The sequence below is a fragment of the Paroedura picta genome, chromosome 3 (assembly GCF_049243985.1).
Source record: "Paroedura picta isolate Pp20150507F chromosome 3, Ppicta_v3.0, whole genome shotgun sequence".
NCBI classification, from domain to species: Eukaryota; Metazoa; Chordata; class Lepidosauria; order Squamata; family Gekkonidae; genus Paroedura; species Paroedura picta.
Genome location: NC_135371.1, coordinates 35,295,125 through 35,367,213, shown reverse-complemented (window position 1 = coordinate 35,367,213; position 72,089 = coordinate 35,295,125). Strand labels below are relative to the sequence as shown.

The 72,089-nt window shown below is 42.4% G+C and overlaps 1 protein-coding gene across 2 annotated transcripts; it reads left to right on the top strand.

The window, feature by feature from the left end:
- The first annotated feature begins 33,651 nt into the window (after nucleotides 1-33,651).
- LOC143831804 (protein SSUH2 homolog) lies at nucleotides 33,652-69,134 on the top strand. Of its 2 annotated transcripts, none has more exons than XM_077325261.1 (12): nucleotides 33,652-33,857; nucleotides 37,109-37,167; nucleotides 38,669-38,741; nucleotides 39,361-39,490; nucleotides 41,613-41,673; nucleotides 44,871-44,989; nucleotides 52,155-52,217; nucleotides 54,594-54,679; nucleotides 55,098-55,190; nucleotides 55,980-56,085; nucleotides 58,790-58,897; nucleotides 60,159-69,134. In XM_077325261.1, exons 1-12 carry the CDS (start codon nucleotides 33,667-33,669, stop codon nucleotides 60,297-60,299), a joined length of 1,230 nt encoding a protein of 409 aa, XP_077181376.1. In that variant the 5' UTR covers nucleotides 33,652-33,666; the 3' UTR covers nucleotides 60,300-69,134. The 2 variants fall into 2 exon arrangements, with proteins under 2 accessions (XP_077181376.1, XP_077181377.1); XM_077325262.1 differs by lacking the exon at nucleotides 33,652-33,857 and adding an exon at nucleotides 34,506-34,667.
- Nucleotides 69,135-72,089: the final 2,955 nt, after the last annotated feature.

Sequence of the window (72,089 nt, the reverse complement as noted above, 5' to 3'; positions counted from 1 at the left end):
CGAGAGATGTATGACTTAGCACCTATCTGCTAAATTGTTTAAAAACAATTTAGGTTGTTTAAAAATGGAAGTACACTGGGTGGATCCTATGATCCAGAAGCGGAAGAAACTGAGTTTTCAGTCTTCCTGGATTTCCCCTCCTTGACCAACCATTTCTGATCCCAAGAAAGTTTATTTCTGAGAACTTGCAGTGGGAAAGGAGGAAGGGGATATATTGCCTTCTTCTCTTTTTTCTGCCAGGAACATCAGGGGCCCTTGTGTGGATCTCACTCAGATCCAAGACATGTTCAGAAAAATTTAATGAAATACCACAGGTATAGAAAATTACATACTTAAAATACTTTTCAGAATACTGTATCTTGGCTCATAACCTCCCTTGTATTTGTACTGGATAATTCTGCTCACAGAAGGAGGAGTCACTTTTTGCTGATTCCTCTCCCTGCAAAAGCTCTACTTCTGCCCCGTGCTGTTTCTTGAAGGTCACTGATTCATTTCAGGTCCACTGATGACTGCATTGGGAAATGCAAAGTTTGCCATTTTGGTATTGAACCCCAGTTTACACTCTGCAGGATCCCAATCTAAAAGGTGGCATTGAATATCACACTCTCAATGGATCCCTCTAAGGATATATAGTGAGGACTGTAGGCCTGTAGTGATTGTCACTTTGCAAACTTTCCTGTTATTAAAGAGTTAGTATTACAAAGTCATGGGAAAGGGAAGGAAAAGTATACATGATGTACAAGAAAAAAATTAGGACAGGCACACCCTATAATACACTTTTATGAAGGTGTGCATACTCAGATAAAGTACAGTGAGCAGCTAAAAAGGAGAGAAGAATGATGGGTCCCCATTGGAAAAAAGGTGAGGCTCTTTGGGTTTCACAGGCCCTGCAAGACGGAGCTCTTCTATCAGGTTTTTGGTTGAGGCTGGGCCAAATACCAGGTGATAAGAGTGGGTCCTTCCCCGTCCTTGTACAATCTGGACCTCCCCCCATTTATATCTGGTCGGCATGGCTGGGAATAGATGAACTGAGAAATAAGAGTTTCGTGAGGGATTGTTGTGATCACCTTCTATGCTGTTCTTGTTTGTTTTATGTTGTATTTTAATGGGGGTTTTGTGCTTTTATTATGTTGTGAATCACCACAAGCCAGCTTGCCTGGGAGTAGCAGGATATAAACAAACAAACAGCAATTTTTCTCATTGATATAGCTCAAACATACTTCAGGGCAAGCTAACAATTAGTTACTTTTTAATTTTCATAAAACCATTTGGACTGTCTTCTAGTATATGTGGAGGGAAAACGCCAAATAATAAATTTATTTAGAAAGAGTGAGTTGAGAGTGTAGTTTCTGAATATCTCTTCCTAAATCTACCAGTTTCTCAATATTCATCCATATTAAGGACTATGCTGCTTAAATACAGGTTTTATTAAGAACTGGAAAACTGAGTAGAGTAAAGAGGAGAATCTAAAGTCCTTTTGGCCACACAAAGCCATGAGATCTGTTGATGGAAGAAAAGAGTTTCCTTTGGCATTGCTGATTTCTTTCTCTGTCTCCTGTCTTATGGAAGTGATGACTCACTCTTGAGGGCCAGACAAACAACACACAAAGTATGCCTAAAATAATTTAGTGTTATATTTAAAGAAATATGTGTGAAGTATCCTTGATCCAAGATGGGCTCTTTTTTCTAGCCACAATTTTTCTTCTCCAGTTAAAATAAACAAACACCTTCATTGTGTACAAGGCAATCCTAAACAAAGTTAGGATTGACAAGGGTCCACTTCTTATACTGAATGAGAAAAATGAACCACAGGTGCCCACTAGTGGAAAGGAATGGAAGACCTGCATGTTGATTCCTTCCACCCTCTTATAATCTCCTCCAATTGCTTTGTTGAAGCAAATCCAGTGTAGACTTAGTTCTCAATTATTATTAACAAGAAAATAGAGCCACATCAGTCACAGAAGATTAAAAATCTGGGGCAATGTTGATGGTGCAAAATCAGGTTAAATTATATTTTGTTAGTTAAATTTCCAAAAATTCCCTATGTGTTTCGCCAACAAGCTTTGTCAGAGGTATCTGTAATATATAACAGCAACACTGAGTTTACAGAAGTCTGAACAAGTACATTTTCTGATACTGAGATTGAATAAGTCATTTTTAAAGAGCCAGATAAGGACCCAGGTGTAAACATAACACAGATTATGAAAATAAATTGTCAATCAAATGGTCAATTTTGGGGGAATTACATTCTATCTGGAAAAAAAAATATGTCATGCTACTTGTAGACATTTATTTGACGCTATTAATTCTTAAAGAATATATTAAGATCTATGTATCCTTTTAAAATCTTCCTAAAGATACTTTTTCTGTTGACAAGGTGCTGTCACCGTGAAATATAGCCACAATAACAGAAACAGTGAAGCAAATAGATGTAACCCAGGGATAAACATCAAAGCTTCTGTACATATAGGCCTACTGCACCAAATGATCTAGTGGGGAACTATAAAGCTCAATCCAGTGAGTAACAAACAGGGTTAAGGCTGGATTCGTGGACAAACACAATCCTTATGTCATTAGTTAAAAAGAGGAATCACTCACTCCCAACTAATTACAGATCCATTTGCCTTCTTTCTATTGTTGGGAAGCTATTTGCCAGACTTCTAACAAACAAACTCACCTTATGGATGTCTGAGGAAAGGATCTTAGGTCCTGAACAGACAGGATTTTGTCAAGGGGAATCCACTCTCGATCAGCATCCTAAATAGGGTTGTGTACGGCAGTGTCCAAAGCAGCCGTTCCAGGCTGACGCAGCTAGTGCTGCACTGCGGGGTGGGGGAAGGGAGGCATGGGTGCCTGCGCACACATGCAGGTGTGGAGCTCTATGCCTGCGTGTGTGTGCTGACTGACACACCAGCACCCGTGCCTCCCCTCCCCCCCTGTGGCATGGCGCTGGCTGCGTTGGCCTGGAACAGCCACTTTGGACGCCACCATGTACAACCCTAGTCCTCAATGTGGTTCAATCCATATCCCACTGCTTTCATACGCAGATGATACTATAGTGTTGTCCCACCCATGAATTGGCTTAAAATGCTTACTGCTCCTATTCTTGGACTTTTGCTAGAATCTATGTTTCTTTTAAAATCTTCCTATGATTCTTTTTTTTTTTCCATTTGACAAGATGCTGCCACCCTAACCACAATAAGAGAAACAGTGAAGCAAATACGGTTATACGACAAAGGTTCTGTACATTGAGCATAATGTACCAAATAATCTAGTGGGGAATTATAAAGCTCAGGCCACAGGTTCTGTACATCTACATATTTGCTCATAATCTTGTTTAATTCCACCCAAACCAAAGCATTTTTCTCATCTTAAATACATTTTGGTTAAAAGTTGAGTTTTGTTTTCCACACCTCTGAACATCTGCTTTTCTTCACATTGTCTCCAGTGAAGTTTAGAGGAGTACGGTTTCAACCATACCATGAACAAAGCTGAGGAAGCAGATTTATATTTAAAACATGGGTTGAGTACTGATATTGTTATCTACTTGCTGTCTTACATAGCTCTGTTTCAAATCATACACTTGACTTTGTCTCCTGTACCAAGACAGAGTTTGGAAATGGGTGAGATTTCCCAGTCTATTTCCTTGTCATGGATCAATCATGATATGGTGAGGTTTAAATTGTCATGGAGTTGAAACTCATGTCCCTGGCCCTAAATGCTGCTAGATGGAGCCCTTCAGGACCTTGATGAGTTTCTAATATGGCTGGCACTCAGAGTTTTGGTTTATCTCTGGAGATGTCCTTTGCAGTTGATATGATTCCTTGTAGGCATCCATCAGCTCTATAGTTTACCAAGGAGCCCTCTACTTTACCAAATCTATGAAATGTGTTACATGAATTGGTTATGTCAGGAGATATGTGCCAAGTTTGGGGAATGGCCTGCGAGAGGTCAAGTAACTTTAAAAGATCAAAATGCCTATGTATACCAGGTAATTGCATCCTATGAAGGCAGACAATAGATGTATAAAGATAAAATAAGCAGTCTTTATTTAGACATAGGCAAACATATAACAAGCACACTATCAGTATAGCAGACAGGAAATAAAAGGACTGAAAGGAAAAGAATCTGGGATAGAGGGTCAATGGAAGAATAATTACCAGTTCCTCAAGAGGCAGAGACAGAGATGGCAAAGAGTCCAGCAGCATGTCAGGCTCTCTGGATGGATCCAAGGTTCCAGAGTTGGCAAAGTGGCTTGCTAGAACAGGGACTTTTATACCCTGTTGGAGGGTGGCATGTGCTAGAAACTGCACGTACACTGGGTGGGCTGTCTCTAGGTTGAGTCACTGAATGAAATGGGTGCTAATGGCTCAGGAGGTGGGTGCGAGTGGAGCTTGACAATTCTGAGGAAAGGAAACCATTGTAGTACAATGGGACAGTTCCAGGGGTCTCAAGAAACTAGCTAGCTAGGTGGAGGAGAAATTCCCTCCTTGCAGAGTGGCTTAGGTTGAGTAAAAGGTATGAAGACAAAGAGGTTGGGCAACAGCCCAACGGACTCTGCTGTCCACTGGATTAGCAATACCATGGAGTGTGAGGGGAATGAATGCAGAGCATGAAGGTTGCAACTGTCAGGTAAGACGGGTGGCTTTGGTCAAGCTGAAAATAGTCTGGCCAGGCCTGAGTCTGACTAGAGCAGGGGTAGTCAAACTGCGGCCCTCCAGATGCCCATGGACTACAATTCCCAGGAGCCCCCTGCCAGCGAATGCTGGCAGGGGGCTCCTGGGAATTGTAGTCCATGGACATCTGGAGGGCCGCAGTTTGACTACCCCTGGACTAAAGTCTGGCTTTGGCCTAAGCTTAGACTGGTAGAGGAGGCCACGGGTCATTGAGCACTGTGTGCCAGTCCTGCAATGAGAGGTTCCATCATACATAACAAATGGGCCAAATAGAACATCATTAAGGATACCTGCTAGAGTACAATTTTGCACCTACTGAGTGATGACGGTGGTGATGACGTAGGCTCATTTCTCTGCCAGGACTGTCTCTGCACATAGCCAACAATTGTGCTTTTAAATTCATGATCCCTGAATGGTTAGTACTTGAATATCTGCTCTGCGTGTTCCCCAATTACCCAACACATTGGGGGGTAGCTACAGAAGACATCCCCCCCCTTGGGGAGACTTAATAATACAGCTTGTTCCTCACAGATATTCAGATGATATTGATTCTATAGCCAGCTACAGACATTTTTATCTAAGCTTTTTGTTGATTGCTCTTTTCAATGTGTTTTTATTTAAAGATTATTGTATGATGGTCCTTTATTGGTCTATTTTGCTGTAATTGTCTGCGTTAGCTTTTTCGACAGGGATGCTGTTGGCATTCTGGGTGTATGAAAAAAATATACAGAATAAGCAAGAAAAGGAAGCTGTATTGCAGATGATCTGTTGAAAACAGCCATTGAAGGCAGAATTAGTTTTGTTTTCTTTTGTGTAGCAAATGCATTTAAGTGGGAGCTTCAAAGTGACAGAGCTAGGATGAAATGTAATCATAAGGCAGACCTGCGCAGACAATGCCTCGATAATACATTGTTCCAGTGGTACTGATACATTTGGAGATTGCACTTGAAAGGAAGGGCAGAGATATGAAAAGCTGGAAGTATTATTTTCAGAGGGAGGCTGTCTTTGAAACCCAATGGTAAAGTAAGGATGGGTGAAACAGAGGGAGCAATGTTTTCAGAGAACTGATCTCTTCTTGCACATCTGCCCAGTGAGTGTAAGGCTTCAGTAAGGAGTAGCAGGATTCATAACAAGATTTGAATGCTCATTCATAGATAGATATCCAAGATTAAAACGCATAAAGCAGTCACTAAATAACATTTGTTGTGGAAACTTATTCATACTTCAGAATTCTCGGAGAACATACATGGGTTCTTGCAAGTAGGAAAACAACTACACTGAAATTCAGGAAGGGCAAGGTCCTTCCCCCCCCCCTTCTTAAATTTTGCTCGTGCAGGATATCCCAGCCACCATTCTCCCTGTCTGCTACTGTTTCTGTTATTTCAAACTTCTTTTCACCATGCAAAGTTCTTTACAGCCCCCATTGTTATGACCAAATCAACTCTGTGTTATAAGTTTGGCAATGATATAATGTGCCAGTGCCAGTCGATAATTCTGTGTTCGTGCTGGTTTTCATTTGGAGCTCCAGGTGAAACCAAACTGTGATATCCCACCAGTGCTCAGTCCCAGCCTCCATTTGCATTTATTCGCTATGCATTCAGCTAATCTGAGCTGAAAAATACCTGGAAAATACCTTATCAGTATTTTTGAAGTATGAATTCAGCTGGATATATCTGTTGCTATTTTTCAGCTATCTGAAATGGCCAAGCCTGTAAAATCCCCAAAATATTCAGCAACTTTCAAGACCACTAGATAATTCCAGTTGAGGTAATTTTATAAGGCTCTCAGTCCCTTTAAATGCCTTCTCCAAACTGAGAATTCACTCTGAAGGCATTTAAAAGGAGTAAAGGGACTATGAGCTTTTAAAATGTTTTTGGAGTTCACTTGTGTTGCCACAACTTGCAAAAAGCATTTAAATTTTGAAGGGATTGCATTCCCTTTAAAGTTTAAATGTCTTCCCCCACCTATTGGAAAGAATGAAGGATGGGAGCAATTTCTTTGGGAGCCCATAGAATTGAACCCCATGGTAAAATCTTTTTCAAACCTGTGTTTTTAAAGGAGAGGCACTAGCAGTTGAGCTGAAAATGCTGTGCCTGTACCTAAAAACCAGACCCCCCCATTGAGTTTCTATTATATCCTATAGGATCATTGACTCCACCTCAAGCATCATTCAGTGATTTTTTTCTTGTGCCTTACCTTAGTCATCTCTTTCTAAACTGAGAAGTCTCAGACTCTTCAGCCATTCCTCTTAGGGAAGATGCTCCAACCCCATAACTATCTTGGTTGCTTACCCCATAACTGTTATAGTCCTGCAATGTCCTTACCACATTTTCCCCTGAATGTATACATTAGCTTTATATATCCTTATCCATGATTCCTCTATATATTTGTGGAACAGCCTGGGGGGTGGGACATGTCCGGCTGTCCAAGTTGGAATAGAGCCAATCAGGGAGCAGCCAGCAAAGCTGGCCCTGCCCTTGCAGCTCCCGCCCTCCTTCCCTGGACTCTAGCCTCTTTGCTCTCAGAGGCACCTCAGTGCCTGGAGCCAACAGCAGGTAAGGTGAGAGGGCCCTGGGCAAAGGGTTGTGATGGAGGGCTTGCTAACAAGGGCCTCTTGGTCTGCTAGGCTGGGCCTGCTAATGAGGGCCTCTTGGCCTGCTAAGCAGGGCCTCCTGGCCTGCTGACTGCCTGCTAAGGAGCTCTGTCCTGCGCCTGCTAATGAGTTGGCCAGCCCCCGCTTGCCCCACTTGATCTTGCTGTGTGCTGCATCCCAAAGCCACCTTGAGCTGCCTGGTCAGGGGCCAGGGGAGGGGGCCCTTTCAAGGCCCATTCTTAGGAACGGGCTAGGAAGCTAGTTTTGTCATATTTTTATTCCTGTTACTGAAGCCCTAATAATTATATATCAGATCTGAACTATTTTTGGTGTCCTTCTGGGAAACAGACCAAAGTTTTCCCCAATGACATTGCAAGTGTTCTCTCTCTCAAGGTAAAAGAAAACCAGTTTCAAAGGCCCTCCTGGGAATTTGCTCTGGCAATGCTCTTTTCACAGGCTGCAGTCATCAAGGCAATCACGCAGCCTAGAAATGGCCCTGGACTTCAAAGCTGCTCTGTTGGTTTTATTGCCTCTTTATGGAGAACACTGTGGTGCCAATGGCTGGAGTGCTGATTTGCAGGCACATTATAGCCCAGATAATTAAAGTAACTTCGATTTAAACTGGCATAAGCAGAAGGATTCCATTTTGGTTCTGGACTGAATTTCCAGTCTTCTAGTCATTAGGGGCATTGTAATTCAGCCAAAGGGTCCTCATTCCAGCCCAAGTATAAGCCCCTGTCTCTTCCTCATTCTCTTTGCAAGGGACATAGTCCCTTTTGTTGAAATCCCATTCATGCATACGGTAACAAGGCTAAACTAGAAATCTAGACTTCTACCTGCATCTGTTTCCTTTGACACAAGGTTTATTTATGCGGTTCATGTGCCTAGTGGCTATAAGCAGAACCCCCCAACATCTCTGTTGTCACTCTGAGAACACCACAGGTTTGTAGATTAATAGGGAAGAGTATCTGCCAAAATACTGAGGAAAGAGAAGAAGCAGGGTTGCCAGGTCCACTGCCTGGGCAGAGGTCCATCACTTTCTCAATGCACCTTGCCCCAAAAACTCCTCCCAAACTTACCCCCACATGGAAGAATGGCACATTTTAATGTGACATGGTGATGTCACCCAGAAGTGATGTCAGCATGCTGGGATTTTGACCAAAACCAATGTGGCACCACCGCCATCTCTGATGTGCCAATGTGACTTCTGGTTGACAGCAGCACATTGCAAAGCTCTCAGAAAGCCCCCACCCACCTACCCACCGCTGGCAGCACTGATGGAGATGGCAACTGTAAGAAGAGGGTTTCAAGTGGTTGACAGGCTGAGCTGTTATGCTCTGCATTTTTTTCCTTTCTCTTTCCTTTGCCCTCAGCCAATTGTCATCATCCTTTGCATCTGTATTCTTCCTTACCTGCACACTTTCATCTCCCTGTTCTCCCTAGTCTATTGCAAAGAACACATATTCTCCAACACTGTAACTATAATAAATGAGAAAATATAAGGTTCAAAAATGTGATAGTCTGGTTTCCTTTGACTTTTAATACCTGCTGATAAGTGTAGATCTCAATTTGATCAGAGAAGTGGTGCTACAACATCTATTGTTTTTCTTTCTCTCCTATCATGTTTTTTTGACTTCATTTTTACACTGCAAAGTGAATATTTTTGGGTTGTTGTTTAGGGCATCCATTCCCAAACCTACACCAAGGACAAAACTGTAAATGTGCAAGTTGCAGCTCAGGGGACTGGAGAAAAATACTTTCAACTGACTTGAAGAATATCTGAGGTGGCAGAGCCATGGCACAGCTCCTGTGGTGGTTTGTTTATCTTACTAAATTGTCTGTAATGCTGTGGGGGGTTCCAGAACAGGAAGATTTTAACTACCATATTTCTATTTCCTATTTTTTTGTTCTGACCCTATATCATACAGTCAGTTAAGTAAAGCAGAATATCAAATTAGAGGGAATAGCACCATCAAGCCAGTGTGATGCAGGGGTTAAGAGCAGCAGACTCTAATTTGGAGAATTGGGCTTGATTCCATACTCCACCACATGCAGCCATAGTTAAGAGATGTTCTAGTTACAGTTCTCCTAGAGCTGTTTTCACAAAGCAGTTCTGTACCTACCTCACAGAGTGTCTATTGTGGGGAGAGGAAGGGAAAGGTGTCTACAAATCATTTTGGGATTCCTTCAGGTAGTGAAAATGGGGTATAGAAAACAGTTCTTCAAAATGTTTGCATGGTGTAATTTAGCTTGTAATCTTCAGCTTGTACATCAATATCCAAAACTTTCCATAATATATCTAAAGACCTCTTAAAATTACATGTATCTGTAGTCTGTGGCCACAAATAGATCCTGCAGTAGAAGCTTCAATTCATCAGCTCAGTCATCTCCACTCCATGAAAGCTTATGAGTCAATTTGTTAGTCTTTAAGGTGCTACAAGAAGGTGGGTGGATCAATCCTCTGCTGCACCTGTGCCATGGTGGCTGACCATGACATAGCCATGGTGCCAGTGCTCCTTTCTATATCGTAGAGGTTACGCTTTTGTCATTAAAAATAACCAGGATTTTCCCCCGGGTGCTTCTGACGTTGTGTCCATAGCAACCGTAACACTATGTTGTAGGAGGGTGCTGGCACCAAGATGACAGGGCAGCCAGAACCAATCAAGAGCCATGTGGAGGGGGTATGTCTTTCTCTTGCCAGAAAAAGCAGCCTACCTGTGACTGGGAAGTAGTCTCGCTTGTAATGGCCTTTGGCTACATACAATAAATGTTATCGTATCGTATTCTCGCTTCCCAAGGCATCCTCTGTTGGGTCTGCTTAGGTGGATATTGCCAATGCCCTAGGTGGGTATTCCAAGGGCGTGGAGCCTGACTCCTCTGATTCCTTCAAGGAGGAAGAGGAGGTAGCTGGCTGTCCCATGACAACTGGCTGTCCCATGTCGGGTCACCATTTGCAGAATGAACAAGCATGAGGAAGCACCCACAACTAGCTCCAGTGGCTTCTGGATGGCCGAGTAGTGCCACAGGAGTTGTCAAAGGGTTTTCCTGGTGCACATTGATGCTGTGACTGCTCTCCCCCCCCCCCCCGAATCCTCCCCTGCCATCCCAAACGCTCTCTTCTCTTTTGGATTCTTTTACAAACCTACCAGCAATGGAAGAGATTACCTTGGAAGCTGCTTCAGGGGACATCATTCCTGCAAGAAAATTAGTTTTGGGATAATGACCTGATTTAAGGAAGGCACTGCCCACTGCAGTGGCAGCCGTGCTATTGCACAGCTAGCAGCTATGCCCCCTTCACTCATGGTTGTCCCAAGGTGCCCCCCCCCATGGCAAACCTCTTTGGGCCTCGGGCTGTTATGGGGAATTCCTGAGGCCCATCCTGGGTACCAGGGTCCAGAGCAGGAGGCACTGTTGATGGGGCAGCTTGCCACCACTGCCAGGGACCATGGGTGATAGCCAGGGTGATAGCAGGTCAGATGCCTTGCTTAACAGGCAATGCACAGCTGGCCCTTTGGTCCCTCATGAAGGGGTTTGATGTAGAAACTGGGAGAGGTCAGCCACTAAGAATACAAGGCAGGGAGCTGACAGAGAGATCCCTGCCTTAGGCTGTGGGGCGGCTGGTTGGAAGAATTTGTAGGGCAGGTGGCAAGTGACTGAGTGCTGAGGAAGGGGTCAGGCCAGCACAGAGGAGAGTAGTGATTGGTCATGCCCTTAGTTGGCATCATAAGTCACTTGGGATCTTGTGGGCATGGCCAAAACAGTGTGTTTGTGTGTATATTTTTGATGTACAGTGGGTGTCTATGGGGTACACTGCAACTCTGTGGTTGTGCTTGTATCAAGGGGTGTTACTGAAAGTGCTTAGGGAACTTCCTAAATATGGATATGCCCCTTGAAATGCCCACATGGACACTGGCACAGGGGACTGCACCTGAGTTGCATCAGGGCAACAGAGCAGCATAGCAGTACCAGGGTCCTGCATTGGCATAACTGCCCCTTACACTGGCGTGCCTCCGCGTTACACTGGCATAAGGGTCAGTCACTTTTCTGAGCTGATCTCCCCCCTCCCTCAATTGTGCTATTAGTTTATTATTATTTACTTAGAACATTTCCACATTACTTCTCCGGTGAACTGGCTCAAGACAGCTTATAAAACAAAACAAAATACCAACATAAAATACCATAAAGGTTTTTAAACAATGATTAAACCCCTAGTTATAAGACAGTAGTCTACCACAGCTATCTCTCTGGTATATACACAAATTCTGTGTCCTGACAAAGTATCCAGGCATATATTTAAACTGAATTCCTGGGTTTTTTTCCCTCTCAGCTATGACAACACAAGCACTGTTCTATTAATGTACAATCAAAGTAGCACTGAGCTCTCTTTGAAATATCTTTATTGATGTGCTTTTGGTCTCTGTTCACCTAGTTTATTTCTTTTTCATGAAGACCTTTTATTTTTCTCTTGCTGGCTTCTGTTTGCTCTCCTGAGATAGTTTTTCCTACTGTGGGAACTTGATAAAGATTCAGAAGACCTAGACCTTTCCCATAGTAGAAGTACATATATTAATAATAAAAAACACATACAGGCAGAACCTGTAGCTTGGTGTTCTTTTATTTTTATTTTATTTATACTTTTGATTTTTATGCCGCCACTCCCAGCGTCACCAACCCACAGTGGCTTACAACAGTTTAAAATATGCAATAAGATCAAATACATTGAAACATAACATAAAATGGACCCCCCCCCTCCTGCAGCACATACACAGTGCTGGAGGGGTTTTCAGGCTTAAAAAAAATCAGAACTAACATTTTAACAGTCTCTTTTCTTGCTGTCTACTGGCTTCCCTGAAGTCTTACCTTTCATTTTTTATAGGTAAATCTCTGGTCCTTTCTGTTGCTTCCCACTTAGCTCTCTGCAAAAAAATATTTATGCTCTTAAAAATAAAAGATGGGAAGTTGGAGGAACAAAAAGATAGTGACAAGAGGTTGTGTTAGAATGTTAGTTCACATTACCACAGTTATGTCTGACTTTTTAGAAGTCTAAAAAAAGCCTGGATGAACTGTCACAAATCAACTTGGAAAATCCAGCTGGTCTAGAAAGTTGCAGGACAGCTATTAATGGAAGCAAGATGGATCATAAATATTACTCCCATTCTGCAGACTCTCCACTGGCTGCCCATCTGGTACTCGGCCTCTATGGCTACCACATAGAAAGCCTTTCATGGTCTTGGCCCCTCCATGACAGCTTCACTCAGGTCAGCAGGGGCTTTTGCAGGTGCCCAACTGCAAATGATAAACAAAACAGTTGCCCATGGACATGTTTTCTCCATCATGGCTCCCACCTTGAGGAAAAACCAAGCCAAGGAGGTCAGGAGAGCTCCCACTTCCCTAGCTTTCCACAACTATGCAAGACTGAACTACTCAAGAAGGCTTTTTGTCACAGGTGACAGAATTGCACTGTATAAATTGTTTTTACGAACGTCCCTGGACAAATTATTAGGGTCTGTGGTCTGTACTGTTGAGTTTAGCTTAGTGTGAGTAGGATCCTATTTATGTAATACTGCTTAATGTGTCCTGTATGTTACAGTACTGCTGAATGTGTCATGTTAATACTCACACTATGTTTCAGTTCTTTCTAGTGGTTCCAGACTTTGAAAATCCTAATGCACTGAATGTGCTGTTTTTGTGATTGTACTGGTACACTATGCATAATCTGCCTGGACCCTCTGTAAGAAAGGTGAACTATAAATAATGGAAATAAACAAACTTTTAAAAAACCTACCATGGAGTGTTTCTCTGTGGTCCTTAGCAACGTTAATGGTCCTCAATTTGTTTGATCAACAGTATTCTGTTGTGTATACAGTTTGCAAACACTCCATGAAAAAAGGCATTCAGGTCATTCATTGTGAACTGAATGGATCCACTGATCAATTCACATCTGATCACAGCAGCTGAACAGCGTAAGCTCAACTGTTGAATGTGCTTGACAAAATCACATTCCAAGAAATAAGAAATTTGCAGTGGGTGCTAGATATCAACCTAACCTGCTTCATAGATTGCCTGTGATGACTGAATGGAACTGAAGAGAACAATATGGACAGCCTTGGATCTCTATAGAGCAGAAGGCCAAGGTATGAATGAAATAAGTAGAATAAATTGGGATTTAATAGGGATCCATCTCACATTTAATATTTCATTTTAATCAGATCTAATTCAACAATTCATTCTAATCAGATTTAATTATGCTACTATGAGCTCATGTCTTGGGGTGGGATATAATTTTGAGCAAATAAATAAAAGTCACTTTCTTTGAAGTTTATGTATACCAGAGAAAATAAACTTATGCAGAGTTCATAGTATAGCCATATGTGTGAGACAAAAGAATATTAAGTTATTTGAAGGCAAAGGCGAAGTCCATGAATAGCTCCAAAGGAAAAAAAATTATCACAAAACAGCAGAACAAATTTCTAAAGAATTATTAGGAACCCCGGAAAGCAATACTTTCAGTATTAGGATTCTTGATTTTTATCACAAGCTTGTTCCTGTAGAAGCAAGTTCAGACAAGGAAAAATATAATTGAAGGAAGTCCCAGGTTTGTTGGACTGTACTTATTTCAAAGCAGCCCTTAGAAATGTGGTACAGTTGTATTCAACCTATTGAAAACTCAAATAAAGATAATTTTGTCCCAATTGTTTCTCTCTTGGATTATATAAACTACTACCATGCTGGATTTGGGAATATCAGTTTTTTAAAAAACTTGGAACAAATAGTGATTTGCATCATTTATGAGTAGACAATAAGTTAAAAACTGGATGAGATTTTAAAACTTCAATCATATTCTTAGCACTCATAGAAAGCAAGTTAATCAGGGCCTATTCTGCACACAATAGATAATGCACTTTCAATGCACTCTAGAAGTAGATTTTCCTGTTCTGCACAGAAAAATCCACCTGCCAAAGCACATTGAAAGTGCATTATCCTATGTGTGCAAAATGGGCTCTGGTGACCTTATGAATTTGTTTGCAATGGGAAAATATACCTTTAACTGAGGTGTTATCTATTCTGTTGCTATGGTGCTAAAAGCACAGGCAGTTAGGGAAAAACTGAGCTTCTCTTTGACCTCCAAACCTACTTCCTTCATGTGTGGAGCATAAGTCCCTGATGGTGGGAAGTTGAGAACTGTTCTCACGTGTGGTCAGAAGAAATGTGGACACTTCAGCATAAGTGTGAATATTTTCCAATTTGAGCTCAAACCCTGTTCCTAAAACAGCCTGGATATATGGATGTTCTGAGGCACCTATTCTACTCTAGCATTATTTGATTTGCATACTGCAGATTCTGTTTTCTTCACACATTTAACCAACCTTGGATATTGCTGAGTACTAGAATCTTGATGGGCTTGATAGCCTATTTCTTTCATTGTTCTTTTAGGCTCAAGCAACGTTTCTATTTCTGTAAAAGATTCTATAATTTACAAATATCTAACTGTCTCTTTTTTGGAAAAGAACTGGTGCAGGAACATAGAAAAATAGATAAATAAAATTGCTTGTAACAACTGAGTAAAATCAAAGATTTAAATCAACCTGAAACTGAACCCCATTTATGAAATTTTGGCAATGCTAAACTTTGCTCTTTAGCTGAATTTTAATTTGCCTCCCCTCCAAAACCCTTTAAATTATTTGCCGATGCACTAGAGCAGTTAGTGTTTTTTCGCATCCTACTGAATTCAGAATGCTGTTCATGTGGAATTACATTTTATACAGAATTTTTGTGTGCATGCCAACATTCAGCAAATTCATTATGGATTCTCCTTTCCACATGTCTATTTGGTATTCTACTGTCTCATAGCCCAGTATAACTTACAATGCTTAAAAATACTGAAAAAACTAAATGACTGCTAGATGTCCATTTTTGAAATAGGCAAATCTCCCTTTTCTCCTTCCCCTTCTGCAAGAGATTGAAGACAGTGTATTTAGTTGTTCCCTCCTCGAAATTTCCTGACAACAACCCTTTCAAGGAGGTTATATTGAGTCAAGCTTAGTCAAATAATTTTAGTCAGCATATCTTTGGATACTTAAATCTGATGACTGGAGCTGTGAATGGGGAAGACAGATCTTTCTACAAACCTGAAAAATTTACAGAAAAAAATGTGAAATCTAATTGGGGACTTTAAAACCCCAAACCTTATAAAAAGAGCACCTGTAGCTTTAAGCAACAGATTCCCTCAGTGGCTGATGCTAGGCAATCACAAAATTCCAGGCTGAGTTCTGCCAGTAAAAGGCAGGAGAGTAGGCAGGGCCCTTTTAGGGCCTATTTGGCCTTTGAAAGGAGACTTCATAGGGGCCAGTCCGACTTAGTTTGGCAAGTTCAGGGGAAGTTTTTGGAGAATTTGTTCAGCCTTTGGAGCTATTCATCCCCCCTCCCCCCTTTGGAGTTATTCATGAAATTCATCCTTGCCTTCAAATAGCCTAACATTCTTTCATTTCACATATATGTGAAACAGACTCTCTTCTCAAAGATTCTAACACATTGTGAAAAAGTTAAAACTCTTACTTGTTGGAAACATGTTATCTAGAGTTTGTGAAATGAGTAAATTATATACTCTGGTGCCAAAATGTTCCCCACCCAGTATCCCGCTGAAATGTGTCCCTTCCTTTTGCAGGAAGGTGAGATTGTGTGGGAATTCAATCCCACCTTCCTACAAAAAAGAAGAAGAAGAAGAAGAAGAAGCACCCTGGTCCACCTCATGATGCTGTGAAGTGCCACAAAACTGTCCAGGGCATTTTTTACCTACCGCTGGTCTTTGTAAGGTGGGCTGTTGCGGGGCAGACCCTGTTGGTCCCTGTGGTGCCAAATGGGAAAGCCCCTTAGCACGGAGCTTCTGAGGGCCTGATCCGTGTGTGGCCTGGGAGGGTGGTGGCCTGGCGGCAATGTCATATAGACCAGGGGTAGTCAACCTGTGGTCCTCCAAATGCTGGCAGGGGCTCATGGGAATTGTAGTCCATGAACATCTGGAGGACCACAGGTTGACTACCCCTGATATAGACACAGGGATTGGCCCCGGCTCTATACTGCTGCCCCGGCCTTTTCTGCCTGTGCAGAATTGGCCTTTCAAATACAATTAAGGAGATGATCTTGTCTCTTCCCTTAAGTCGGGCTGAGTCAGCTTCCAAATACAATGATGTGACAGGGTGGGACAGCTAAAAACATTCATATATGAAGAAAAGAGATAAAGGTGCTGCTCAGCCAGACAGGAAGAAAAAATGGAAGGAAAATCCTATGTGTGAGGGAGGGCAAAATAACCAGAATTAGATATTGCAGGAAGCTGATACTATCATTTCTTTAGTTTAAAAACACAACATCAGGATGAATATATGGCATCTTCAAGGACAGCACTGCAAATCTGGGCAAGGATCCTGGTATTTTAAAGACAACATGTTAGTTTCTTTGAATTCCATCTGAATTCCTGACACTGTGAATTTTGGTGGCAGCACTTGTGGCATCATAAACAGAGTGACAAAAACCATGGAGACTGGGGAAACCTCTTACAGCATCAAAAACTGTGGCAACAGAAGTGATACCGTTGTGCAATCCACAATGTCAAGCCCTCAACCCCCTTTTTCTCCTACTGTGAGGGCAAGAGCAGGGAAGAGCTGGTAGGAGATAGGAGGTTACCTACCATGCTGGAAGATCTGGAAAGAATATATGGTTTTTAATACCCTTTTTCCCCTACTAAAGTCGCTTACAAACATTTTCCCCTTCCTCTCACCACAAAAGACACCCTGTGGGGTAGGTGGGGCTGAGAGAGCCCTAAGAGAACTGCTATGTGAGAAATGCTTTATTAGAACTGTGACTAGCCCAAGGTCACCCAACTGGGTACATGTGGAGGAGTATGAAATCAAGCCCAGTTCTCCAGGTTAGATTCCAGGACTCTTTAAGCACTGGACCACACCGCCTCTCATTAGGTAAGGCTAATGGGAAAAAGGAAACCAGCTTGAAAGGTTAATCTTATTCTTGTTCTCCATGGCAGGTAATTTTCTGCATGGTCTTTTTGCTGCATTGTGCCTGCTGGCCTGGAAACAAAAAGAGAAATAACTTACTCTAAGTTCCAAAACAAAGGTACCTGAACAGAGGGGGCTAAAAATCTTGGTTCTTGCAAATGTCTATCTCCTGAACAAGCAATTACTTCAGCTCATTGACTCAGTGGGATGGGTCTGACTAACAGACCGGTGCATATTTATTACTAAAGGCATTTATATCCAGAGCCCTGTGCAAGACAACATACAAATGAGAACACTTACAGTTCTATACAAGCATCATGAATTGCTCATTCTATCGACTATTGACACTTTACTTACGATTTGTTTTTGCTCAAGGCTTCTACAAGAATGGCCAGTTATGAGGAACAATTCTAATAATTTGTTCTCTGACAAAGAAGATTATCTGATTTGGGGGATTATATCTGGGCATTGGGGGTGTTTCTTGAATTCCTCCATTCTTTGTCTCTGGGCTAGATTTACTTGTCATTAACTGAGATGCCTCTTGTGGCGCAGAGCCTCTTGTGGCGCAGAGTGGTAAGGCAGCCGTCTGAAAGCTTTGCCCATGAGGCTGGGAGTTCAATCCCAGCAGCCGGCTCAAGGTTGACTCAGCCTTCCATCCTTCCGAGGTTGGTAAAATGAGTACCCAGCTTGCTGTGGGGTAAACGGTCATGACTGGGGAAGGCACTGGCAAACCACCCCGTATTGAGTCTGCCATGAAAACGCTGGAGGGCGTTACCCCAAGGGTCAGACATGACTCGGTGCTTGCACAGGGGATACCTTTACCTTTACCTTTTTAACTGAGATGCAATTACTAAATTCTTGCACACACAGACGTTCACACTTAGGGAATCTCGCACATGCTTTAGCCTCAGGATGGCTTTTTGTGCTAGGTTTAGTGTGCAGATTGAGTCCCTCAAGTCCCTCCTTACCTTGGACACATCATGTGATCAAACTCGTTAGAAAAATCATTAATGCTTGGCATGGTTAGCAGCAAAAGAAAACATGGTCGCCAAAGGATCCGCTGGCTTGACACGATCAAGCAGACACAGGGATGACCATGAACCAACTAAAAGAAGTGGCCATTGACAGAGACGCATGGCAGAAACTTTCCTATAGAATCACCGAGGGTCAGACACGACTGAACGGATGACATCATCATCAACTGAGATGCTAAGTAGCCAAACTGAAGGGAAACAAAAATTTTAAGGCAATTAAGGATGGGTTAACTTTCCGTGTAGCTGCAGTCTAGAAGGAAAAGAATGATAAATAATTGTTGTTGGAAGCTGGCTCGCATGCTACATCAAGATTATTTGTGTTTTGTTTTTCCTCAAGGGAACCATCCAGTGAATGAGCAATCTAATGTGTGAGACTGTTCACAGGCTGGAAGAACCCCAGAGCTCCTTAGTGCTATTAAATGAGTAACTGTCATCACAAAGTTGAGGCAGCCAAAATCCCAGAGTTAGCAGTTTACAAATTAGATTGCTTTAGATGAACAGAGAGTGAAAATGTGGCCCATGAACAGCTCTCAGTTAACAAGGCTTAATCATACATCAGATGGAAGGTTCCCCTCCCCCCCCCCCCATGAGGATGCCATTTTGAGACACTTATCAAGTTTTTATACAGTTAGTCTCTGGATTGCATGAATAAAGCACTCAGCGATAGTCAAATAATACCGGAATCAAAATTGTCACAATAAATAATACTCTGAACACCCTTCCTGCATCTCTCTATGTGAAAAGTTTCAAACAGTGCTGGTGTGGTGTAGTGATTAGGGTGACAGATTTATGTTGAGATCTGCATTCAGCCAGCATGGAGCTGTTTTGGCAACCTTGACCCAGTCATTCATTCTCAGTTTAAACTACCTTGTAGGGGTATTGTTAGGACAAGAAGAGAAGGTTTTTATACCCCACTTTTCTCTAACAAGAGATTTCAAAGATGCTTCTGATTGCATTCCCTTCTGCTCCCCACAACAGTTACCTTGTCAAGTAGGTGGGGCTCAGAATTCTGAGAGAACTGTGACTGGCCCAAAATCACCCAGCAGACTTGATGTGGATAAGTGGGGAATCAACCCTAGTTCTCTAGATTAGAGTCTGCCACTCTTAAGCACTAGACCACACTGCGGTAGTGGGAGGAATGGGAAGACAACATATGCGGCTTTGAGTTCCTTAGAGAAATGGAAGGATAAAAATGTATAGATAGGACAAACAGTTATGGTGATCAAGGATGAAAAGGCCAATGTATTACTTTGTGTAATCTCTAGCAATATTTGGGTTGCCTAAAAAGCATCTCCCAACACTATAACTAATAGTGGGGTTTACTCTGAAATAAATAGTGAGAAAAATTTGTATGCCCAGAATTTCATGAATATATATTTTATTTCACAGTGGTCATCTTGTCTTTTCAATTTCTTGAAAAAAAAACTTTTCAAACATCATGTGGAAATAAAACATAAAATGTCAAATATAAATTAATTTGGATTCTGGATTTAATTTTCTGAGGGCTATTATTATTTATTGTTTATATACTGCCCTTTCTGCATTTTGTCTTTTTTAATTAAAAATATATTCAAAAGAACAGTTGTGATAATTATCCAATTATAACAACCAAACAGATTGAATAATATCACAAAATCATATAGAATAAATAAGCTAATAAAAAGAGGAAAAAAAGGAAAAAGGAAAAGGAAAGAAAGAACAAGAAAAGAAAACAAAAAAAAATAAAAGAACAAAGAGAGGGGAAAAAGAAGAAAAATCCTGTGAAACTTCCAGCTCAATGTACAAGCAAGTTGAATGTACCCACTAAATAACTCTGTAATTGTTCATTTCCATAATTCCAAATATTCTCCATAAATCTTCCAACTTATATATGTAACCAACCTTTATCCACTTATAAAACCCAAAGTCATATTCTTGTCAGTGAACATTTGTTTTATAAATTTCACCCACGAATCCCAGTTCATTTTAAAGTTTGAAGTTCAATTTTGTCTACATAATGTGTTAATTTTGCAATTTTGGCTAAATCAATCATTTTCTACTGCCATTCTAATATTGTAGGTACTTCCTTTAGCTTCTACTTCCTTGCCCATACTATTCTTGCCACAGTTGACGTATACTTAACTTGCCTATCTAAATCAATATCTAAGATACCTAGTAAATACATTTCTAGTTTGAATCGACTGTTTTTTCCCTAAAAGTTTTTATTTCCTTGTGAATATTTCTTCAGTTTTTTCGCTTTATCGCGACCACCATTGATTATAAAGGTACCTATCTCTTTACTATACTTCCAACAGCAACTTTGCATTTCATATATATTTTCTTTCATATAATATCTAGCAGAAAATTAGAAACCATTTTTTTCCATATGTTGTCCATCATCCAACTGGATACTATGGCCAACATTTTTGGCCTTATCATAAAATCTTTTACAATTTCTTTCTCTGTATCTAGTTTTAAACATTCCTCATATATTCTGCCAATCAAATATTCTTGATTTCCCAAAAGTTGGGGGGAAAAGGCAGTTCAGATTCATAACCAATGTTTAATCCTTATCACATCTATCTTTAATCCGAGCATATAGCCACTTTTATTTTAAGATACCTTCCTTTTTAAAGGTTTCTAAAGATTTTAATCTTTATCGAACCCTACCTTTCTTCATTGTTTGAACTAGTAAATCTTTATATATATACCATCTCTCTTTTCTTTGTGTACAACTCCTAAATAGTGCTTCATGTGATGAAAACTATAATGACATCTTGGTAATTTTCTTTTGTATTTATTTCAAACTCTACTTAAAACAGTTCTTATAGAATCCTGGCCAAACTGCTTATTAATTTTCTCTTTACCATACCAGATATAAGCATGCCAGACAAAAGTTAATCCTTCTCCTAAACATACTAAACTTTGTTTTTTAAAGGTTACCCAGTCCTTTACCCAAAGCAAAGCCACAGTTTCAAAATATAACTTTAAGTTAGGCATTTTTAAATCATCTCAATTTTACTATCACAAATTTTCATTTTAATCCTAGCTTTATGCCCCTGTCAGATGAATTTAGATAATTCTCTTTGCCAATTATTCATTACATTATCAGACCTTATGATGGGTTTTGAAAAACAAATAACTTTCTTGATAAAATATTCATTTTAATAATTGAAATTCTTCTAAACAATGATAATTTAATTTTTTCCATCTTACCATATTTTTGAGATTCCCCCATACTTTATGTTAATTATTTTGAAAGAGTGCCATATTCATATAATCCCCAAATATTTTACTTGCTTTACAATTTGCAAACCATATTTTTCTTGTAATATTTTTTAATCTTCTGGTAAAATCATTTTTTTAATTTTTATTAATTTTAAAATATATCTTACCAAACTCTTCCAACTATTCATATAGATCTATACTTTCTTTTGGATTATCCAATATTATCAATAAATCATCAGCATGAGTATTTATTTTATATTCTCCTTGCCTTTTCACTTTTTCAGGCAGACTCTGGGCAGTTCACAATCATAAAATCAAACCATCCACAATAGGGTTACAATTAATGCATGACAGTTAATTGAAACAAGGTAATAAAACATCTAAAATCTTAATCAAAAATTTAAAAACTGGCTCCAGTCTTAGACTGGAGACTGAGTCTAAAAGAAAGGAAGAGGAAGGAGTGATGTGTAATCGATTGAACAACCAGAGGAAGTAGCCAGAGTACCCACTGCCAGCCAAAAGCCAGGCGGAATAGCTCTATTTTACAGGTCCTGCAGAAGTGAAGCATGTCTCACAGAGCCTGGATCTTGACTGGAAGCCTGTTCCACTAGGGGAGTCAGGGCAGAAAAGAACCTGGTCTTGGTTGACAATAGGTAAACCTTTGGATCAGGGACTACTAGTAAGTTCCCATTTTGGGAACACAGCTCCCAGGTGTATAATGAGAGAGACAATCTCACGAATATGACAGTCCCAAACCATTAAGGGTTTTAAGGTCAATACCCAATTCTTTAAAAAGGTAAGCCTTTTGTGGTGCAGAGTGGTAAGGCAGCAGACATGCAGTCTGAAAGCTTTGCCCATGAGGCTGAGAGTTCAACCCCAGCAGCCGGCTCAAGGTTGACTCAGCCTTCCATCCTTCCAAGGCTGGTAAAATGAGGACCCAGCTTGCTGGGGGGTAAGCGGTAATGACTGGGGAAGGCACTGGCAAACCACCCCGTATTGAGTCTGCCATGAAAATGCTAGAGGGCGTCACCCCAAGGGTCAGACAGGACTCGGTGCTTGCACAGGGGATACCTTTACCCAATTCTTGAATTAGATTCATTGTTCCACCAGCAACCAGTGCAACTGTCAGAGCACAAGCATTGTGGGGCATTATATGAGCTGAGACAGTAGAGCTTTTGAATGAAACATTAACGCTATCTGACAAAAAAGAGCTCCTGGCTCCATAATGAAATCTAAATCAAAACAATTATAAACACATTTTTAAACTACATACAATACTAGCTCCTAAAAAGCCCAAGATTGTTTACATACAGGATTAAATCTGTATTATTCTGACAACCAGTAGTGAGAAATTGTTTTATGACATCCTGTGAATGGAGAGTGTAGATAAAAATTAATCATGCTTGCAGAAAATTAACCATGTGAGTTGCCAGAGGAACCAGGCATCATAGGAGTAGCAATAATAATAACATACAGAGCATAATCATGAGCTAAGAGTGTTTAGGAAACCAATCCAGCATTATGTTAATGTATTTTGGAGTTACGTGGGTATATATAAAATATATGCTGGCAGGCAGCAGCGTGGTAGTGGATAAGCATCAGAAATGCAGGGGATGGAGTCCTAAGTGGCAAAACAATACAGGATATCTTGGTGCTAGTGGACGTGGCTGGAAAAATTTACTGCTGGCTGCTGGTGGTAGAAGTTATTCAGAGAGAGAGAGAGAGAGATTGCCTGGGAGTGGAGAGGGAAAGAGAGAAGCCTGACTGGGCAGTAGGCCTCAGATGGCTCAGTGGGGTTGAAACCAAGGCTTGCAAGCCCCATTTCCTCACAAACTCGCCTTTAGAAATTGGTTATAGTGGCAGGAAAACTGGATCACAGGGACTCACTTTGTCCTGACAGTGTTGAGGTGACTTTTCTACACACGGTTGTTCAAAGGGGAAATAGTTTCATGTCAAGATCCTTGTACTAATATTAGAATTTTATACTTTTCTCTACATATCTGTATTGTTACAAACTGTACAACCAGTACATGTTGGTCGAATATGAGTGTGTCTCATAACATATGCCGTTTTTGGCATCCTTGTTCAAGTCAGCAAGACATTCAAAGGGAACAGTGAGCCACAGGTGACTTATTGGTTTACACTGTGTGTTGCTGGTTTTCTAGCTGTTTATTCTATAAAAGCAAACAATGACAGACTATGTTTAGCTAGTTATAATGGGAATAATAATGAAGCGCAAACAGCCAGTTATAAAATGGTCTTCTATCACACACTGAGACGTCATCTAAAAAGGTAAAGGTATCCCCTGCGCAAGCACTGAGTCATGTCTGACCCTTGGGGTGACGCCCTCCAGCGTTTTCATGGCAGACTCAATACGGGGTGGTTTGCCAGTGCCTTCCCCAGTCATTACCGTTTACCCCCCAGCAAGCTGGGTACTCATTTTACCAACCTCGGAAGGATGGAAGGCTGAGTCAACCTTGAGCCGGCTGCTGGGATTGAACTCCCAGCCTCGTGGGCAGACAGCCTCAGACAGCACTTCACTGCCTTACCACCCTGCGCCACAAGAGGCTATCTAGCTGCTATTTAAATAGGACATATAATCAAAGATTTATATTTTCAGACATATACCCTCCATTGCCACTTGGTGGTGCTAAGTCATTGCATTCAAGGGAAGAATTTTGGCATCTATTGAGAAAGATCATCTTTCACTGCTATTTATTTCCCTTAGAGTTTTCCTTTGGTCAGGTGCTGAAGTCTTTTGCAGTTTTAACTATGTGCTTTTCTTAGTTGCAACCAATGGTTGCTTACAGAATTCAAGATTAAATTTTCCACAGTGTTCCTCAATAAAGCCTTTTACAGGCTGATTATGCCAGCGCATTACTCACATGCTCAATAATAATATACTGTATATTCTTGTAATATTGGTTGCCTTAATGCTCAGAATTACCAATGCTGCCAGTGCTGGTCATCAGAGGATGCCTTGTTTATTTACACTCCCCCTTTCTCTCTAGTGAGGACCCAAACTAGCTTCCATCATTCGCTGCTTCTCCATTTTACCCTCAAAACAACCCTATGAGGTAGTTTAGGTTTAGACTCTCCAGTCTGGACATAGCAATAAGAACAATAAAAGAGGGACATAAAAAACAAAACACTTAACCATTTATTGTCCTACATACATGTGAGTTATGTTATGTATTTGCTTCTGACATGAATTAATGACCTCCAAAATGTCCTATACTTAATATCCATGCTCAGGTTTTGCAAACTGAAGGCTGTGGCTTCCATTATTCCCAATACCGAAACCCAATAAAACTCGCAGTTTTATCCAATTGTAGTAGGTAGTTGTATTAATTTAACAAATTACTAGCTAGGTGCCCATGCAAATTACTTTTGTCAACTCTTAGGTTCCCCTATTCTATTTGTGCAGAACTGGGCCAACATTTTTAGGACACGAAGGCCTAGATCATAATATTTAAATACTGGCTTGAAATATACTCTAGAGCTAAACCAGGTTGTTTAAGTTTTCATTTAAAAATGACTTTTGCCTCTTGGTTGTCTGCTATTTAATTGACCATTGGGCCTTGATTTTCCCAAAACTGTTTTCCTCTCAACATTGTAAATGCTCTCCCACTAAATCAAGTTTACAAATTCAGCCGGGAAGGATGGCTCCTTACTTCCATAATTTAGATAACCCTTTCCATCGCAGAGATTTTATGTTGACCAGGATGAATGTTCTCCCCTCAAAGGTGTTAGTCAGGAGTTATCAGTGGGTTCCATTTCAGAAGAGGGTATGTGTCTGTTCTGTAAATTCAGCAGATACATTATGCTAGAATGCCCACTTCATGATATTTCCCATAAAGAACTCATTTATTAAAATCCAAAGGTCTTGTAAATAAGGAAAGATCATTCCAATATCTATTAAATGGTTATTCCTCTGAGATTACAGGCATGGTCACTATTTTTTTAGTTTAAGGACTTATAGCCAGAAGCAAGCTCTTTTAGTGTATTACTGTTTTATCTGTTTTGATGTTGTCGATTTATATTTTCTCTTGTTCTGACCTTCTGCCCATATATACTTTGTAATATTCTGGTATGTCAAGAAAGGTTAATGAATGAATGAGTGTTAATTCAAGTAAAGCTCAAGTTAAGTTGGTGTCATTTGCAGATGACACCAACTTCCAAACATCACAAGCCTAGTAGGGCCAGCTTGTTGTAGTGATTAGAGTGGCAGCATCTAATCTGGACAGCTGGATTTATTCTTCATTCCTCCATGCAGCCAGGTGGGTGACTGTGGGCTACTCACAGTCCTGTTAAAACTGTTCTGTACATTTCTGTCAGAGCTCTCTTGCCTACCTCATAGGAGTCTGTTGGAGAGAGGAGGGGTAGGCGTTTGTGATTTGCTTTGAGAATTTTTGTGGTAGCGAAAGCAAGGGTATCAGAGCCAGCTTTTCTTTTTGCCTCTTATAGAGTAAAATTGGCTTTGCACAACCAGAGACTCAGGTACTGGAACTGGAGACTAACTAGGAAGCGCCTCCCATGCCTGGATGGAGTGCAATTAACACGTCCCCCAGTTGCCAGGAATTTGGGAGTGACCTTTGATACCTCCCTTTCTACGGAGGCTCAGGTCACGAAAGTAGCCCGGATGGCATTTTCCCATCTTTGCCAAGCCAGGCTACTAGTGCCCTACCTGCCCTCGCAACACCTGGCCACAGTGATCCAACCAACGGTCACTTCCAGTCTAGACTACTGTAACTCACTCTGTGCAGGCCTGCCCTTGTCTTTGATCCCGAAGTTACAACTGGTACAGAATGCGGCTGCCAGGCTCCTCACTAGGACACCATGGAGGGCCCATATTTAGCCAGTGCTATGACATCTGCACTGGTTACCAGTCTGTTTCTGGGTCAAATTCAAAGTTTTGGTACTGACCTTTAGGGCTATATGTAGCCTGGGTCCTACCTACCTGCTTGGTTGCTTATGCTTCCCGCAGGGCTCTTCGCTCTGCAGGTATGAATCTACAGGTGGTCCTGGGCCCTCGCAACGTTCACCTGGCCTCAACCCGGGCCAGGGCCTTTTTGGCCCAGGCTCCAAGCTGGTGCTCCCGGAAGAGCTAAGGGCCCTTCCGGAGTTGTCAACTTTCTGCAGGGCCTGCAAGACAGAGCTTTTCCACCAGACATATGGTTGAGGCCAGGGTGGGGTCCCGATATTCGATCTAGGACTCCCTGTGTCTATCTGATTGATCTGATGACTCACTCCCACCAGCAGAACAGCAAGATGGTTGTCCCCTGGCTGCATGACGGGAATCAATAGCTAGTGGCTTTTTTTTTCACCTGCCACCTTGGTAATAATAGTAGTATTTTATACATTATTATAGAGCCTTTTGTGGCACAGAGTGGCAGCAGACATGCAGTCTGAAAGCTCTGTCCATGAAGCTGGGAGTTCAATCCCAGCAGCCGGCTCAAGGTTGACTCAGCCTTCCATCCTTCCGAGGTCAGTAAAATGAGTACCCAGCTTGCTGGGGGGTAAACGGTAATGACTGGGGAAGGCACTGGCAAACCACCCCGTATTGAGTCTGCCATGAAAACGCTAGAGGGCGTCACCCCAAGGGTCAGACATGACTCAGTGCTTGCACAGAGGATACCTTTACCTTTTATACATTATTATTATTAAGGGAAATTACGTGGTTTTATTGTATTTTTATTATCTTATTGATTGTAAACCACCCTGAGCCCAGTTGGGAAAGATGGCATATAAAATAAATAAATAAATAAATAAATAAATAAATAAATAAATAAATAAATAAATAAATAAATAAATAAATAAATAAATATGTAGGATTTCAATTGGGGGTGGTTTGTAATAAAGGTCTTGGGGGCTGCTGACTGCTGTTGATGGTGCACATATGTATCTGGGAGGTTACAACTCCCCCTTTTTTTCCTCTAGAGTTGTGAAAGAGCTGTCAAAATGCCCATATACTGTCTTTCCTTCTAGTTTTCTGCCTAGTGGCTACATTCTGTTTCAAAAGGGATTTGGAGAAGTGATGCCCAGCTGGACTATAATGTGCTCACAGGGATCCGGATCTGATTACTGTGTCTGTGGATCTAGTTTCTCTAACTTAATTTGTATTGACTCAGAACAGCCTTTCTCGACTGTTTTTACCATTGAGAAATCCCAGAAACCTTCTTCAGGCTTCAAAAAATCCCAGAATTGGCATGAATGTGCAGAATATGGTTGTGAAGCATATCTGTATACATGCCCCCTCCAGGTCCACCCATTCCAGAAACCATTTGAGACTGTCAAGAACCCCAGGGTTTCACAAAGCCCTGCTTGAGAAAGCCTGGCTCAGAGGCTCAAAAATCTGCGTGGCCAATAGAGGTCTTATAGCAGTGGTTCTCAACCTTTTCTTCTCTGCGACCCCAACTTAGGAGCTGAAGCCCAGTGGGGATCCAGCCGGAGGAGCTGCCAGCTAGCGCTGTGGAGGCGCTTCCGCTGGCCTAGGGGAGAGGGCTGCTGCTGCCACTGCCACTGCCACCACATTGCTCACTGTCCTGCTCCAGGCCGGGCTTGGGCATGTGTCTTGCTCCCTTGGCTCACCGCTTCTCTCCTTTCTCCCTTCTTTTAACTGCAGGGGGGGGTTCTATGGCAGCCTTGCTGCAGAGCACGCAAGGCTTGCCGGACGGAGTCAGGTGGGATGGGGTAACTTTGGAAACCCTCCCTTCCCCAGTGGGGAGGGAGTTGCTTTCTTGCCAGCTCTGAAAGAGCTAAGTGTTTTGGCGCATTCCTCGGCAGGCTGGGCAGCTGTAGAAGGAGCCAGTGTGCCCGAATGCGCACAACAATTAAAGTGGTGTGGAGGCAACTATTGCCATGGCTCCGCTGCCTCCACCCACCGCCACAACCATCCACCTCCATATGCTGCCACCTGTTGCTTGCCACCGCCCGCAGCCCGCCACCACACACCTCCACACGCTGCCGCCTGCCACCATGGCGGTGGACAACCTGGCAACCCCCAGGGAAGGGGCCAGGCGACCCCAAATGGTATTCTGACCCCAAGGTTGAGAACCACTGTCTTATAGTAAGGCAATGATCATGAATGAATGTTCATCCCTGGCACTAGTTGTTGCAGAATCTGTGGTGGCCATAGGTCACTGAATACAAGTTGGGAGGCAGAACCATTATAGATGGGAGGACACAGCATTTTGACCTCTTCCTTTCTCTATCCCAAACTCTCGCAGCAAGAAGCTATGAACTTCTCAGATGTATACGGCACCCGTGCTGCATTTTCTGACCTGATGGCTAACGTGTTATTTCAGCAATGTTATCTGAGTGGGCCTTGCACTGAGGCCCAAGTTTGTATTATGCAGCATGATGGCTGACATGCCATTTTGAGTACAGTATTTTGCAGGCACCCATCTTGGCACAGTGGGTGCCCCATCCCAGTTCAGGAGAAGGGATCTTGGAGCCTGCCCCCAGCACGGATCGTCACCTGCCAGGATGACCTTTGGGGCTTTGGGAGCAAGATCCCAGTGTGCAGGGTCACCTGCGGTGAATGTCGCTCATGTGGGGATGTGGCGCAGGTAACAACAGAGGATCTCATTAAGTTTTATTATGTGGCCATTCTACACCATTTCCCTGATATTCTGACATGCGAAGATTGTGGCAATCAGGCAATATCAAAGTTAGCATGTTCCCAATGATTTAACACATAGTCCTTTCAGCTGTCCGAGGGCTTAGTCACAGGGTACCAGCCCATCTATGGAGCTACAATCTAATCCACAAGTACGTTCAGCTATCCAGGAACTACTGCTATCACTAGGCATTTGGTTCAAGGAATCCCCACCACTGGATTCTGTCCTGTTCTGTCTTGTGCTGAGGTGTTTGTCTCTGTGAGGACCTAGCCAACCTGGGCATTCTCCAGGCATGCTGCAGTTCTTGAGCAGCCCCCTAGAAGTGTTCTCTCCATACAAAGCCCTCATCCCCCCCCCCTTTTTATTTTGCTTTAATTTAGTTTTTTTTTTTAAGTCAGAGGCATGCCTCCAAGATGGATATGCTGTGGCTGGGTGGAAAGGGGACAGATCAGTCAGCATGCCTTAGCTGGGGAAGGATTTTATTGTGGGGTTTTAGAACTTTGTTACCCACCATAAGCCTGTTACAGGAGTCGCGGGATATAAATCAAATTATGAAAAAATAAATAAATAAAAGAGGACCTTGGGGAAATATCCCTCCCCTTCCTTGAACGGTGCTTCTAGTACACTCTTGGAAAGGGTTCTGCATCCTGATGAATTAACAGCAGTTGGTGGTTAGCACTCTGCAGAGGAAATTTATCTGTCCTGAACTGTGGGCTAATTGCTTATTTTTTCAGACTCTCAAGGCTGCATTAGAACTGTCCTGTCTATTGGGCATGGTGTTTTTCTGGACCTTCTCCAGCCCCATGGCTGGTGTTCATCATGGGTCACAGCATGATCTTTGGGGCAAGCAAGTATGCAGCCGAGTCTGGATGGGACCCTTACAGGAGACGGAGAGATTACCTGTGGTTCCCATGGTTCAGTCACTGAGGCATGTGATGGGAAGTAGGCATGTAGATGCCTCTAAAATTTGGAAAATTTTAGGTTTGGAGGGACAGAATTGGGACCATTTAAAACCCATCAGAAACAGCTGTTTCAGATTCAGGGCCTGGCGAACAGGTTCAGACTTCTCTGAAACGGACCTCTCCCTCCTGTTACACAATTGCATGTATGCTGAAACAGCCACTATTTTGCCATCTTAAGGCAGACTCCATTCCTAGGAACTCATTTAGAAATTCAATGACATTTGCCTCGTTCTTTCCCCCACCAAAACCACTAATTTGCATGACTCTAGCAGCATTTCCAAACATACCTGTTTGCTAGACTTGGCAAGGAGTATCCTTTCTCCCAAATCAGGAAGGGAAAGAACTTCTAAAGAAATAGATATCTGTGATTGTCACAAACGTATGCCAAAGGCACCTCAGGTTAGCAAAAACCCTTGTTCAACACATCTAGGAAGTGCAGGGTCCTTTCCAGCAAATGAGCCTTGAAAGCCACAAGGAATGGTGGGCGAGGAGAATGTGGAGGAGGATCCAAATTTAAATGATTGTGTTTCAGGATCAAAAGAGTATCTTAACATGGCCCCTTACTGGTGGCTCTCATGCACTAGTAGCTAATAGTACAGTTAATTGCCAACCCAGTGTTGTGAATTTAAGTCATAGGAAAAATGAACTGCAAATTTGTTTCAGACACTGTTGGTGAAGTTTCCCTGGAAATTTCAGCCTTTACCCCCAGGGATGGGGGAGGGAATATTAAGGTTCACAACATACACAAAGCAAAACTGAAGTTGGGAATTCTCTCTCCAGATTACGGCTGAAGTCAGCGATTGTCCTGGGGGCACCCCACGATGGAGCAGCTGGCACAAGAACTGGGCTTTGGACCGTGAAATAGCACATGTCCTCTAAAGGGGGGAAGTCTCCTGATTGTGGGTGTACGTGACATGTGCTGGGTCCAAACCCTGTTTTGGGCTGCAGTGGGTGTTTCCTTATTCAAAGCTCCCTTACAATATAGGTCTGGAATGTGTGTGTGTCCAAAAACCTGCTCCTGACAGCAGATCCTAGACAGGGCACCACCATATTTCTACTTGCACGGGACAGTCTCTGGAGTGTGGGGATGTGCCATTTGGAGTGGTCCAGATTGTTTTGGGGTTCAGCCTGGCCCCAGTTGCTGGCGGTGTGATTGTCCCGGAGACACCCGAGTTTAGATTAGCTGTCTCATGAACTGGGCTTCGGATCAGGAAGCAGTGCATGTTCTTTCGAAGAGGGAAGTCCCCTGAATCTGGGTGTGCATAAACATATGGTGGTCCAAGCCCTGTTTTGTGGTGTAGCAGGCATTTCCTTATTCAAACCTCCCTTGTAATACAAGCCTCTTGAGTGGGGGTATCCAAAAACCTGCCCCTGGCAGCAGAAGCAATGTTTGGACTGGACACCACGATATGTCTGCTTGCAAGGGACAGTCTCTGGTGTGAGGATGTGTCATTTTGGGGTGGTCAAAGGATTGTTTTGGGTGCAGCCTGGCCCGAGTTTCTGGCTGTGTGATTGTTCTGGGGGCATGCAACATTGGAGCAGCTGGCGCAAGAACCAGGGTTTGGACCAGGAAACAGAGCATGTCTTCTCGAAGGGGGGAGTCACCTGAATGTGTGTATGACCTGTGGTGATCCAAGCCTTATTTAGGGGTTCAGAGCTCTTTTAAATATTGATGGTTAAATGATCTCACAAATAACAACAAATAAGGAATAAGTAACCAACTTCAGCCTCCTTCACGTAACTCCTGCAGGTCATCATGTAATTGCAAAGTCATGAGTGCCACTTGCAGCCCCTAGTATAATATAATCGAATATTTGCCATAAAGGAGGGAACAAAAAGAAGAATGGTGAAGAGGATATATGGGGAAGAATATGAATTTATTCCGATTACATGTACTGTAATTCTCTCCCCAGCCCAGCCTTCCTCTCATTAATATGTATTTAGTTGTGAAATGGACAAAGAAGTTCCACAATCATGGAAGTTCTGGGTGGAGAGATTCCTGAGAACTCAAGCCATGCAGGCTGTGGTTCAGGGCTTGGAAATGCGGAATGGTGGGAGGGAAAGTTGGGATGTGAAGAAGTGGTACAAAGACCAAGACTTAAGGAAGACCAAGGACTTAAGGCATCCTTAGAGCCACTCAATTGGGTCGCCCCACAGGTCTCAAATAACAGAGCAAAGTTTGAGTCCAGTAGCACCTTTAAGATTAACAAAGTTTTATTTAAGGTGTGAGCTTTCATGTGCAGAGCACACTTTGTCAGACAATGAAATGGGAGTTACAAGACCACATAAGTAGAGCAGGGGTTTCACATTTTATCACGCTTCCCTCTTTGGCTACTGAAAACATCCCATCTTGGCTAGTTAGGCAGGGTCAGCCCTGGTGAGTATCAGTAATGGGAGATCACTGGGGTGCAGCCTTCTCCTAGTGTCTAGCTGAGCATCTGTCCTGGGGGCACCCCGCTTTGGAGCAGTTGGTACAAGAACCAGGCTTTGGACCAGGAACCAACATGTCTTCTGGAAGGGAGAAGTCCCCTGAATGTAGGGACATGTCATGGTCCAGACCTTATATGGAGTGCAATGGGCATTTCTTTATTCAAATCCCCCTTGTAATTCAGGCCTCTTGGGCGTGGTCTAGAAAAATTCTCCTGGCACCAGAACTGATGTTTCAACCTGACAACACCATACATCTGCTTGCAGGGGACAACATCTGGAGTGAGCAGATGTGTTGTTTGGGGTGGTCCAGGGATTGTTTTGGGGTGCAGCTTGGCCCCAGTTCCCTGTGGGAATGTCCTGGGTACAGCCCACTATGCAACAACTGGTGCAAGAAATAAGCTTTGGGACAGAAAACAGCGCATGTCCTCTCCAACAGGAACATCCCATGAATGTGGAGGTGTATGACCTGGGTTAGTCCAAACCTTACTTTGGGGTCCAGGCCTCTTTTAAACATTGTTGCTTGGATGTTTTCATGAATAGGAATGGATACGGAATAAGCAACCAACTTCAGCCTCCTGCCTGTCCCAGCTTGCTAGTCAGAAGCCTGCTATTTTCCCTGGGAGGAAAGAGTGTCAGTGGGTAGGGAGATAAGGAAGGAAGGGAGAATGAATAGGGAAGAAACGATGCTTTCAGGGAAAGAAAAGATGAAACAGTGGGAGGGGGGCAATTAGGAGACCTGGGTTTGTTTGTTTGCATCTTGCTTTTTACTACTGCAAGGAGTCCCAAAGTTTGCTTACCCATCATCTCCCCATAGACAGCCTGTGAGGAAGCTGAGTCCGGGAGAGCTCTGAAACTGGCCCAAGGGCACCCAGCTGGCTGCATGTGGAGGAAAGGGGAACCAAACACAGTTCTCCAGATCATTGGCCTTCACCATTGACCACAACTACACCAGGATGCCCTCCATAAGTCCTCACATATCTCCTGCTGGTGGAGAGAAAGAAGAACGGTGGAGAGGATATTTGGGGGAAAAGATGAATTCATTCTGATTACTTGTTCCTGGGAAGTGTGCGTACTTAAGTTTGATTTGTCATGTAAAGATTCAACTGCAACAGTACAAATTCAGCCTAAGTGTTGCGAAATGCACAGGAAATTCCGCCCACAGAGCTTCCTGAGAACTCTGCTCATGCCGGTTGTGGTTAAATGCTCAGAAATTAGGAAGGAAGAGAGGTGGGAAGCGAAAGTATGGAACCAAACCAAAGTAAGCTCAGCGGTTGCCATTGCTTGTAGTCTCTGTGGAAAAGCTGTGGCAGAGAGTGGCATTGCGTTCAGGTAAGAAAGACTTTCTTTTCACAGCTCCAGTGTACATGGGGGAACCAATGGAATTTGCCTGTGGGTTGCCAGTTTCAGTAGCAACTCAGCCTGAGCCTTCTTCTCTCCCCCCACCCCCTCCCCAGCACTCACATCAGGAACGAGGTCTGGAGGTCATTTTTTCTTTGGAAATGAGTTAGTGGTTTACGTCTGGTATGGCTAGACCAGACTACAGACAAACAGCTAGGAGTTCACGTGTTTTTTTTTCTACAGAGGTGAGGAAAGATGCGGGAAATGGGTTTGAGGACAGACACAAAAAATGAGTGCAATTGCATGTCATTGACCTTTTATGCAAGGCCTGTTGCTTGAATGGTTATATGAATAGGAATGAATAAAGAATAAGTAACCAACTTCTGTCTCCTGCCTGCGGGTCAGAACCCTGCTATTTTCCCTGGGAGGAAAGTGTGGCTGTTGTTGGGCAGGTATGAAGCAAGCAAGCAAGCTTCTCCCCGCAAGAGAAACTCTGCAAACTTAAGTTTGATTTGTCGTAAAGATTGATGCAGCCGAAGTGTTGCGAGAATCACAAGGAAATCTGCCCCCCACTTCCCCCCCCCCCCCATTAGTATTTAGTTGCCAAATGGACTAGGAATTGCGCCATTCCGGGAAGTTGTGGGTCTACTGATCCCGGAGAACTCCGCCCGCGCAGGCCGGGGCAAAGTACTCGGATATGAAAGAGGGAAAGCGAAACCAAACCAAGCCCAGCGGTCGCCGTTGCTTGTAGTCGCTGAGGACTTGGAGAAGAGCCGTGGCAGAGGGCGGCATGGCGTTCAGGTGAGAAAGCCTCTCTTCCCACACCTCCAGCGTGGGGGGGGGGGGGACGCCGGGGATTTGCCCGCGGGGTGCCTGTCCGGGCTGCGTGTTTCAACAGCAAATCCACGCAAGCCTTCTCCTTCCTGCGCCGAGTGGCTCCCCCCCCCCCCCGGTCGCCCTCACATCAGCCCGAGGTCTTCGAGTTCGTGGTTTACGTCCGGGGGGAAACGGCTGGGATTTCAGATGGTGTCTTTCTTCTCCAGAGGCGGGGTGGGGGTGGTGGCGGCGAGGGAAATGGTTTTGAGGACAGACACAGGAAAGGTGGGGGGGGGGAGGAACGCTGCGGGATTGCGTGTCATTGTCAAGCAGGAGCCAAAAGCTCACGGGGGGGGTGTGTGTGTGAAGCTATTCAGTATTGTGCCCCCCCCCCCTTTGGAGAGCTGAAAGTTAACTGAGAACGTGTTTTTAAAAAGGGAAATACAGAGGAAATAAGACTTCAAGGTCTGTTCCTGTTTGAGTCCGGTTTGAGTCCGGTGGCACCTTAAAGACCAACAAAGTTTTATTCAAGGTGATCGCACTTTGTCAGGCAATGACGTGGGAGTTACAAGACCACAAAAGTAGAGCGGGGGTTTCGCACCTTCTCATCCTTCCCTCTGGCTACTGTAAATGCTGGATGGCAGGGTCAGCCCTTGGTGAGTATCGGTAATGGGAGACCACCGAACAATACCAAGGTTGATACTTGTTAGGCAAAGGCAGGCGATGACAAGCCATCTGTGCAGGTCTCTTGTCCGGAAAAGAGGATTATTTGCCTCCAGGTGGGGCCTGGAGATCTCCTCTTACAACTGATCTCCCAAGTACAGAGATAACCCCCGGAGCAGTGGTCCCCAACCTTTTTATCACCGGGGACCACTCAACGCTTGACAATTTTACTGAGGCCTGGTGGGGGGGGGGGTAGTTTACTCCTCTACTCTCAACCACTGCCCTAACGCTCTCTGATCGCTATGGTAATGTTTAAACATCCCTTCAAAATAAGATACAGACACGCCAGAACAATGAACATAAGGAACATTTTATTTTCATGGAAATTTTAACTCATGACAATGACAAATCAATGGGAACCCTGAGCTTGTTTCTCTGCAACTGGGAGTGATGGGAGACAATGACACCCGAAGTGTGTTGTAAAGGGCCGGGGGGGGGAATGAAGTAAAGGGCCGGGGGGGGGAAAGGCATCCTTTGCAGCCCACCTCCAATTAGTTGACAGGCCATATGTGGTCCGCAGCCCACAGGTTGGGGATCGCTACCCTGGAGAACATGGCAGCTTTGGAGGGTGAACTCTGGCATTGTGCCATGCTGAAGTCCCATGTACTCTCCAGGGCACACCCCTACAGTCTCCTGATATTTCCCAGTCTAGGGCTGGCCCAAGAGGGTTTTTTTCATAAGTCAGCTGTGACTGGATGGTGAAAACACAGTTGCCAGTCTCCGTGTGGGGGCTGGAGGCCTCCTGGATTTATAACTGATCTCCAGGTGACACTCATCAGTTCCCCCAGGCCAAATGGTTGCTTTGGAGCATGGACCCTGCAGCATTATAGGCTGCTGAGCTCTTCCCTCCTAAGGCTCCAACTCCAAATCTCCAGGATTTTCACTCCTCACAACTGACCACCCTAAATATTCTCCCGGAGCTAGGGTTGCAAACTGCATTTGGAAATTTTGGAAGATTTGGGATGGAACTTGGGGTTTGGGGGGTTTAATGGTAAAAATATTGAGGGTAATACTGGGATTTTTTGTTTCTATCAATATCTTAACTGGAGGAAATAAAATGAAATTATTTTGTGGAAGTTGGTCAATTTACACTAATCTCCCAGTCAGAGTTTGTTGCCAGGTGGCAACAGCAGTTTCTTAGTTATTTTTTTCTTATTTCAAATAGTAAGATATACCATATTTTGTAGTAATGCTGGATATGTTTACTTACATATTACAGAATAGTCAAACACAATCTTTAACAGAAACCTTTTCTCCAAGGTAATAATCTGGTCTTCAGAGATACCTTTTATTTTCCCTTTGTTCACATAACATTAACAATTTGGTTACTACATTGTTTCATTTGATATTCACAATATAGATGTAGGGATTACTTTACACTACTTCCACAGTGTGATGAGAATGTTGAAATTGAGGGGTTCCAGCATGGCTTTTCTTAATGTTCTTAATGATGAGACTTATGAACAACTTCTTTCAGTCTCTTGAGCTTTTGTAGAGATAGGTTTTTTTTATTATGTTCAGTAGAAGCAAAGACTTCATTCATTTTACCATAAAATCTAAATTTCTCTGTCAAGTCATATTTTGTAAACACACTATGCTTGCCCTTACTGCTGCTCCATGTATTTCAGTTGCTTTATTTATTTGTGTACAGCGGTCATTTTGCAAGATACTGACTTTTTTCTCCTTTCACTTTCTCCTACCAGTGCTTCTTCACACCAGAATTTTGGAACTTTCAATACGATGCAAACCCAAGGGATGCCTGGTATGAAAACTTAACCATCATTGATGTTACTGTAAACATCTTGATTCTGTAAACGTATTGAATGTTATATGAACTAAAAGGAGATTCATGCAAAACTGAATACAGCTTCAAGAGTGTACCTGGCTTGAAGCTCCCAAACACTTGTGCTAATTAATCCAGAGTCATCCTTATCCATGGTTCCTCTATATATTTGTGAATCAGCCTTGGGGTGGAACGTGTCTTGCTGTACAAGTCGGAATAGGGCAATCATGATGCAGCCAGCTGGCTGCACCTTGATTGGCCCTGCCGCTGCGGCTTCCGTCCTCTGTCCATGGAATCTAGCCTCTTTGCTCTCAGCCACGCCTTAGTGCCTGGAGCCAGCAGCAAGTAAGGGGAGAGGGTCCTGGGCAAATGGTCGTGGTGGAGGGCCTGCTAACAAGGGCCTCTTGGCCTGCTGACTGCCTGCTAAGGAACTCTGTTCCTAGGAACGGGCTTTGAAGCTACTTATCATTCATATTCACTAAAGTGGATTATATTCCCCACAATTTAACTCATTATTACATTTAAAAGGTTGACAAAAATTAGTATGAAGAATTGATTAAAGCACTGTAACAAATTCCTCTTTGTTTATTTTATTCTCTTACTTTCCCCAGGAAATTTTGTATACTATGTATGGGTGTTCCATCTCATTTACAAAACCAGCCATTCTGTGATGTTTTTCTTGCAATTTTATGGGAAGGGGAATATATAATGCAGATCAATTTTACTGTGATTGCTTCCATATGGTGATGCTACTCTCTGTCCTGGGACATGATGGGCACAGGGCAGATCAGCCAAGCCAATGCGTGAGCAAGGCAAAACCAGCACAGTTTGGTCAGAGTCTAGTTCCTAAGTCATGAAAGGAGCCCCTGGCTTCTGACGTACTCATATGGATTGGCTTGACCACACTCCCAGAATCCCCCTCTACCACTCTCTTTGGAGTATTTTTACTCTTGCTCCCGCTCCTGTTCTCCCAGACTACCCAAACTATCTGCTCTCTGTGGTTTTATCTCATCCCTGGTGTTGAGACTATCATGCCAGAACCTTCTGGCTGCTAGGGGCTAAATTGTAAAATTTAAAATATCCTTTGAACAAGGAGGGTGGTCTGCTGGGAATGATAATTTGTGCCAAAATCTTGCGTATAATTACCCTGTGTTCCTGTGTTCCATTACCTTGATGATGCCTAGTTCCCTGTTGGATTCTGCTTGAATAAACTGTTGAGTGGAATTCTCTGCATTTGTTTTCCTGGGTTCAAATATGCTAAAGGTTGTGGCAGTCAGCAATTCTGCAACAAGAGCAATTTTGGGGTGAATCCAAAATTCAAAGTCCAAGTCACGAGGCAGTGTCAGGGGTGGTGAGATCAGGAGTATTGTTCTTTGGACTGTTGTTGGAAGGTTTTCAAGAAAGTGACTTCTCTCTCTGTACAGAATTTTTACAACTGATATTCCTGATATCAACTTTTTACTCCTCTGTTCCTTTGCAGGATATGGATTTATACCCCCTCCACCTTATTCAGCTCCTAAGAATGAAGACCATCCAGTGCATAGGAACTGGAAGTAAGATATGCATCATGCAGTGTGATGTGGCCACTTTCGCAGAAAGAAGAATAAAATGCTTTGAAAGGGGGAAGTTATGAAAAAGCAGGGCATGAAAGAATGACCTCAGATAAGACAGAAGTCTTGTATTCTTTAGCTGACTTCATTTCCCAGCCTACAACATGCTTTGTACAGGACAAATAAGCATGTGATGTCAAGTCACATCCAACTTATGACCCAAGCAAGGGGATTTCAAGACAAGTGAGAAGCACAGGTGGTTTACCACTGCCTTGCTCCGCAGAGTCTTCCTTAGCAGTTTCCCATCTGCTTACTCTTCCAATGTATGATGAGATTCACCTGTACTATACCATTCCACATTCCAAACAGGACTATACTGTCTCTAACACAACACATACAGTTTGGGGTGGGTTTAAATGTATCTTTGTCACCAGTTTAATTTTATATATATTTTTGTTTTAAGCTCTTCCTCTATTTCTGCATGCTGGCAGGGGCTCATGGGAATTGTAGTCCATGAACTTATGGAGAGCCACTGTTTGGCCACCCCTACTATAGAGCTTCAGAATAGGGTTTTGGACTACCATGTATGATTATTCTGTTTCTCCCCGGTCCCTTTCCACAGCATTCCTTGCATTTCCGAAGATGAAGCCCGGGAAGCTTTTCTTGAGTACGCTTCAAGTAACTGCTGTTACAGCAGCAGCCCTGCACGAGAGATGGTGTGTGAAGATCTAGCGGCATTCAACACTTATCGAGTAAGCAATTTATTCTCTTCTAATCACCCAATTTATTTACTATGCACTGACTAGCTACATTTATTGCTAATGAACAAATTGTCTCTTGGTGCTGGCTTTTTAGCCCATTATGGTCTGATGTCATGTCATCAGAGAGTTATAAAATGGGAACACCCTGGTAGAAGTCTAAGGGTTTGGACTCACCACTAATTTTCACTGATGGAAGGGACTTCCTTGCCTCTCCCTCTGATAGTGGACTAAAATATACCCCCATGCTATTAGCAGTCATAGTTGTTGACACATAGTTGTGCTTTTGGTAAAGATCCCAGAGATAATGTCAACCACTTAAATCATCCAAGAAGCACTGTATAAATGCTAAATTTAAAAACTGCAGATTTTGTTCACTGTATTGTTGATGGTTTCTTTCTCTTCCACATTAGGTCTAGGTTTTCTCAATTTTAGTTCTGATTTTTTTCTCTCCTGCAAACCACACTAAAGTGTGCCTGCAGGGGATGCTCCTATTATGGCATGTGTATTGTTCAGCTACGATATCTGTGCTCAAAAGTGAATTCCCAGGTATGCGCAGGTACAATTTAGATTGGGACTGTGAGGCAGAAGGGCTTATGTTTTCTCCTCCCAACCTGAAATTACTCAGGGAACTGTCCTTTGGCCACCGGAGAAACTTGCATTGGTGCACAACACTTTTTCCAATGAGGCTATAATGATTCCCCACTTCCTTTTCCTTTCTTGGCTGAATAACCCCTTTTCTTTTCTTTTTTCTGTCGGTCCCACCCAGTTGTTTAAATGGATATGTGGTCAAACAGCCTAGGAAATTGAGGAACCAACAATAATATTTTGGTTTAGGTCAGATTATTGCATAAGAGAGACTGATAGTAATTCAAAACAAACTGCTTTAATTCACTTTTATAGAGATGGTCAGGTAGGTATTAGATTTTAAACTTACCGGATCAGCTGAAATGTATATAACTATAAACAATAGAGTGTTTGGCTCAAGGGATTTATGCAGACCGGTTATACAGACCAGTGTCTAAAACTGTGGAGAAAAACACTGGACAGTTACTACTTAAATGAACAGGCATAAGCTTCTTTGTCTCAAAAAGATAAGTTCCAGTTTTCCTCTCAAACTCATGATAGGGACCAACCACTTTCACTAGGAGCTATTTCCATAAGGGAAGGACTCCTGGCCCCACTCACCTAATTCACGGCCCTCCTTGATCATTCTGCTTAACTAACTTCTTAATGGACCTAAGTGCCACTCTCCACTGTAGCGTTTCATTTGAACCCCCAGTCAGTCAAAGTTTTCAGACGGGTATAATGGTCAACAAATGGTTTATGTGCTACACTGGTCTGAACCTTGACTGACAAGAGAGTTTGAATGGAATTCTACAGTGGCAGTTAGTTCACATAAGAAGATTGATGTCCAATACTTGTGGAGTTATAGAAAATATATTTGAATGGCTGAAAAAGTGTTGGATCCTGTGATCTATCAGCACAAAGTCATGTTTTCAGCAATTAGGATAATTTCTAGACTGCCACAAATATTGCACATCAAATATTTGCCTAGTGCTACAGTTATCTTTAGTAGTTTTTGCAATTTGGAATTATTACATGTGAATTATTACATGTGATGGTGCACTTTTTATATTCTGTGATTTTAACTTTGTGGTCATTGTATTCTATGGCATGATCAAATATTGTTTCACTTCATAAGAAGCACAATAGAGGTTGCATTTCTTGCCAGCGCTCTCATAGATCCTCTAGCACAGGGGTCGTCAACCCCTGGTCCATAGCCCGATACCGGGCCGCGAAGGACTCGGTGATGGGCCGGTGGTGGCCACGCCTGCCTCTCCCCCCCCCTCCGCAGCAAGAAGCTCACCATGCCGCAAGAGAAGCAGACGCCAAAGCGGCCACTTTGCTCGCGGCCCGGCTAGCTTCTTGCTGGGAGGGGGGGGGAAGAGCAGGTGCGGCCACCGGCACGCTGGCGGACACAAACACGCGTGCACGGTGCCCGGCCTTCCAGCTCTTCCCCACCCCCGGAGGCGGTCCTCAACCATAAAAAGGTTTGGGACCGCTACTCTAGCATGTTTCTGAATTCTGTACTGTTTTCTGTTTCATGTACTAGTATATTTTGGAGACCTTCACCGAATCTAGGTCTTTGGAATGCAGGACTAAACCTTATACAGGTAAAAAAAAAACTATTTGGGGTACATAAGGGCTTGTGCTTTTTAATGTAAATTGCTCAAAAGGCAATTGTATCCTAGAGCAGTGTCCTCCAGTTACTTCATGCTTCATTAGTAAAGATGGCCAGGGATAGACAAAGTATGTCAGAGTTCTGGCTGAACATTTTGCATGTAGTGATCATTAAGCACTAACTACTACTATAATTGCAACTAGAGTTTTTATGGGACTCCTAATCTGTTTTCATCACTACCCATCACATAGTTCATCATGTATTTAGACTGGTTACATGTTCATGATTCTGACTAACACTGCAGTAAATCAAGTTCTTAAGCTTTTTGTTTGTTTTGCTTTTGGGGTAACCAGCCTTCAGCATTCACTCAATAGTGAAGATTGGCTGAAGCATGTGAAATAAATGATATTTCTGTTCATAGCAGCTGTTGGTGAAAATTAGGCAAGCTGCTAAATATATGCTTTGGTCTTAGATTTAATAAGCCACTGATCTGTAAACATCTAGGAGGTTTCATCACATGTATTTCTGCAACATCTAAGTGAGGAGTAAGGACTTAAGCTCAAACTTGGCCAACATGACACACATCCTTATACCATGACTAAGCAAGTCTGCCCTTCTTCCTGCCTCTTTTTGTTTATTTTACTCAGTGCAAACTGAAATTATGTGATCAAAAAAGACTATTATCCAAATGGTCCTACTCCATATGGGAGAGGTTGCTTTCTATAATAACGTATGAAATTTCTTTGGGTTCTGTACAATTCAGTGTGTCTGATTAAAAAGAGAGAAAAGGGATGACCAGGAATCAGTGAGAACTTCTGATAACAGCATAAATGTGGCCAACCATTAATCGGATAGAGTCAGAGTGCAGTGGACAGCTCTCTGCTGGCTTGTGTCAGTCCAGCTACCTGGCGTGATCAGGCTGTGAAATATCATCCTGGGCATCATAACTGGCTAAATGGTGTGTACAACTGGCTCTGAAGAAGCCAGAAGGCTTTATTTTTAAAGGCAAGTGTGAAGCAGAAGCATCTCTCATCCCTTGTTATGCTTCCCTTTTTCTGTTTCTCTTCCTGTTGATTGTTTGATAAGTGACATTGCTTCCAGCTGCAGTCCATTTGGTGTTATTTCTTTGAGCCTGGGCCGTGGCACCTTTCAAAGCCATATAACATAGTGTTAATTGCCAATCACCAGAGCCTATGAAGTGGGGTGATCCACATTCTGGCAGTTTCCATTGAGGTGATATCTGGATTGGTTCTGAGCGAACATCTGATAATTCACGCTATGAGGTTATAAGGGCAGAATAGGGCAGAAGGGGAAGGGTCAGAAGCTAGCTGAATGTTCAGTGTGCATGTCACTTAAGGGCTGTGCTATGCCAAGAACATTGAAAAAAGACTGATTTAGGTAACATAAGAGAAGGGCCACTTGGATTAAATGAAATAGATAGCTCGTTTCATTATTTTAATGTTGTTTGACTTGTATTGGTTTTTTCCTAAAATCTGCTTTTTAAAATCCTATCTAATTAAGCATAATGAGGGCATGGTCATTTGTACACCAACTACCCTGTGAAACTTGAGGAGCCTTAAACTCAGTTCTGACAGCAAGCTTAACACATCACTTTCTTAAGGATTTTGCAGACTTATGTATTGTCCAGGTGGCAATGGTCAACTGTAGCGCCTCTTGGTGACACCTGAGCGGGAAATATTTTGTGAAATACGTTGTGTTTTAAATCTCCCTTCAGGCAAGAGGAAGGGTGGGGAATTAATCTTTTTACTAAATAAGGCAGTTTTTAGTATTAAGAGGGCAATCCTAAACAGAGTTGTGCCCTTCCCAGTCCACTGACTACCATGGTGTAGTTCTGATTCAGGTGGGTAGCCATGTTGGTCTGAAGTAGCACAACAAAAATAGAGTCCAATAGCATCTGCTCTTGGACTCTTGTTTTTTTTTGGTGAAGTTCTGTTTAAGATGCTGTAAGGCTATAGCTCAAATAAATAAAAAAACAAGTGAGTTCCAGTTTGGTTGAGGTGAGAGGATGGGATGAGCCTATATTATGTCCAGCATAATCTGTCCTTCTGCCAAAAGCCTAGCCTTTGCCCTCATGAGGAAAGTAAATTGCAAAATCAGGGGTATCTTAGTTGACCCTGCTGGGCTCAGTGGTGTGTAAACACACCATGCATTGAGCTATTCTAGCAAATTTTTTTTTTTAAAAAGCCTTAAAAGAAGCACTCAGTGATTTAAATTGCCAGGTGAATAGGATTTCAGTTTAGAACAGATTTCAGTTCTTGCTAGAAGCTTCCTTGTGCCCTCCCACCTCATGATTTGTATCTTCCTGCCTTTATTTGGAACACATCTGACATCCACGTTGGTAACTGTCGTCAGTAAAAAAAAAAATTGTTTCTTGTTATACTTGCACAATAGGAAGATAAAGCTACCTGAAAGTGTGGTTGCAAGGTCCCCTTGCAAATCATAACTTGAAAATTGCAAGCTGGACCATGAACATCAAAATGGTCTGTGGCAATGCACATAGTGCATTAAATGGAAGCTCACACATGGAGGTCTGGAAAAAAATTCCTCTGAAAAGCCGAGAAGCCTGGGTGGGCCCTGTTATTTACAAAGCTGGCTCCCAATCATGGTTTGTGAAGGATGACATCCTCCAATGTTCTCTAGCATGCCCATTAAAATCTGCCTCACAAGCCCAGGTCTCTGTTCATTCACCTTCAGAAAGGAGATAGATGGCAACCGGAGACAGAATCTCCCCCCCCCCCCATTATTGGCTTCTCAGTTGTGGAATGTCCTCCCCCTCGAGGATTTCCTGCTAACTATCTTGCTTTCTTTTAGGAACCAAGCCAAACTGTGTCTGTTCACTCAGGGATGTTTTTTTAAACATCATTTTAGCCCGGAAATTTATTTTGTCTATATATTTTTTTATATTAGGTTGCATTTTTAGTGCCTTCCAAGTAATTCCTTTACATATTCTGTTATTATTCTTTTCATTTTGTAAGGTACCTCAGGCAGTTTCCTGGAGAGACAGCATGAAAACGTTATAAATAAAGAATTGATTGTATCTGCATTGGTCTACAGCTTTCTTTAATGTCTGTTCTCATTTGATGAAGATTTCTAGTTTTGGACCAGCTGATAGCATGATATAAGTGCATGTATCTGAAAACTGTCCTAAACAACTTTCTTTTGCTACAGGAAAACTTGACATTCCTGTTGTCACAGCTGAATTGCCTTGGAATGTTCCAGTAGCCGTTCCCAAGATGTTTCAGAACAATAGCAAAGAAATCATGATGCCTCACACAAGTTCTATAAAGGTACAGAGGAAATATAGGCATAAAAACCAAGGTGGACGTGATACTCGGAGATATATGATGAATTTTAACTGGCTTTTTAAAAAGTTATGATTATGTCTTGTGAGGCGAAGGCATGCTCATTATTTCCCAGTTTGGTGCTGTGTGAAGGGTCAGTTTTAACAGTGTGAAGGGTCAGTTTTGATTGGCGGAACAGTGTAGAAGTGAAGACAGACCCCTTCTACCCCTTTGTTCTAATCCCTATGGGAAGATACAGACACCTGTCTTGTAGTGCTGCAATTGGTTAAGTCCTAACTAGTTTGATTTTAATGATTTGCACATACATAGTGTGTACTGTGTTTTCTGTATGCTTGTTTTTAATGTTTTAATCTATGTAGGGTTTTATTTTTTATTGTAACCCACCACGACATTTTTCAATAGCGGCGGGTAAGAAATTGAATAAATAGATTAAATAATTCTGGAGTGTATGGCCTTACATAGGCCTTCCCTTGAGTGACTCAGAACCTCCATCTTGTCCTGAACACAGTGGCACAAGTCATTATTGTTGGGATGCCGTGGAAAGCCCATATACAACCTGTACTTGCACAGCTGCCTTGACCCCAGATTCGAGGTTTTAGTTCTTCAAGGCTCTCTGCAGTCTCAGACCTTCCAATCTTCAGGACTGCCTCTTTCATTATGCCCCCCAAAGGGCTCTATGGTCTAGTGGTCAACATCTACTTAGGGTCCTCATCCCTAAAGAGATAAAATTGGCCTCAATCAGGAGACCAGAGCCCTGTGAGACCTACAGCCATTCCACAGGGCTTGCAGCATGGAGCATGGAGGGCTTGCAGCATGGAGTTGTTCTACCAGGCATATATTTGATGCCCAAAAAGAATTAACATCTTATCTCTAGAGACTGCCCCACAGAAATCTGCATCAGCTGGCAAATTTGTACCTAGGATTTTAGGGGCAACATTAGTATAGGTTATATCCTGAATTTTAATGTAAACTTGGTTTTAAATGGTATTTTATACCGTATGATTTTTTTTTAATAATATGGTTTGCCTTAAGTGTTGAGACAGTTTAAGAAATAGATACTGTAAATAAAAATCTTTTAAAAAATAGAATGCCAATAGCAGACTTCTACTTACGATGGAGCTGTGCAAGGAATAGCAAGGAAGATTACCTTTTTCTCCTCCACTTGGTGCCTTTTTGAAAGTGACTTTTTGCTCTGCTGCTAGCATTTCTAAAGGAGGAAAGATGTGTGTCAAAACACTCTTAAAAAAAAGGAAAACTCACAATCCAACAATTAAAATTAAAGAAAACAATAAATAAAACTATGTATATAATGGCTGGGAATTCAGGTTTTAACATAGAGATTTGAGCATATTTCTGGTTGACTGGATAACACATAGGGCCTTATGCGAGCATCTCATCCTGCCCCCCCCCCATTTTAGTGTGGTATGAGGGAGGAAAAATTGGAACCAAAAATGAAGAAGAATTGGTTCTTATAGGCTGCTTTTCTTCTACCAGAAGGAGACTCAAAGTGGCTTACAATTGCCCTCCCTTTCCTCTCCCCACAACAGACCCCCTGTGAGGCAGGTGAGTATGAGAGAGCCCTGATATTCCTGCTCAGTCAGAACAGCTTTATCAGGGCTGTGGTGAGCCCAAGGTCACCCTGCTGGCTGTATATGGAGGAGGAACGGGGAATCAAACTTTGCTCGCCAGATTAGAAGTCCACACTCCTAACCACTACACCAAGCTGGCTTTCAAGAGCTAAAGAACTAGAGCTAAAGAGGAACAGAAAGAAACCATGAACAATACAGGGAGCCAAACGTAGCGGTATTAGTGCTTCTTACTGGAAACAGTTATGAAACACAGGACTAATAAAAGTGCACTCTCTGTCCATTGGGTGCAGCAGATGTCGGAGATCAAGCAAACCTAATTCAACCACATAGGATTTGATGCAGATCTTACCAAAGACTTTTCTTTGCATTGCCGCATGCTTCAATCAAAAGCTGGGCACAGTAGGTCATTAAAATCTACCCCCACCTACAAATAGTAATACGTAAAAATTACCTGTGGCTGAAACATAGATGAAATGTGTCTAAAGAGTTCACATGTGGACTATGCACATAATCATAGCAATAATAGAATCAGTTTTTGCTGCTAAAAAATGAAACAATCGTTTGGATCTGTAACCACTTGCTACACCTAAAAAGCAACATCTTTAGATCAATTAGATCACTTAGCAGCATCTTTAGATCAATTAAATGTGTTTGTAACATATATTTCACCAGCCCACTCCGTACAAGTAATTCTCATCCGTCACTATTATATGAGTGTTTTACAAAAAAGCCATATAAACTTTAAAGATCTTTCAACTTGGAAATAACCTTTGTATGCTCATTGGAATCCCTTAGGCCCTTCAGATTCCATGATATCACAGTGTACCTAAGACTTGAAAATAATATAGCCAATCTGCAGTAACTAAATCCCTGGTCCTAGAAAAGTTACAACTTACGATTTAGAGGACTTTACTATCAAGTATTTATCAAAAATACTAAAAGAATAAATGATGTGAAAGTTATCAAGTTAAGCAAAAAAGAAGGAAAATATGTCTCGAATAATCACCGCTATGTAACAAAATTATTCTTATCCCAGTACAAAGAAGAAAATACTAAAAAGCAAACAAACAAAAATAATTGCATGTTTTGTTTTTTTTGCTTCCTGGTAAAATGTCCTGGTAAAATTTCCCCCTTCAAGGATCGCTGCCTTGTTGTGGCAAGGGGGCTTGCGTAGTTCAGTGAAGCTATGAGCTATGCCGTGCAGGGCCACCCAAGACGGACAGGTCATAGCTGAGAGCTCTGACAAAAGGTGATCCACTGGAGAAGGCAATGGCAAACCACTCCAGTATCTTTGCCATGAAAACTCTATGGACAGTTCCAATAGGTATAACGATATGACGCTGGAAGATGAGCCCCTCAGGTCGGAAGGTGTCCAATATGCTACTGGGGATGAGCAGACGGCTAGTACGAGTAGCGCCAGAATGAATGAAGCGGCTGGGCCAAAGCCGAAAGGACACTCAGTTGTGGAAGTAACTGGTGGCGAAAAGACAGTCCGATGCTGTAAAGATTTTTATTCCATAGGAACCTGGAACGTCAGATCCATGAATCAAGGCAAGCTGGACGTGGTTAAACAAGAAATGAGAAGACTGAACATCGACATTTTAGGAATCAGTGAACTAAAATGGACAGGAATGGGTGAATTTAATTCAGATGACCATCAGGTATACTACTGTGGACAAGAATCTCGCAGAAGAAATGGAGTAGCCTTCATAATCAATAAGAGAGTAGGAAAAGCAGTCTTGGGATACAATCCCCAAAATGACAGAATGATCTCAGTTCGAATCCAAGGCAAACCATTCAACATCACAGTGATCCAGGTCTACGCCCCAACCACTGCTGCTGAAGAGGATGAAGTTGATCAGTTCTATGAAGCCCTACAACACCTTCTAGAAGCAACGCCCAAAAATGATGTGCTTATCATCATGGGGGATTGGAATGCTAAAGTAGGAAGCCAAAAGATAACCGGGATAACAGGCAAGTTTGGCCTTGGAGTACAAAATGAAGCAGGGCACAGGCTGGTAGAATTTTGTCAAGAGAATACAATGGTCATAGCAAACACTCTTTTCCAGCAACCCAAGAGACGACTCTACACATGGACATCACCAGACGGTCAACACAGAAATCAGATTGACTATGTGCTCTGCAGCCAAAGATGGAAAAGTTCTATCCAGTCAATAAAAACAAGACCAGGAGCTGATTGTGGTTCAGATCATGAGCTTCTTGTTGCAAAATTTAGGCTCAAATTGAAGAAAGTAGGGAAAAGCACTAGGCCACTCAGGTATGAACTAAATCATATCCCTGACGAATACACAGTGGAGGTGACAAATAGATTTAAGGAATTAGATCTGATAGACAGAGTGCCTGAAGAACTATGGACGGAGGTTCGCAACATTGTACAAGAGGTAGCAACTAAAACCATCCCAAAGAAAAAGAAATGCAAGAAATCAAAATGGCTGTCTGAGGAAGCTTTACAAATAGCTAAGGAGAGAAGGGAAGTGAAAGGCAAGGGAGAAAGAGAAAGATACACCCAATTGAATGCAGATTTCCAGAGAAAAGCTAGAAGAGATAAGAATGCCTTCTTAAATGAACAGTGCAAACAAATAGAAGAAAACAATAGAATGGGGAGGACCAGAGATCTTTTCAAGAAAATTGGAGATATGAAGAGAACGTTTCATGCAAAGATGGGTATGATAAGGGACCAAAATGGTAGGGACCTCACAGAAGCAGAAGAGATCAAACAAAGGTGGCAAAATTATACAGAAGAACTATACAAGAGCGAGCTTAACATCCCTGATGACCACAATGGAGTAGTTACTGACCTGGAGCCAGACATCCTGGAATGTGAAGTCAAATGGGCCTTAGGAAGTCTGAGCAACAATAAAGCTAGTGGTAGTGACAGCATTCCAGTTGAACTATTCAAAATCTTAAAGGACGATGCAGTAAAAGTGCTACACTCAATATGCCAGCAAATTTGGAAAACTCAACAATGGCCACAGGATTGGAAAAGGTCAGTTTACATTCCAATCCCAAAGAAGGGCAATGCCAAAGAATGTTCAAACTACCGCACCATCGCACTAATTTCTCATGCTAGCAAAGTTATGCTCAAAATCCTACAAGCTAGGCTCCAGCAATATGTGGACCGAGAACTTCCAGAAGTACAGGCAGGATTTCGAAGAGGCAGAGGAACTAGAGATCAAATTGCCAACATACGCTGGATCATGGAGAAAGCTAGGGAGTACCAGAAGAACGTCTACTTCTGCTTCATTGACTATGCTAAAGCCTTTGATTGTGTGGAACACAACAAATTGTGGCAAGTTCTTAAAGAGATGGGAATATCAGAGCATCTTATTTGTCTTTTGAGAAATTTATATGCAGGTCAAGAAGCAACAGTGAGAACTGAACATGGAATCACTGACTGGTTCAAAATTGAGAAAGGAGTTCGGCAAGGCTGTATACTGTCGCCTTGCCTATTTAACTTGTATGCAGAGCACATCATGAGAAATGCGGGATTAGAGGAGTCACAAATTGGGATCAAGATTGCAGGGAGAAATATCAACAACCTCAGATATGCAGATGATACCACTCTAATGGCAGAAAGTGAAGAGGAACTAAACAGCCTGTTGATGCGGGTGAAGGAGGAGAGTGCCAAAGTTGGCTTGAAACTCAACATCAAGAAAACAAAGATCATGGCATCCGGCCCTCTCAATTCATGGCAAATAGAAGGGGAAGAAATGGAGATAGTGACAGATTTTATTTTCCTGGGCTCCAAGATCACTGCAGATGGGGACTGCAGCAAAGAAATTAAAAGACGCTTGCTCCTGGGGAGGAAAGCTATGGCAAATCTAGACAGCATCCTAAAAAGCAGAGACATCACCCTGCCAACAAAAGTGCGTTTAGTCAAGGCTATGGTCTTCCCAGTTGCAATGTATGGCTGCGAAAGTTGGACCATAAGGAAGGCCGAGCGTCAAAGAATTGAGGCTTTTGAACTCTGGTGCTGGAGAAGACTCTTGCGAGTCCCTTGGACTGCAAGGCGAACAAACCAGTCAGTCCTAGAGGAGATCAGCCCTGACTGCTCTTTAGAAGGCCAGATCCTGAAGATGAAACTGAAATATTTTGGCCACCTCATGAGAAGGAAGGACTCCCTGGAGAAGAGCCTAATGCTGGGAGAGATCGAGGGCAAAAGAAGAAGGGGACGACAGAGAATGAGGTGGATGGATGGAGTTACTGAAGCAGTAGGTGCAAACTTAAATGGACTCCGGGGAATGGTAGAGGACAGGAAGGCCTGGAGGATCATTGTCCATGGGGTCGCGATGGGTCGGACACGACTTCGCACATAACAACAACAACAAAATGTCAGAGTTCTCTACAGCACAGTCCATTCCCATTTGATTATATAGACATATATGGACCAACTCCTATTGGAATTAATGTGGATGGGGATTGGTGGTCATGGTGATTTTTCTATTTGTCTGGAGCATGAAAAGTAAATAAAAGAAAACAAAAATAAAATAAAAAGAAGAATATGGTGAAAAACCCACAGGATCTGTAGACCGCTCCAGGAGCGATAAGAATAAAAGGAGGAGAAAGGGCAGGGCAAGTCCGGGATAAAAACTCAAAGGAGATGCGCCAGCAGATGTGTTTCCACATAAAAAATGAGAATGAATAGCTATGATATCAAACAGAACAGGTCCAAATCAAGGCATAATATGCAGGAAGAGACAAGCGAAACACAGAGAGTCATCATGGTGTAGTGGTTAAGAGTGACGGCTTCTAATCTGGCAAGCCAGGTTTGATTCCTCGCCCCTCCACATACAGCCAGCTGGGTGACCTTGGGCTTGTCACAGTCCTGCTATGACTGTTCTCATGGACCAGTTCTGTCAGGATTCTCTCAGCCCTACCTACTTCACAGGGTGTCTGTTGTGGGGAGAGGAAGGGAAGGCAACTGTATGCCGCTTTGAAACTCCTTCAGGTAGTGAAAAGTGGGATATAAAAAAACAACTCTTCTTCTTTACTCCACTACCTTAACCAGAAACCCAACAAAATTTTATCCTTTCAGTTTGACCTTTTAGGCTTGGTCTCACAAAGAACAATGAGTCATAGGGTTAAGTTGCTTAATTTGTCTATAGAAGATTTGAGTTTTCAGTTGGGGTTTGATGGGAGAGGGAGAGGGTCTGCCACATAATTGTTCTGGAAGAGAATTTGAAGTATGAAAGACAGCGAGGGAGAGTGGGGTCTTCTGAGAAGGATGGATGCCTTTGAGTGGCTGACATATAAGAACGAGGTTTACAGCCATGTAGTAGTTGAACAGCCTGAAAGAATAAAGCCACACTTGGTATGAAACTCAACAGGTAACCTTGGGCCAGTCATTTTTAGTCAGCCTAGGGTATCCCATGAGGTTGTGAGGATAAATGGAAAGGGAACACAATACTCGCATCCTGTTTTTTTCCCCTTGTAGTTTGAGGGTCTTTCCAGTATGATGATGTAAACATAGGAGGCAGTTGTTGATTAAACATTAATGATGACTACTCTACTATAGCACTTCTTTCTGTTCTTATTTCAAGGGCTGCTCAGTGTGCATGGCTTCAGGGAAAATACTCTGCAAAAAATGTGATGGCAGCACTAAGGTAAGTAGCAGCCCCCCTCCCCCCAGATTTAGATCTATAATGTGTAAAATGGACATGGATCAGCTCACATGCCACAATCTGGGCTCCATGTAGGCTTGTTTGGTGCTTGGGAACTGATGTTCATGGAAAACTCATTCCCTGAATATTTACCAGGCTCTGGACATTGGTTTCCCTGTTTGCGCACTGCACCCTCATATTTAACCCTCCAGTCCCCCCCCCCCATTGAAGCAGTGGGGAGCAAGACCTAAGGGTTAAATGACAGACAACCATTTAACCCTTAGGTTTGCCTGCCTGTCACTTTTGGGGGGGGACAAAAAAGGCTAAATGAAACCCCTTCCAAAGTGATCACTGACCCTTTTCTCCTGGCTGTGGTGAGTCATGGTTGGGAGAAAGGTATAAGGAAGTCTCTTCCAGAGCAATTCCCCTACTCCCAGTCATGGTAAGCTGCAAGAAACAGGGAACTAGACTTACCAGACTGGTTTGGTTTATGTGGGATCAGCTTGATTCAGTTTGGAGTTTGGTTTGAGGGCCATCATGAACCCCGAATTGCCTTTTTAAGGTTTGTGCCTAACTCTAATAATGTGAGCAGTCTTATATGGTTTCCCATTATATATTTTTTCTCTTGCACTGTAGCCCATTCCCACAATTGTTGCGATCCCAGGAAGTGCATCAGAAAGTCAGTAAAAATAATTCTTGACCTCAATGGTACCTCATTTTTGATGTGTAAACTCTCTCTTTACATATATAACTGGGAGCTCCAAGCAAATTCTAGTTAAAAAATTATAATGCTCTGATTTATATCTTTAATTCTACAGGTTAATGAGTCTTTAAGTAGGATATTCCACTTTTCCCCTTTGGTGGTATTAAAACATCCAGAAAAGTCTTGTGATGCCTATGACTACCTAAACATATCTCTGATCAGTGATGAGGGCTATTCCTCTTGGTCCTGTCTGCTAAGCAAGATGAATCTTTTGTTTTAATGCCTTAAATGTGGAACCCCTTCCCACTAATAATATGAAGCAAAACACACACATACCCTGCTCCCAGTAGCCAGTAGAAGGAAGAGACAGGAATAATAGCCGAAGACACCGTGTCAGCCTCCTGCACAACAGGTTCAGCCTCTCTCATACCTACCTTGCTCCTTCCCTACTTATCAGTGGGGAGAGAAGGTCCTGTTTTGAGCACTTCCATTGCTCAACTTACTTTCTCTCCCTTGGCAGGGAGAAGCATGTGCCCCCACATGTCATCCACTCTGCAAGGAATAACATTTTGGCACAAAATCTCATTTTCTGCTGTCCCTCTTTCCCTGTAGAAATGAGCAGTGTGTCTGGGTACAGTATCTCTTGGATGCATTTTTCCTTGTCTGGGTTTCCTAGGTGGGTACTTGGTCAATTTCATGGAAAGGCAGTGTAGAAGGATGAGAGAAAGAGGTGTAAAATCCATCTCCAGCACCATTCTAGATTTTATACTTTGGATTACCTTCAGGTTTTCCATCCAGACATAGGATGGTGACATCTGCCTGCTGGAGATGGAGCAGCAGCAGTTAACACTGCTGCAGGGGATCAATGCCATTTCCTGTTTTAGCAAGCAATTCATTGGCCAGGATCCAGAAGGCCACCTGAAAGGTCATCTGCAGCTGGTGCAGGAGTGGTCTTCATTCCAACTGTCCTTGTATTCGTAGTGGATATGCTTGCTTTCTTATAAGCTGGGCTTGATGAGTTCCCCAAACTTGCTGCGAAAGCAGGAAGCCTGGGAAGCATCTTGGGGCTACAGTGCAAGGCTACCATCTACAGGACCTTAATTGCAAAAAATGCCTTTTCTGAATGGTCTTCCTTCATTGAAAAGCCTTTCATTAAGGCAGTCGTTGAAGCTCTGCCTTCTGTTCCTCTGCATGTATTTTCTGAGATGGTAGCTTTCCTGGTTATCATTGCCTTCTCTTCCCTGTCAGGAAGAGAAAGGCCTTTGCGTTCATCATACAAATCAGCAACACATTTCAGAAAATAATCATACTCATTCTGGGGGAGGGGGGGGGGGTTGTCCAGTCCTTTGTAGCCTGATGAGCAATGGTGACATGAACTTGTCCATCTGACATCCTAAACATCCATTGGGAACACAGAGGAGTCCAAACAGTGCTGTTTCCTATGAACATGAGATCTGAGCTCTTGAGATTAGCAGTGTAGAGCTGTATCTTCCATTCTAGATGGTGCACTGCCAGCCAATATGACAGCCCTTACCTCCTAGGGGAGGCTGTTTCTTATGTGGCCATCATGCCACATAGGGTGCTGGTCTGCCTTCATGAGAGGTTAATGAAGAAGAAAAGTAGTAAGATAGAACCCTGCAGATTAATGTTTTCCATTTAAAATTAAATCCCAATAGGAACAGTGCCGCTGGTGTAAAGGAAGCGGAGTATTCATTAGTGATAAGTGCAAAGAGTGTTCTGGAACTGGATCATCTGATGCCAAGTAAGACAAAATACAAAGAAGCATCCATTGTGCAGTCATTTCTGTTTCTCAGGCATGTTTAAATGTTGTCTGAACTGGGCTGGGATCCCCTGAATGATCTGACTTCTTATGCTACAGTTTGTGCTTACCTCAAAGTCCTACCATCTGAGACCAACCCTGGTAGTTAAGTGACTTTTTCTCAAAATATTAATCTAGAAAATGCAAAACCATACAGAACAAGGAAGGACAAATCTATATGGAGATTCTCCCCCTGATTTGATATAATGTTGGAGAAATTGCTATAAAATTATATAAACTAAAGTAAGCTTTAATTCCTCTAAAAGCAGACTTTACACTAAATACTGACTAGTTTTTTATTAGGCTTCATGATGATAATTTGTCTCCATAGAAAATTGACTTGTTTTGCTATTCTTCACAGCTGCTCAGCTTGTTCCGGAAGGGGAAGAGTAAATTGTGAAGATTGCAGCGGACACGGACGTTTGATGACATACAACGCACTGGTAGTTACATGGCAAGTCACATAAGAAAAACATTCTGAGGGAAGAAAGGGGCCACTACTGAACATAACAAAACTGATGGTTTCATGGGCAGTCTTCATAGTGGGTACAGTGGTCTGGTTGTTATCTTCAGTATAACCACCCAAGGGACTTGGGGCTTTTGCAGCTAGGAAAGGAAGGCTAATTGGGATTGAGACCTGCTGCCAGTCAGGTTGCCAATGAAAGGCTAAATGGAAGTCTGACTGGGACTGGTTGCTTTATATCACATGGAAAACTGTATTACCGCTGATGGCTTTTCAGAATGTGTCTTAAGCTCAAACTGTACAAGATACTGAAAGATCTGTTCCTGGCTCTCCAGCATATGCATTATTGCAAAATAGCCAAGTTCTTCTGTCCCAGTTTGGATCAGTGCTGCAAGACCTTCCCCTGTATACTCTTTATGCACCCTCAACTGGCCGTTGCCAAGTTACTACTTGGCCCTGTAGGTCAAAAAAAAAGAGAACCTTCCAGAATTTTGCATGGTTTATACCTTAATCTATATATATTTTTTTACAATTTCTGATATTCAGTTCCACATAATTTGCAGTCATCCCTAGATATGGTATAATATTCCTCTTATGTGAGATCACCGTATCTATGGGGGCCTGAGAAGAATGAGGCAAAAGTTGGAACTGGATGTTGGAAAGGTTGCATATCAGAGATCTTGTGATCCAAAAAAAGTTAGAAGGCAAGACTCAATTTTTGACACTTTTTGATTTGCTACAGAAATAAGTGGTAATGGCATGCTTTTCTTACCTTCACAGGAAAAACCACATAACTGAATATGTGACACATCAAAACAATGACTTTCCCGATCATCTGTTCCAAGGAGTTACAGGACATAAATTGTTTATTGATGAACAGAACATGGTAATGAAACCTTGCAGATAAAAGCAAAATAACCGGAGAGACGGGAATAAAAAGGGGCTAACTTGCATACTGACACATATATTTTCTTCCAAATAAGCAAAGTACTTGAGGGTTTTTGAACATGGTCAACTGCCCTTTCCCCAGCTCTTTCTTTTCAGGAGAAAATTAGGGATTGATAAGGAGGGGTAGTGGGGAAGTTTGGTAGCATATATTAATTTACTCTCCCATTGACATTTCACAGATCCAATCTTTCCTTTGTAACAAAAAGTATAAAAACAAAGCCCATATGTTCAGGCAAAAATTCTGGGGGTTCCCACTTTAAATCTCTTTTTGTAAGTTTTTTGATTTCAGTTATTTCAGATTGGCTGAAATAGAATAATATATAAGAGTAGAAATTAAATCTAGAATCTCCAGCAGCAGTATATCCAGAAAAAGTTGTATATCATAGCATCATCACAGAACTTTGTCTTGATTTAGACCAGTGGTCCCCAACCTTTTTATCACCAGGGACCAGTCAACGCATGACAATTTTATTGAGGCCCGGGGGGGGGGAGTAGTCATTTGCTGAGGGACGTCGCCGCTGCCGCCTGAGCCCATGCTCCACTTGCTTTCCTGCCGACGCCACTGACTTCCCGCCACCCGCTGGGGGGTGCTGCCAGCAGCAGCTGTGCAGTGCCACGCTGAGGAGGAGCCCCAGCCATGGCAGCCGCCGGAGAGCACTAAAGGAGAGCCGGTGGCAGAGTGGTAGGGCAACCCCCGAGGCAGCAGCCAGGGAGGACAAGGAGGAGCCACGGCCCGGTACGGACTGATCTACGGACCGGTACCTGTCCCCGGACCGGGGGTTGGGGACCACTGATTTAGACCATCCTCTTCCATACTTTGTGGGCAACAGGCTAATATTAGATAGGCAGAACTACATATGCAGGACTGTGCAATGCAGATTTCTACTGAATGCTTGGGTCAATTCACCCAATGAATATTAATTGCTATATAAATGATGCCCTACAAACTTCAAATATTTTTAGAGAGCAGGGTCCATAATGATCCTAGAGTTCTATTTATGTACATGACATCAGCAGCTATAATAATTTTTGGACTATGCTGAAATTGCCAAATTGTCTGACAATTACGAAGATCCAGATCTCAGAAAGCATGTTAAACAATGGGGATTGTTTTGAAACTATATGGAAAAAAACTATCCAGATTTTGCGAACATCTGTAAAATTTAATGTAGTAGCAGCAGGTTTTAAGTAAAATGTCATGTCACAGATCTAGGCTTTATTATTTCATTTGTTAGGGTTAGGAGAGAAGTCTTGAATATATATTTGTCTTTATTTGTGTTTGAGTTTTAGGTTAGTGAATTGATGTAGTAGTAATGGGTATGGATAGATATCACAATAAAATATTTGAATTGCAATAAATAAATAAGTAAACCCTTCTAATATTGGGTATCCAGCAAAATGAAAAAAACAAATTTAAAATAAAACTAGCTCCAAAGCCCATTCATAAGAATGGGCTTTGAAAGGGTCCTCCCCACCAGCTTCTCGGTGGCTTTCCAGGCTGCTGGGAAGCACTGAGGGCGAGGAGATGTGTGTGGGGGGGAGTGTTTCCCGGGGGCCTTGCAAGCGTACTTTCCAGGCTGCCAGGAAGCGCTCCCTCTCTCCCACTCCGCGGCCAGATGGCTCCCCGGGGGCCTGACAAGCACACCCGGGGCCTCGCTTTCAAGGCCTTTGGGAAGCACTCCCCCCCTGCAGCCAGGCCCCTTACCTGGGTCCCTGCAAGTGGAGCAGCGGGGTCACAGACATGCCTGGCTCTAACAGGCAGGCACGTCAGTGAGGCAAGGGGTGAGGGCTTGGTGAGGGAGGGCGGGAGCTGTAAGGGCAGGGCCAATCAGGGTGCAGCTGGCTGCACCCGGATTAGCCCTATTCCAACTCGGACAGGGAGGGTGGGAACTGTAGGGGCAGGGCTGCACCCTGATTGGCCCTGGAGAGGCTGGACAGTTCATCCCCCAAGGCTGTTTCACAATTATTAAGAGGCACCAAATGGATAAGATGTTTATAAATTTCAATCATGTGACTTTTTAATACAATTTTCAAGTGCTTTGTGATGACCTTTTGTGACAATTGTTTTTCATGTTATATCAGTTAATTCAGAGGCACTTTGTATTCTCTGCACCCCATGATCCATTTTGTGTAAAACCATCAAATACTGCTGCTGGACAATCTCAATTATCACTGTTTTAAGTGTTATTTTAGTTGCTTTTACATACTCTCTGAACAAAATAAGTAACTAAAATGCTATTACATTGCTACTCCAGCCAAAAACCTCAAGAGGGTGTCCTTTCATTCTCTCTATCTCTGACCGTTTATGCACTGGAACTTCACTGCCCCAGCTCCCGTGCAGCAGCATAAATCGAGCAGATGTGGTGCACCGGGCCAAATGCTCCCCCGTGTGAGTGCAGGAAGAGGTAGGACAACCTGCCATGACTAAAACTCCAGCCTGCAGCCCGGCATGAAACCTCCAGTGCATAAACGGTCTCTCTGTGTTTATATGTGCATGTTTTCAAAGTGCAGTTCACCCTCAAGCACAGTGGCAGCCCAGCAGCTCCCCAGCACTTGCCTAATTTTGTGGTTGAATTCCCAGTGACTGTTCAGGCAAACCCACTAGATTTCTGTTCTGAAGGGTGTTTTTTTTTCCCTCATAGGTTTACCCAGTTACAAATTTCCCTGATAGCAGTATAAACAATGCCTCCAGGAATGCTGTTGGGAGTCATCACACTCAGTTTATTTCTAATTCACGGATACTGAGACAGGTGAGTTTAGCAGAGGTTACGTCTTAACAGTCAAAAGAGAAGTGATGACTCACAGTACTGAGTCCACAGAGATTTCTTTCCTTTTGCCCTGTGAGAAGAGAAAAGTTTGGCCATTGGGGGTATTTCTTTTTCCTCATGGAAGGTTGTGGTGAAATTTCTACCTTTTATGAGACTCATTAGTGGAACTCTGGACTGTTGACACTTTGCCTGTTTTTGGACTCACTCCATTATATACGTTATTTTTACTGCCTGATCAACTTTAAATGGAAATTGTTAGCGTTCATTGGAGCAAGAACAGCAGCAGTCTAATGCAAGTAAGACTATTTTGGAGGAATCCTACTGATTTGGTCAGGGTGCTGATGGAAACCCCAAATGCAGATCCTAGAGGCAAAAAGTGGACACAAAGTGGTGCAAGAGTGCTGTGGAGGAAGGAAAGAGTGCAACAGGACAGCCCAGCAAAATGAGGCAGCTGCCATAGAAGTATTTAACAAGCTGAAGGATAGTTCCTTTGGTTTGTTACTTGCTTAGATCGACTGGTCTTCATTTGCATAGAATGAAAGCAACCAAAGCCATGTCAATCTGAAAAGCGACTGAGTGTGGAGCCCCTCCCCTTCCAAAATGGCCAATGATGGGCCTGGAGGTCCACCCCATGGCCAGGCTGGCAGCCAGAGTGGAATGGGTCCAGGACTGAAGCTCCGTCTAGGGATGCTAGAGGTTGGTCCGCAGCGGCCCTTTCCAACACCTTCCCCAGGAACACTAAGTGCTGCGGTAGTTGGCAGGGTCCCGCAGATCCAACAATGGTTCCTTCAGCTGGGGGTAGGATTACTGCCTCTTTCAGTGCCTCCAGAAGGTCTTCCATTGCAAGGGAGGGGTTAATTAGCCAGAGGGGACCTCCTGTTCTCTCATTACTGGTTTTAAGGAGCCATGAGGGGCAAAGATCTAATGGGCATGTAGCTGGCCTCATTGTTGCTAGCACCCTATCCTCTTATGGAAGGTTTCTTCACTAGCCTTGTTGGATTTCTCTGCTGTGATCTCAGTATTATGGGAGAGCTTTGAGCCAGTTGTAGGAATGGACTTAGAGAAACTAGGATAAGCATAAGACAGCCAAATAACAATGGCTACTGGACACTAGGAAAGTTAGGATGGGTTGGTGTTCTTCTAACAATTCTGGCAAACCATGGTACTTGACAAATGTGTCCCCAGTTCCAAGTAATAACTCACAGTTGAGATCTTAAAAATATATTTTTTGTATTTTTTACAGAGGCAAACAATTGAGCATATACCTCTTACCAGAGTGGAATACAGATGGCATGGGAAGCCCTTCTCTTTTTATGTTTATGGAAATGAACGCCAAGTGCATACCAAAGATTATCCCCAAAAGACTTGCTGCACCATCATATAATTTGTGGATCATTCCAACCACTGTAGTAGGAGGAGTGCCATTTAGTGCTTTATTCCATCCCCCCTCCCACTAATGGAAGGTCCTTTATTTCTGTTTTTTTATCTCTGTTGTAAGACTTGCAAAAAATGGTTTCTTTTAAAAAGGAGACATCCAGGACAGATCATGTAATAGAAGTGACGGAGTAGGGGTTGAACTTTTCACTTTTGTTATGCTATGAAATGCTAAGATTCCTAAAGTGCCCATTCAGTGCTTAAACACTGTATGTGACAATGCAAAATTCTGTAATATTTTATCTCTGTAACTTAGCTTCTGGAACTATGTCTTAATCAGAAGGCCTTGTGCAGATGTATTTGACCATGTCTTGAAATGCTGCCAAATAGTGCCAATGTTGATGTACCAAGCTGGCTTATTTCCAAGGCCACTAGGATTGTTGATACTAAACCATTGGAGTTGGGCGGAGGGATGGGAGGAACGGATATCGCCTTTTAGGAACCCTGCGTTATTTTAGATCATGATGGAGACCTTAATACTATCTCTAAACTGGATTGACAACTAAAATTTTTTTCCTGGAATCTTGGAGGTTGCAAGAACAAGCTCTATGACTCAGATTTTTTAAACCTTTTTACAGGGCCATGATATCCTATGCCTCCAAGAAACTTGGTCCCAATAATCTGATTTCCCCACCCTCCAAGGTTATTGAGCCTTTTCAGTTCCAGCAGTTAGGATCAACCCAAAGGGCTGGGTTAGTGGATGTTTAGCAATATTAGTAAATGTTGACTTAAAAGTTGATGGGCAAGTTTTAGTAAACTGTTGTTCCAACCAATTTTAATTAAGGGTCTTTATTCTGGAAATCTAGTGTGTATCAATGTATACATACCACCCAAGAGTTCCTTAGATCAGGATAAGGAGAATCCCTGGGGCTCCTTGGCAACTATAATGGAATTTTTGATTTACCACTATACAAAAGCCCAGTTTATTATTTGTGGTGATTTTAATGATCGGATAGGGTCTGGTTTAAGAGATGTAAGACCAGGCACCAATGCCCAATTTGCTCTCCATGCTACCATTCTGGACCGTTTATCAAAGGGTGTAATTGTTAATAAGTTTGGCTTGAGATTTTTGGAATTTCTTTCTCTATTTGATTTACATGTTTTGCATGGTACCAATAATGACACAACCTTTACTTGACAGGTACCTTTACTTATCTGTCAACTTGTCGGGCAAGTACAATTGACTATATTGCTATATCACCTGGTTTATTGAGTTTAGTATCTTATTTTGAGGTTGGTAATTGCCCCTGGAGTGACCATTGTCCGCTGAGACTATTGTTGTATACAAGTGATAATATCCTACTGAAACCAGTACAAGGTTTCACAAAAGATACCATTCCAGGTTTCAGAAGAGCTAAATGGTCTAAACCAGTGGTCCCCAACCTTTTTATCACCGGGGACCACTCAACACTTGACAATTTTACTGAGGCCCAGAGGGGGGGGGTAGTTTACTCCTCTACTCTCAACTACTGCCCTAACACTCTCTGATCGCTATGGTAATGTTTAAACATCCCTTCAAAATAAGACAGACCTGCCACAACAATGAACATAAGGAACATTTTATTTTCATGGAAATTTTAACTCATGACAATGACAAATCAATGGGAACCCTGAGCTTGTTTCTCTGCAATGAGATAGTCCCATCTGGGAGTGATGGGAGACAATGACACCCGAAGTGTGTTGTAAAGGGCCGGGGCGGGGGGGGGGGAGAAGGCGTCCTTTGCGGCCCACCTCCAATTAGTTGATGGACCACATGTGGTCCGCAGCCCACAGGCTGGGGATCGCTAGTCTAAACAAATTACTTCAAACCTTTAAAAGTTTAGAATGGGAGTCCCTGCGATTAACTCTTTTACATTCTAGTAATGATGCTATTAAATGCTATGAGACTATAGTCAATCGCCTCAAAACACTGTTAATAAACAATAGACCAGTAAAAGCTATACCTTACACAAGCAATAGATGGTTTGATCAAGAATGCAAAGCATTCAAAAAAGCCTTGAGCTCTTGTATGTGACAGGTCAGACATGGTAACTCTGGTGTTTTAATGCCCCATCTTCTCCAACTCAGATCTCAGTATAAAAGCCTACTTAAACAAAAGAAAATGGATCATGCTAGACAGTTATGGAATGAGTTGGAATTGGCAGTCTATGAAAAGAATGATCCTTGATTCTGGGAATGGGTCTCAAATGGTTTAAGTAGTTCATTGTGTCAGTTTGAAGCACAAATCCCAGGGAAAGTTTGGTTTGAGTATTTTAGCAAGGTTTTTGGAGTTAATTCATCTACATGTCACAATGTAGAAATTTGGGGGTTAATTTCCTCACTGACCTCTGGAAAAGCACCCAGGGAAGATCTGATTCCCCCAGACTTGTTTAAAGCCTTTTCACAATGGTGGACACCTATGCTAGCCGAAGTTTTTACACAAATAAATGAATCAGGTCTAATGCCATCTAGATGGAAGTTGAGAATTATTGTCCCTATTTTTAAGAAAGGTGACAGAACGGATCCACAAAATTATAGACCAATAAGCCTGTTGGATAGTAAATTTTTGCTTTATAAACCGGAAGACTGGGTGAATGAAAATCAGGTTATACATCCCCAACAAGCAGGTTTTAGAAAAGGTCTTAGTATAGTTAATCACTTCCAAACCGTATATCAACTAGCCTTTTCTGGTATAAATGGCCCAACAAAATCATTATATGTAGCATTCGTTGACCTGGCGGCAGCTTTTGACTCCACTGACAGAGACCGCTTATGGTCAAAATTAGCAGGAACAAACATTGACAGACGGTTACTCTCTTTATTACACAAGTTACATACAGATATACATACCCAAATCAGGGTAGGAACATCAGGATCTTTAACTAACAGAATTCCAACAAATAAAGGAGTCAAACAGGGTTGTTTATTGGCTCCCCTCCTATTCAATCTGTATATAAACAACATAGTTGGGAGGCTTTCCGGTCCCCATTTTTTTTCCACCATCTCTTGGCCAACAAAAAATCTCCATTTTGTGGTATGCTGATGACATGGCCCTAATTTCTTTTACTAATATAGGACTAAGAAGGCTGCTGCAAGAACTAGGTGCATACTGCAAGGAGGAGTCACTCAACATTAATTATAAGAATACAAAAATAATTGTATTTAGAAAAAGACCAAAAAAATCACCCTGGAGTATACACAGGCATCCTATCATACAATGTAGCTCTTTCAAATATCTTGGAGTCACATTTAAAGAGACCCTGAATTGGAATGCACACCTAGAAATCATCAAGTCCTCTGCACTGAGGTTAGTTGGGTCTATTCTGAGATTCTACTACACAAAAGGAAGACATAGACCCAGCCCTGAAACTATTTACTAGCAAGGTCATCCCTCACCTCTTGTACGCTGCTGAAATCTGGGGTTGGAAGGAAGATAGTATCACCAGCCTAGAAACTATTCAAAATCTTTTTCTCAGGTGTATCTTAGTCCTTCCAAAGGGGACATCAGCAGCTCTTATGAGAGCAGAAACTGGTCTGCCCTGAATTAGGGCTCGCATATATTTGGCCATTGTAAAAGTATGGAAGTATGGAACATCAAGTTCAAATTCACTTAGTGAACAATCTTGATGGCCAAAGATCCTTCTCGCTCCAGATTTTTAAACAACATTTTGTCACATTATTCCATCCCAGACGACCTGTTAAACTCCTCAGGAGATAATAACCAACTTAGAGACTGGGTATTTATCTCAGATGCCTTGATTGATAGATCATTAATCCTGCAATCTAAAAGTCCACCCTGGTACAAACTATTCAAAACAAATCACTTGAGATCTTCCTATTTAGTCTATCTTTCAACTCATAGTCTCAGAGTAGCTTTTACCTCCATGCGATTTCAGACAATACCAACAGCTCTACTGAGTGGGCGATACCATAAAACACCAAAAGATCAATGCTTCTGTATTTGTGGAGCTTTAGTTCTGGAGGATCTCCCACATTACATTACATTCTCACTTGTTCATTGTATATAGATCCTAGGGCCAAATTTCTTGCTGGCCTACTAGATGGGCTAAATGATAAATCCGACCAGGAAAAACTTGTGTTTTTGTTAGCAGATACTAATTCATTTGTTTCTAACAAAATGTCATTATTTGCCCTTGCAGCAAAGAAAATAAGGGCCAAAGTGGTCCTGAAAAGAGCAAATACTTAGAATAACTATAGCATAGGTGGATATATATAATTTGGAAATGTTTTTATGCTGTTAAGTAATTATTATTTGAGATTTGGATGTTTAGATTGTTGGTTGAAGTCCTGATTGCTCTCTGATTTAATACTAGTGAAAGATATAGATAAACTGCAAATAATGAAATTAGATTGCCTAACAGTTGCAGATCTGATAGCCTAGTTTAAACAAAAAAATAGAGATACGGCAGCAGGAAAAGAGAAACTTACCAAGACAGACAGTGATGAAGTAAAAGATTCTGTACAAGCATAACTTAAGTTGATTTTGGAGAATCTAGGCAAGTCAACCAGGGCCAATCCAAATTGCACTCTGTCAACCAGGTCCAATCAGCTCAGATTATACTCTGCCAATGAGGGCCAATCAGCTCAAACTGCACTCTGCCAATGAGGACCAATCAGCTCAAATCGCATGCAGATGACTCACTCTCTACCTGATCCCCCCAAATATCCCTCGATTAGGAGATAGCCTTCAGCCGGGAATGGCCTGCCCTGGTAGTTTAGCTCTAATCTGATAAGGGAGGAATGGTTTTGGGGTAGTCTGAGGACCGGAGGAAGGGGCTCATCAGCAGGGCTGGCCCAGCAGGTGCTATCACGAAGCTGCAAAGTTTCTGCCCCGGGATTCCTTCCTGGGAGTTGAGGTATGGGGAGGGGAAGAATGCCTGTGATGCCAGCAGGCGCAGCAAGCAGATATGGTGGACCGGCATTGTCTGGGGGCCATGTGCAGCCTTGGCTCTGAGCTGAAGGAAACTTTGTGGCACTCGAGATCCGGCTGCGTGGAGATCAATGGCAAGGAAAATGGGGAGACTGTAAATGGGGCACAAAAGCACCATGAGGCCATGGGGACTGTTTCCCAGTAGCACCTTCCCAGTAAAAAAAGAGTTTGGTTTTATACTCCGCTTTTCCATGCCCCAAAGAGTCTGAGTGGCTTGAGAAAATTGGAGAGTTGGCCAGAATGGGCAGGTCCCCAAATCCAAATAATTAATTAAAATGTTAAATAAGACTGGCCCCAGATCATAAGCCTCCAAGATAAAGAAGAAACATCGATGAGCACTCTTTGGGTTCTATCAGCCAGCCATTTACAAATCCATTTGATTGTGACCTTTTTCACCCCAATTTTTACTAACTTTCTCACAAAAATATCATAGGGGTTTTATCAAAGGCGTATACTCACCACACCTCCTGCATCTACTAGTCACTCTATAAAAAAGGAAATCAGATTAGTCTGGCAGGACTTCTTTCTGAGAAAACCCTGACTTATCCTTGAGAGAATCTCTGAAGTAGAAACTGAGGGGCAGGAGGCATTTCTGTAGGGACGGCAGAACCAGTGGAATGTATTAGGGTCCAGAAACAGAACCCTGTGCCCAGCAGCAGAACACAGTGCTCCATTGTAACAAATGCCAGCTCAATAAGGCTGCAGCACAGAATCACAATTTAGATTCTCTGTCGTGAACTTAGTTTTAGAAGAAGAAGAGTTGATTCTTATATGCCACTTTTCCCTACCCGAAGGAGGCTCAAAGTGGCTTACAGTTGCCTTCCCACAACAGACACCCTGTGGGGTGGGTGAGGCTGAGAGAGCCCTGATATCACTGCCCAGTCAGAACAGTTTTATCAGTGCCGTGGCGAGCCCAAGGTCACCCAGCTGGTTGCATGTGGGGGAGCATGCCAGATTAGAAGTCCGCACTCCTAACCACTACACCAAACTGGCTCCATTTACCACTCTGATTGGAATTTGCATTTTAAACCATATTCAAGGCAAAGTCTACCTTTTACCTATGTGCCAATTGGCAGCCAAAGACATGATAGCAGGGATGCTTGGCTAAAATCCCGTGATCATTTGAGAGGCAGGGAGACTTCTTGGAAGTCTCTGGTAAGACAGTAGAGATTTGAAATTTCTAGTGTCATGGTGATATTACTTCATACTGCAAAACAGGAAGCAATATCATGACTTGCTAGGAATTAAATAGGGTGAAACCATCATCATCACCAACAGCAACAAATGATTTATATCCTGTCCTTCACTTATAGGTAGATTAACACCAATTTAAAACCATAAGATATAATCAATAAAACTAGGATTAATCCTGTAATCATGGTTCAACCCAATAGTCAGGACAGTTCTGGATGAATGGTGAAAAGGGGAGGGCACATGCAGAGGGAAGACCATAGTTGTTTACTTACCATAGAGATTGTTATTATGGTAAAATGCTATATAGAATTTCATCTGCTAAGTGATGAATTCTCTGAAAGGAGGCAGCCAAGGTGATAAAAATAGCACCTTTATTGAGGTTTCAAAAGTAACACATCTTTTGAACAACTCCAGCTGCCAGCATTTCACCCTCAGCAATTCATTTTAATGCATCATGTGTTGTTTCTGAAGTCAGAGATTTCAGGGTTTATCTGGTTGCTGAGAAACCCAGTTATGGATTAGATGACCTTTGTGTTATGATGACACACATCAGGGCTGTGTTTGAAATTCCAAAATTACCCCAGTCAATCAGTCCAAAGGAGAGGGGCAGACCTCTTCACATCCTGCTAACCATCATTCTGTGTTAACATTCTCTGTGTTCTGGAAGATTCCTTTTGCCTTGGAAGTTGTTTTACCTACTGGAAGATGGATTATTAAAACCCTTCAGCAAGCACATGAGTTGGCAGATCAATTAGTGCAGGGGTCTTTAAGTCAGGGGCTTCTCAACAACCTGGCCCATGTGCATCATATGGACCGTTTATGCACTGGGAACTTAACTGTCCCAGCTCCCGTGCAGGAGCACAAATCAGGGGTGGATGAGGTGCACCAGGGCAAATGCTCCCCCATATTGGTGCAGGAAGAGGTGGGGCAACCTACCACATCTAAAACCAACCTGCAGCCTGCCATGAAACCTCCAGTGCGTAAACAGTCATGGAGAAGCTTAAATTACTTTTGGTCAATGTGAACAGTTTAAATGCCCCAGTTTTTTTATTCAACTTAAGAGATTCTGCCCAAATAAAATTTGTTTACAAGAAACACATATTTAGAGGTCTTATTCCAATATTCTTCAATTTGAGAAGCTTGGTAAAGTTTTTAGTGCTTCTGCTAAAAAAAAAAAGAAGAAAAAAGCAAAGCCATAGCCATTTATATTGTGAATCCAAATATTAGTGCTGCAACTTTGCTTCAAGATCAAATGGGATGTTATATAATGCTACTGCTTAATTACCAGATGGCAAAAAGGTGATTTTTGGCTAATATATATGAACGTAATAATGATTCCCCCCCCCCCAAAAAAAAGCACCTTGGAATATTTGATACAGAGTTTCTTATGGTGGGAGACCTTTAATGCGGTTCCAGATCTGAGGTTGGATAAGTCTGTCAAAAAAGAGGGCACCAGGCTCCTTAAGAAGGTCCTATCATGTTTTGATCAACTCTCTCTAATTGGTGTTTGGAGATTCAAAAACCCACAAAAATATCAATTTACTTTTTATTCTTCAAGACATCAATCCTACTGGAGGATTGATCAGTGTTGGTTGTCAAAATCTCTGCTTCTGTCAGTCTGGGACATTCATATTTTACCCAATACTTTTGCAGATCATAGCCCTTTGGAATTAACATTCAATTATAGGTTTGGGATCAGGTGCTGGAAAATGCCTCCCTATTTGTTTGAAGATAAACCTAAGAGTACAAGAATGTGAGACAGAGTTACATGAGTTCTTTTGAATTAATCAAACACCTGGTATAAAACTGTCTACTATTTGGGATGCCAGTAAAGCCTTCATGAGGGGGTCTTAATCCAGCAAAAATAATAAGATTCAAAAGAGAAAATCTCAAGATCTGAAACTTATTCATGAACAGCTCTGACAACTGGAGGAATTACACCAAAAGAAGCAGTCTAGACAATTATGAAAAAAATACTGGCTCTCAGACTAAGGAGAGATTGCATCAAAACCAAAGAGATGAGAAGGCTGGACTTTCTAAAATAAAAGAACTTTTAAAAGGTGGATAAACCCTGGAGAAAGTTGGTGTACAGGTTACAAAAACAATATCAAAAGCACTCAAGATCCAAAATAAATTATGATGGGAAAGACTATTTCTCTGAAAAGGACATCCAAGATAAATTGGGAGCTTTTTTTCAAAACCTTTATCATTCTGAAAGAACTGGTTCTAATTTTGAAAAAGAATTGTGAGCAAGGCAGTTGTGTCTGAGAGATATCCAGTGCTACTGAGTCACATTTGTATTTCTTTAAAATTATAAAGGATCTCTTCTCTTTGCACTTGAAAGGGCTCTTTGGAAGTGATCAGCTGGGTTTAGAAGGGAAAATCTTATGGTCAACCCCCCTAAATTCCTAAAAGATTCTTTGAGGAAGAATTGGGATAGGGGGGTGTACAGTGTCAAGAACATACACACACACGACTTCCAATTTCTCTCTTGAAGTATCCAATATAACACAGGAATGGATTCCTTCCCTTTTGGGTATTTCTGTTAGGCCCCATGTCATTATAATTCACAAAAATCAGAACTAGATCAAAATAGAAAGTAAACCTTTTGTATTTTTCCAGTCACCCAGTCGATTTTACAAGGGGGGGGGGCAACAATAACAAGAAGTCTGCTGGCTTAGATCCTGTAACCCCCCCCCCTCCGGGTTTCTGGACTGTGTGCTAGACCGTGTTTGGAACTATTGGGTGATCTATGCCCCTTGTTTTACATTGTCAGTTGTTATTTACTGTATTCCATACTGTGCCTAATGCATTGTGACATTGGGATGAATTATGCATTTGACCGCCATCGATTTTGTATTCTGGGGTATTATTGTTACAATGTTACAATGTTTTATGATTTTTGTGAGGTTTTTATGCTACGTTTTATTGTAATCCGCCAGGAGCGAGGGTATAGAAATATAATACATAAATTAAATAATTGTTTGCCCATGTGAAGGATTTCCATGAGTAGAAAACATGATTTCCTTGCATTCCCCCTTTTGTCGTGGTCCAAAATGAACATACTGCTCTTGGAGGATGAGACCCCTCCCCCAGAAACAGCGGGGGGGGGGGGAGAATGGAGTTGTGCAAGAAGAGTGGGTAACCAGAGACAAATGCCCCCTTTATCAGTGGAAATTCCCCACTAGATCTAATGTACTGATTTTCTAGTTTCTGTATGGTGCCCCATATAGGCAGGAGGTTCCAAGTTTTCCTCTATGAGAAGGAGAATGGAACATTCCTACCATTTTATTTGGGTCATTCACAATATGCTTTGAATAGGGACAAATAGACAAATTGAAGCTAAGAGGTCTCTTAAAAATGTGGGAGCCCCCTCATTTACAAATGTTTTATAAAACACGGTGGAAGTGAACTGGCTGTCAGAAAACCAATACGTCTACGGGAGAGCCAGGGTACCAGAGGAATGCTGCCGAGAGACAGAGAGGTGATTCAGAAACAATTAATTATTTTGATTAAAGGGTTCTCACCGCTTGAGAAGGCAGCCCTATCTAAAGGAGAGGGACAGCTTCACATTCTTCAGTGTCTCTTAAATGGTTCCAATGAAGATGAGCCAAATCACCGTGAGGAGTTATAATGTGAATCCATTTCAAGAAACTTTTGCAGTTCAGAATTTATGGGCTTGCTTCAAGCAACATTCATGGCTTTGTCGACTGCTTGCCTCAGTCTGACAAGCTCATTTAATAAAGCCTTCTAGAGAAGGGGAGGGGTGGTTAAAGGCTAATGCAAGGGGAGCTGCTGTAGGTTTCTTTGGTTGTCTGTTGCCACCTCGTGGCCAAACGTTGTTACAATATATAATTTCCCTGTAAGTAACTTATCATCTCCAGCGTGACAGTTGAATGAAATGTCAATTGGGAAGTCATCTCTAAATATTATAGATGCTTTTCCTTGGGGTAAAAAGGTGATATTGCAAGAGGGGGTTTGCAATGAAAGATTTAACATATTGTGAGACTCAACCTCAATATTTGCTGGATCTAAGCAATGCATAGAAGCTTTTATTTTAATAAAATGATATATTTTGGTCAAAGGGAATTGTTCTGAAGGAGCGAAATGATTTTGTCGTTCCTCATGTTGTATTAGCTCTCGGGATAAATTGGGATCATCCTGGCTTCTCTTAACTTTCTCATGAATTATGTTAGTTTGAAATTTTTCAAAGAATGATATTCACTTCTTTGGAAGTTTTTAAGCAGAGGCTAGATAGTCATCTGACAGAAATGTGATGAATTTAGGCAGATTATGAAAGGGTGGGAGGAAGGGATGTGCCAGTGTTTGTATCTTGTGGCCCTTCTTTGGATACCCAGGGAATTGCTGGTTGCCAGTGTGAAATGGTAAGTGAATTCAGGACAAGCTGAATTCTGGAGATTTTTGGTGGGGTGATCACTTGGGCATGAAATTGGGGTCACTTGTGTCTGCTAGGAGACCTCATGCTGAGGATCCTGATTTCACATGGAGTCTGCCAGTTGACCTATTTCTGACACATAAAAGGCCTTGTGCCTGGCCTGACCTGTGTTTGCTTGTCAGAAACAAAGATGGAGGACAGCAGCTGCTTTTCCTCCTTGCACATCAAAGGGCATCCCTGGAGCTTATCAGACTGCTTTCAGTTAAATTTGTAGCTTAATCCTATGAAATGTTCTTGTGATACCACACACCACTCTGCCTTCCACTATTTACCATTCTTCGTACAACTTCAGGTACATTGCCACCCTTCTTATCTCTGAGAGAACTGACTGGCCTAAGGTCACCCAACTGGCTGCATATGCAAGAGGGGGGAATCAGACCCGGTTCTCCAAATTAGAGGCTGCCCAAGTACATAAACATCGTAAGGTAATATAGAGAACCATGTTAAGGAGAATTCTACACACAAGGAAGCATCTTTGCAAATTGCCTATGATACTCAGAAAGGGGTCTACATATTAGAGGTAGAATGGCTACTTTGCATGCATTAATTCCCAGGTTAATCATTAGCCACTCTAAATCTCTTTATGAGACCTTGACTTAATAGTGTCAGTCAGATCAGTGATTGATCTAGTACACTGCATCATGTGATCCACATATTCATGTGTTTGAACTAAGACAAGTAGGAAATGGAAAATCTGGTGAAAATCGGTTCCAGGTTTATTGAGAACAAACGATTATCTGGATGTGGGGGCAGAGGGACGAATTAAATTTGCAGATGATACTAAATTGGGAGGAGTAGCAAACACCCGTACAATGGCCCCTCAGCCCTAAGTTGGCAATAGAGAGCAGTAGGCCTGAAATCCATGGCGAAAAACTATGTTTTCAGCACAGTTGTCTATTTTGTGCTTTTTACAGTTTTATATTGCCACCTGGTGGCTATCTGTAATATAAGTATTTCTCTCCAGCAGTAAAAGCAGTGATAAGGAGGACAAATGACGCAAAACTCACTTATCTTTGTCCCTGAAATTCTCAACAATTCTGCCCCCTCCCAGGTCCAAATTGCCTGGTCTTCTTTATGAAGTGGAACCAATACACTAGGAATTCTCCTCTGTTTTGAACACTGACCACGTACTTACTGTGGCTCTCATTCACTTTATCTCT

What these genes read in the sequence shown, in the direction of transcription:
- LOC143831804 (XM_077325261.1), top strand. Translation starts at nt 33,667, where the DNA reads ATGCACAGGAAATTCCGCCCACAGAGCTTCCTGAGAACTCTGCTCATG. An exon ending in AACGCACTGGTAGTTACATG is followed by an intron (nt 55,191 to 55,979) that starts GCAAGTCACATA and finishes TTACCTTCACAG; the next exon opens with GAAAAACCACATAACTGAAT. An exon ending in TTATTGATGAACAGAACATG is followed by an intron (nt 56,086 to 58,789) that starts GTAATGAAACCT and finishes TTTCCCTCATAG; the next exon opens with GTTTACCCAGTTACAAATTT.